The sequence below is a fragment of the Paramisgurnus dabryanus genome, chromosome 11, assembly GCF_030506205.2.
Source record: "Paramisgurnus dabryanus chromosome 11, PD_genome_1.1, whole genome shotgun sequence".
Classification (NCBI taxonomy): domain Eukaryota; kingdom Metazoa; phylum Chordata; class Actinopteri; order Cypriniformes; family Cobitidae; genus Paramisgurnus; species Paramisgurnus dabryanus.
Genome location: NC_133347.1, coordinates 30200916 through 30269902, shown reverse-complemented (window position 1 = coordinate 30269902; position 68987 = coordinate 30200916). Strand labels below are relative to the sequence as shown.

Genomic DNA, 68987 nt, shown 5'->3' with positions numbered 1-68987 from the left:
CCAAGAGAACGAACTGTGTGAAACCTGTACTTACCGGGAGCTGTAGCCAGCGAAGAGGTGAGAGCCATCCAAGTCAGATTAACTGTGTCTTTGTGTCCCAGCCGCTGCCTGTGGAGAAAGAGAAAGAGAGTAAGCACCAAGCGAACGAACTGTGTGAAACCTGTACTTACCGGGAGCTGTAGCCAGCGAAGAGGTGAGAGCCATCCAAGTCAGATTAACTGTGTCTTTGTGTCCCAGCCGCTGCCTGTGGAGAAAGAGAAAGAGAGTAAGCACCAAGCGAACGAACTGTGTGAAACCTGTACTTACCGGGAGCTGTAGCCAGCGAAGAGGTGAGAGCCATCCAAGTCAGATTAACTGTGTCTTTGTGTCCCAGCCGCTGCCTGTGGAGAAAGAGAAAGAGAGTAAGCACCAAGAGAACGAACTGTGTGAAACCTGTACTTACCAGGAGCTGTAGCCAGCGAAGAGGTGAGAGCCATCCAAGTCAGATTAACTGTGTCTTTGTGTCCCAGCCGCTGCCTGTGGAGAAAGAGCAAGAGAGTAAGCACCAAGAGAACAAACTGTGTGCAGCCTGTACTTACCGGGAGCTGTAGCCAGAGAAGAGGTGGGAGCCATCCCAGTCAGATTACCATGTCTTTGTGTCCCAGGCGCTGCCTGTGGAGAAGGAGAGAGAGAATAAGCACTAAGAGGACAAACTGTGTGAAGCCTGTACTTACCGGGAGCTGTAGCCAGCGAAGAGGTGAGAGCCATCCCAGTCAGATAACCGTGTCTTTGTGTCCCAGCCGCTGCCTGTGGAGAAAGAGAAAAGAAGAGTGAACGACACGATAGGGAACTGTAAAAGCACGTGCAGTGAAGTCCCCGCGAGGAGACATCCAGGTACGCAGACAGGAAAATAACTTCGACACTCATACTGCTTTTAACTCTGCCTCCAGGAAAGAAAAGGAGGGCGCCACGGATAGAAGGGACAGGCAGGAGCCTGATTTCTGCCCCCCCTTGGTCTAAAGTGCCCTGGACCCCCGTTGCCCCCCTCCTTCTGTCACTCCCTTGGCCGCAGCCTACCTGGAGGGCAGAGCCGGAGATCTTAGTTTTATTACCCTTTCCCCATGTCATTTTAAATATTTAAATAAATAAAGATTATTTTTATACTTACCTATCCTCGTTGTTGTCTGGTCATTGGGTTGGCTTTGGGGACCTCCTTTGAGGTGGAAGTTGAAAAGGGGCGTGGCTCTAGCCAAACCATAGCCAGCCCCTGGGTGTGACATATACACACAGAGAACTGTCTTTTAACCATCTTCCTGTGTTTGTCCTGTCTTTTCCTCCATTCTTTTCTGACATTTCTTTGCTCCCTGTCAAAATAATTCTTTGATACTTTTCAGCATCCCTTCTTCCCTGCGTTTCTGATTTTGTTCTCTTTCCTTTTTTAAGTATTCTTGGTACCTCTCTGGGTCCTCCCTCAAACTTTGTCTGTATTTTCTCAGTCTGTCCGCTCTACTTTCATCTTTCCGTCTATGCATGCATCTTTACAAATTAACCAAAGATATTTACATTTACATTATTAGTGTGAGCCTGCCCTGTCTACACTTAACAATGACGTCAATTTACAATGATACTGATAAGTGCTATCTGTTATGCAATTATATAAAGCAATCAGTCAAAGTCCCGTTAAATTAGCGCAGAAAGTCAAGCTACTATGAATTAATTTAAATAATCTGGCCTAGTTCTTTTTTTAGTCCCAGTCAAATCACTTACAACATTACAGATGAATGACTGACAAATTATTTGTACAGAAAAAGAATATATGTGCACTTAAAATTTTCTGTTTATTTATTAAAATAAAGAAATAAGTGTCATTTTGTCACTACCGAAACAATCACGTCACAACCGAAACGTCAACACATGTTTCGGTTGTGACTGTTTGGGTTGTGACGTTTTAAGCTAACCTTGATCCTACTGCTAAAATACTAATCAGTACGTAGTTAATCAATACACAGTTCTTGACATTGTAACATGAGTAAAACCTAAATGACCAGTACAAAAAAAAAACTTAATTAATCATTGGAAATGTGTGATCGGTAGTGACATTCATAAATGTCATACACTGATTTCCAAACTTTTGATCACATTAACTTCAAAACCATGGGACTGATCTAATCACCATGCCACCACGAGGGAGCAAGGCACAAACAAAGTTTCTGGTTCAAAATGGAGGGGAGTGGCTTAAAGCAGTATTATATTATTGACCAAACTATTTAATGTTTTGTTAGTGACGTGAAAATGCGGGACAGTGTTTTTTTTACATGATTTTTACTGAAAATATCAAATAAACAAAATGTCTTTCTTTAATTTATTTAAGCTTTGTTTACAGTACAGTACAGTACGGCATAGGCACCTATCACATGGGTGCTCGAGCCACGAGATATTCTTTATGTATAAAACTTTTTTTGATGAGGTTTGTATGACGTTTTTTTTTTATTGACAATTATCAAGAGTGCGTTATTGCAGAGCGCATTTAATCCGCTTCACTCGGATATCAGGTGGATTCCCTACACTGAGAGTGAACATTTAGTTTTTATTTGACTAAGGCCCTGTTTACATTAGAGAATTTGCGTTTTAAAACAACATTTTAAAATGAAAATGATCCTCGCATTTTAAAAAGAATCTTCATCCACACTATACACGACCATAAACGCATGAAACATGACCAATCATGTAACTGGGCTTCGCATAAACGTGTAAAATAACTTATTACTTTAAAGGCGTTCTAAGCGAATCTGTGAGTTGATTTTTGAAATGTGTTTTCAAACAAACTGAGCGTAGTTAACTCCTTCCCCTCCCTTCCGTGCTTTCATGAACGCGCCCAAACCCAACCCCCAAATACTTCTTGGCATTTATTGGTTAGAATACTTTGTTATGGTTTCTGGTGTAGGTGTCACAGGTCGGGGCGGACCACAGATTGAACAAGTCGCGCCCCTTCCTCTAGTTTCCACCTCAAGGAGGTCCCAAAGCAAACCCAATGACCAGACAACACAAGTGTAAGTAGAATTTAAAATGTAGCTTTATTTAATTTATTTAAAAGGTATGGGAAAAGGGTAGGTTTAAAACAAAGGATCTCTTTCTGCCCTCCAGGTGGGCCGTGCCAGGGGGGGGGAGAGGGGGCCAGGTGTCAGGGGTCCAAGACACCACTGAGGACAGGGATGGAGGAAGACGAATGGGGCAAGGCTCCTCCGCCTTGTTCTATTGATCCCGTGGCGCCCTCCTCTTCTCCTGGAGGCAGATTAAAAAGAAAGGTTCAATATTTTGTGAACTCAGTGACAAAGGTACCTGGTGGCTTTCCAATGGTAGGGTGGTCTTTGCTCCTTGGTCCTAGCCTAAGGTTGGGACAGGTAGGTTTCCTCGGGCAACTAGATCCACACCCTCTTCGCCCACGGGCTCCAAACTATAAACACAGAGTAATACTCCACAGTAATTTAGGCCTTTTCTCTCTCCCAGGTAACTCGGGATGGCGTACAGGTAAGTACTTCACCGGCGTAAGACTCGAACTCTCTCCTTCTGCAGACTTCCAGCTGCAACACAGAGGATTACTTGTACTAACACTGGGACTTTCTCTCTCACCCAGGTAACTCGTGATGGCATCCAGGTGAGTACTTCACCGGTATTGGACTCAGGCTCTCTCCTTCTGCAGGCTTTTAGCTGTAACACAGGGGATTATTTGTACAAACACTGGGACTTTCTCTCTCACCCAGATAATCGTGACGGCATACAGGTAAGTACTTCACAGGTATTTGGCTTGGGCTTTCTCCTTCTGCAGGCTTTTAGCTGTAACACAGGGGATTACTTTTGCAGACACTCTGACTTTTACTGGTCACTCTGGGGACTCGTGGAGACATACAGGTAGGTATCTCACAGGTAAGAAACTCAGGCTCTCTCCTGTTGTAGGCTTATAGCTGTAACACAGAGGATTACTTTACAATCTCTGGGGCTTACACTGGTCACTCGGGTCACTCGTGGCAGCATACAGGTAGGTATCTCACAGGTAATGAACTCAGGCTCTCTCCTGCTGTAGGCATATAGCTGTAACACAGAGGACTACTATTGCAGACACTGGGACTTTCACTGGTCACTCTGGTAGCTTCTCACATAAAGCAGAGGCAAGTTAGTTTTAGCAGCTGCATCTCTTCGATTTTCCTTCACTTAGTAGTAACTTTTGGACATTCAACAGGTATTACAACAATGACTACTGCTCGTGGATGATGGACTTACGGTGACTGCACTTCAATCAATCGATAGATATAATCCAAACCTTGAGATGGCGAAGCGTCGTGGCACAGCCTTCCCAGAGGCCTCTGGTACTGCAAAGGGGGAAATCCAGCACTGCCACGCCGAGCCGAACGCTGCCCTCTCCTCTCTTCCACTTCGAATACAGAGAGCTGGACAGGGGCGCACCTTTGAAGAGGCTCCGTAACAGGTGAGATTGATCTACGCCACCCTTTTTACAACAGTACAAGGTTCTTCATACACACAGAGCACTTTTTAATGGTTGCTTACTCACAGCAGTCTGGTACACCGTTGCCCTTCACCACCGTTCCACCGAGTCAGGCCAAATGCAAGGGATGACCAAAAGAGCGCTACACTTGGAGCTTCAATACAGGGGTCACACACAGCATATACTGTAAGTTAATTCACCGGCCTCCACAGCCTCTCGTTCTCCCACGACGAATTCAGTGTAGGGGACTACTGACAACACAACACAGCATCACACTGCACTAATTTAAAGTGTACTCTCACAGCAAAGGCACAGACTCACCCACAGCACTCCTCACACTTCTACGTGAATAATAAGGTCGCAGCTCCGACTTCCTTGAACTGTCCCTGGGACCGGTTGGCGTTGTACAGTGCAGACCAGTATTATAATCGTCGCTGCTGTGGCCCCTCACTCCTCCCAGGATCGTCACTTCTCTGCTCTCCCACCACTCTACTCCGTGGTAGGGCCGTTATCCTAATCACTGAAGGCTCACAATACACGTTGAACAAGGCAACTCCACAATGACACACTGTATCAAACATCGAGTACTCACAATGGTTAATGATGTTCTCCTTTGTTTCCTTCTCCTTTGGAATAGATGAAATCCTCTTCGCCCGGGTGTAAATCCAATGCTACGGTTTCCTTCAGCAGCACTTACGGTGAGTCGTTCTTCAACAACACTACACATCAATGATGTACATAGATCAATTTGTTTCTACCAGTGTGATTTAGCCCAGACCCTCACTCTGCAACACCGGAACGGTCCAACAGCGCAACACAGCTGCCACAAACAACAACAATGAACTCCCTCCTTCGTGTTTGAAGCTCCTTGTTATATCCCTCTCCGTCTGCACATCCTCCAATCCTCAGCCGCTACGTTCATTACTCACACCTGTGTTAGATCGGGCTAAATTTGCCTCGCGGCGTGTCTCTGCTTTTCCGTCCGGGTGGGAACATTTCCGGGCGGAACTAATCTTCCTCATCTATGGTTCCGCCCCCTTAGAAATCGTCACAGTGTGACATCGGTACGGCCAGTTTGTTATTATTGCAGTTTGTGGAGGCTCGGCTGTGTACAGAGATCGCGTTTTTTTACAGTTTGATCAGCGGACAGGAAGCAAGCAGATAGTAAGGAGATGTTTGCTGTATGTAACAAAAAATGTTTTATGGTCTAAAACGCATGAATTCGCTTAGAGAACATTTAATAATACTAAATACTACTAATACTCAATACTAATAATAATACTTTATTAAGCTTACCTTTGCGCATTTATGCAGCCTAGGGGTGTGCGATATTGACAAAAATTCATACCAGGATCCTTTGCCGGGAACTACAACAGACACTATTTTTGAACCTATAAAAATGTGTTTGGGAAAGTCTTTTATTGTTCTAGCTCCCCCCTACAACATATTAATATGATTAATAGGTTAATGTTGATGTTATACACCAAACTGAAAGGTCTTTATGATTTAAAAAGGAAGCATTCAAGTGAACAGTACTAAACAGTAGCGAACTTGAAGCAAAAATTAATTTCAGGAAATGCAAACTTAAATCAAACATAATAAGAGGTGAAGTATAGCTTTAGCTTACAAAAAAGCTTATTGGTTTAATGTAGGGAGTTCCTCTTCAACCATTTCACACTGTTATATTTATAATAGTTCATTGTTCGCAGTTCATATTTATGATCTTATAGTCCATTTGAAAATTTTCTAACGAACTGACTGTATTCTTCAGAAAAACACCAAATAACTTATCTTCACTAGGGGTGTGCAAAAAAATCGATTCACATTTGAATCGGCAAAGCTTGAATCGATTCATAGCATTCCAAAAATCGATTCATACATTTTTTTTTTTAATGCCGTGGTTGTCCTGAAATGAGTTCATCTTAGTATTCTCATAGATGGCGCTGCGTTGTATTCACTCTGACGCCTGCACACTCTTGTCACAGTGTTGCCCACACATTGACTTTACTTGGGCGCGCTGCCCAGTTATATTAACAAGCGCCCAAGTATATCTGGCAAACTTTTTTATTTTTCCGTGATGATGACACTCTTAAATAATGACATTTTGTGTGAGACATGATGAGCTCGGTGTCCGTTCACGTGCTCTCTGTTTCGCAATGAATTGGGATGCGACGCGAACAAGCTCGTGTCACATTGTATCCTTCATGTTTCTGAACTTGAGCAGATTTTTAACATTAGAGGACTTCACGGTGCACCCGCGGCCCGTATGGTTCCGGGTTTGTATTTGAAATGGTCAGTCGGGTCCGGGTCAGTCATAGTTAAATAACTTCGGGTGTGTAAAACCCGAGTCGAATGGAGAATGGCCGTGAGCGCTACCGCGCTAAAGCTCGCGTGCAGTTTCAGCGTGCCTGCGGTTTCCATGGCGACAACAACTGGCTCTTTTCTATTATTATTAATAAACCATATCTTATCTAAAATCTATTGCACTGAACGAGCAAAGCTCAAACGGACTCAAGATTTACAAAAAGCTGTAAGGTAAAGTCCCCTGTCACTGGGACAGCAAGTAGACTTTTGAATCTGAAATAATGAGTGGATTTAGCTTTTTTTTAATCGGCAAGAGAGAAATAGAAAGAGAGGCACTTTCTTTGCTTCTGCTCTATCTAATAGAAATAATAACCATTATAACACCAGTCACATTTATAATCTATAGACCTGCACTGTCTATCATTAATATACTATTGTATTTAATAGAGTTTGATAAAAGGGGTCATCTAATTGCTTCATAACAGTTTTTATTTTTGCATAAAGACAAAGTAATATCAAACTACATTAAATTTGTTGTGTTTCTTTTCTTTAAAATTGTATATCTACTGCAATCAGTCACATAGGAAAAAGTAAACTACATTTACATACTGTGAATCGTTTTTTTAAACCGAGAATCGTTTTTGAATCGAAAATCGATTTTGAATCGAATCTTGAGGCTAAAAATCGGAATCGAATCGAATCGTGAAATTTTCTGAATCGTGCACCCCTAATCTTAACTTACCTGTCGCTGTTCAGTGCGTGTGTGTGTTCCCTCATGCGTTCTCCGAAAAAAAAAGCTTGGCCGGCTAAAGTATTAAAAATTAATATGACGTTCATTTTTAAAAGTGTGCGAGGTCCGTGCAGGTCCTCTGCTAACAACCTTTATATGAAACGAAATTAATTTTAAAGTGGCAAACAAAACTTATATTAAACTCGAAAATAATGTCTGACCCATTACAATTCTCCCTTCATATTGGCCTTTACAACGCCCCCTATATGCCGTTTAAAATTACAGTCTATCTTTCGTAATAAGCTAACTAAATTTAAACAAAACATAAACAACATTACAACAATATTCAAACCCAACAATACTTAAACATAATTATAAAACGGTTAGTTCCAATCCTTGATTCTGATTGGTCAATAGCTGTGCTTTATTCACAATAAAACACTGCTAAGACCGCTTTACCCAAATTTTTTAACTTTAATAATGTGTGGTAACCGTTTTATAAAAGCAATTAGGTACTTGAGGCAAGTGCTGTATCGTGAATAAGTAACGGCTGAAGGGGTTGCAGTCACTCTGCTTCGCGTCGTGCCTAACAACACCCTTTAGCCGTTACTTATTCACGATACAGCACAGCCTCTCGTACCTTATTGCTTACATATAAAACAGACATTATCTAGGACAAGGATACATGTTAAAACAATCTGATATAGCGTTTAATATAGCTGGTTGGTAGATGTTTACTATTTTTGGCAAAACCTCTGTTGCAAACCTCCATTTACCTGAATAAAAATAATTTTTACTTTTAAAATGATGCGCTGTCACGTTAACATCAGCTGTTCATTTATATAAGACTCCGTCTATGTTCATTTACACTGCAGCACAACGTCTGAGTTCTCAAACTAAAACAGGGTCTGCAGCTTTTGCGAACTAATCCGTTTATGAGGGTCGAAAACGGTGGTGTAGTGTAAATGAAAGGCTTAAACGTAGCAAAAGTAAAGCATTTTAAAGGACGCATTAATGTAAACATAGTCTAAAACTGGATACTCTCCCCCATGGTTAAATCATGGTACTTTTCATAAGCGCTCAATTATAAATTATGCTAATTTACAAATCAGAAGTAATGTTAGCGCATCTTGCGGTCAAGTGCACGTTATGAAACGGAGCCCGGGGGACCGTCTACTTCATAGGATTAAGCTAAATCATTATTTCAACTTTGCACATCCACCCTGACCAGTTTACCTTATGCATTCAGACTTCTTGACTCTATGTTGAAAAAGATTGTCAAAAACTGTGGGTGGAGGAAGGAGATCACGTGGGATTTTGTGATTACGTCGATAGCAGACTATTGTTACAGATTGGTCATATGACTTGTCAGTCATCCCCACTTTCTATGTGGTGGATGAGCCCAGTGCTACGATTGGACATATTTTTCATATTTAGACAAAATTATACATCCCTGTCTTTTTTCAATGCGCATGTCATCTTTGTACAGCGCGTCGTGCATGTGTTAGCATTAAATGCTAACACATTCACGACGCGCTGTACTGTACAAAGATGAACTGCATGCATTGAAAAAAGAGTGGGATGTATAATTTTGTCTAAGTTGAGGAAAGAACATAGTAAAATATTGAAAAACAGTGTAGTTTTCCTTTAATACATACAAAATTGGAACAAACAAAAGATCAAAGTCTCCAATGCTATCTGAGACTAAACAGAGATTATGGTCTGGCTGAATATCTTCTCATAGTCAGAAATATAAAGCAGAAGTTTATTAACTAAATACAGACTTAGTGACCACCACCTGGCCATAGAAAGCGTTTGACATAAAAAGACTTGGTTACCTAAAGAAGAGCATGTGTGTAATGTATGTACATCAGGAGAAGTTGAGACTGAAGAGGATTTTCTCCTCCAATGTAATAAATACAAATCTTTAAAAGATTCACTGTACAGTCAAATACAGGAGATTATTCCTGAGTTTCAGTCAAGTGGTGAAAAATGTAATAAAAAATCTTAGTAGGCGAAGGACGTACTGCTTCTTCAGTTGCACTTTTTCAGGAAGTGAGATGAGATGTCAGATAAATCAGACAAACTTCTACTGAACTGAACATTTCTCTGCAGACGTCTTCTGATCTCAGTATGAGGACAATTGTTGGTTTTATTCTGTTAATCCATCTGACAACTTCTAAGAGTAATTCTACCAGTAATGTAGTAAGTATCTCACATCTCATGACAGAAATATTACAAATCTTTTTTTCATTTAATTTATGCTTTAGTAAACCACATGTTTATCTTCACAGGTTGCTGTATGTGAGCGATCAAGGGGTAAGGTCTACAAACATTAAGCACTATGTCTATTATTTAATGTTTTTTTAGAAGCTGAAGGTTTTTTAACTTTAAAATGGTTTCTGCTTTATTCATATGGACAATATTCTATGTAATTCCATGCTGTTTTAGATTATGTGCCTCTTGAAATTATGAGGGATCATAAATTCAACCCTTCACCCTTACACAGTCTATCTTTGAAAGTGAATGAATGTGAAAACTCTCTCTCTATCAACTGGTCTGTTAACATTGATGGTAAGTCATCTTAAGTAATTCTTATGTCTATTACATTTGATTTAATTCCTTAAAGTTATCAATGCCTATCTTTGGGGTTTTTAAACTTTAGACTTTATTAATAATACATTTTCATTTTCTTTGTTTTGGCTGTGCCATTGTTTTCTTTTGTCATTCTGTGGTTTGTGACATCTACAATATAGTCCGCTGTTTTAGGGAAGCCGAGAGAGGTTGTGTACTATTGTTTTCTTGTTTTCTCGTGATCAACACTTAATTTTCTCATGAACCGAGATTACAAAAGTTGTATTATAAACCGGGCACTTCTGGTCCTTCATTCTAATTGGTTAAAACACGTTCTAAGCTGTGTTATAAAACGGTTTGTTCCAATCTTTGATACTGATTGGTCAATAGGTGTGCTTTATTCACAATAAAACACGGCTATGACAGCTTCACCCAACGGTTCTGTTTATCACTCATCAAATCAACACGTATTGGTTTGTTGTTTTTATTTGAGCTTTCATGCATATTACACATTGGAACGTTATTGTTCACGGTCAGGGACTTTTTTCTAGCGGAAGGAATGCTTTTATTGATTTACCTTCATGAAAGTTGCACATAAATGTTTTTAACCTTACTAATGTGTGGTAACTGTTTTATAAAAGCAATAAGGTACTCAAGGCAAGTGCTGTATCGTAAATAAGTATAGCTGAAGGGGTTGCAGGCACTCCGCTTCACGTCAAGCAAAGCGGTGGTGTTACAGTGCATTTTATAACATTTACTTGTTATAAAATGCTACTTTTATTTTGAAAAACTCTAAGAAGTCAAACTTCAGGATGTGTTAGAGCAGTGTTTCTCAACCTTTTTGGAGTATTGGAGTATCTGTATTAAAATTACACAACACATGCTTCATATACTACCAATTCCAGGGACGGATTTCCGGCTTGAGGGAAGGTCCGGCCTCTGGCACAGGCAAAATTTATTTATCAGCCTGCAAATTACAATTGGAGGCACTTTCCGCGTGGACGCGCTTGATAAAAAGAGCGTGTCACTTCCATTGTGAGCGCGCATACCGCACGGCTACATTTGATATAACGAACCGGTAATAATAACCATCCCCTTCAACCGTTGTCCTGAAGATTATCCCTCCATCCCAATTCGCAGACTAGCCATTCTAAATAGTATTTGAAATTAGAATTGGTATGTCCTAAATTGTGGTATGTCAAAATGAGTATTTTTAAAATGGCCTACTGTTTTTATGTGATGATCCATGGAAACTCAACCGGCCGTTCTTAGAGTTTTTCAAAATAAAAGTAGCATTTTATAACAAGTAAATGTTATAAAATGCACTGTAACACCACCGCTTTGCTTGACGTGAAGCGGAGTGCCTGCAACCCCTTCAGCTATAGCGTTTCTCAAAGTGTGGGGCGGGCCCCACTGGTGGGGAATAGGAACATTACAAGTGGGGCGTGACAAATGGGAGGAAATTTGGTCATTTTTGTGCCCATCTCTATTAATTCTTTTAATCGTTGACCATACACTCAAAATGATACATTTAAATATAAGCCTAACTTAAAACAACATCAAACTGTGAAGAAAATGTCACACGGAACCATAGTTTACAAGAATGAATTAATGTCAGAATTGAAGTGGAACAAAAATTTTAATGTGGAGAGGCGTTATAGGCAGTAGCGGGTATAAAAGTTAACAATGGATACGTTTGTGAAAAGGAATGAAAACTGGAGATTCTGTACTAGCAGAGAAAACCAAGACAGACAGTCGACCCAATCAACCAAAACGCCAGCCGAAAAGAAAGTATGATGACTTTTGTCAGAGACAAAATGCAAACACAGTTGCATTATTATTGTTTACTTTTAAACAAAGTTTTTTTTCACATTCGCACATTTTTTTTTCGCGTTTCTCTATTGAAAGTGTTTAATGCTGTTATTTTTTTAAATATGATGGGATTAAACAAATTTTAACAGTTAAAATTAAAACCTACTTGATCCCTTTTGTCGGGGAAATTGGGGACAGGTGGGGCTCGGAACCCTTCCCTACCTCCAAAGTGGGGAATGGCAGAAAAAGTTTGAGAAACACTGAATTATTACCCACCCCTGATCAGGAGGATCTTCTTGTCTGATGCATCTTTTGCAACATTTCAAAAACAATGAAAACCTCTTCCAAAATTACCTAACAAATTGATATTAATTGCATTTCCACCTATTCTTAACTCATTCCCTGCCAACCTTCTTTGGGAAGTTGCCCGCCAGCATTTTTTGTGATTTTCACAAAAGTTTCACAAAATGCCTTCCAGGAAATGTTTCTTCTAAATATATATAAACATACAAATATATCAAGTAAAAGAACAGACTCTCTGCTTTAAAACAAACAAACAAAACAGGAAAAAAGTTTCATCATATCTATATTTTTTCAAAAAGCGGAAATAATTGAGTTTTTGTTAAGGAATTTTGTTAGAGATCAGATTTAGAACGACTATCAAAACATACACAGAGTGTAAAATTTGTAATTAACTTTTTCGATTCCGTTATTTTTATAAATTGGTCAAGTGCATAATCACAGTATTGCAGATTATCATCCCCTACTAAAGGTTGTTGTGTCAAACCTCAAAAGACTTGAGGCTGTAATTGCTGCCAAAAGTGCTTCAACTAAATACTGAGTAAAGGTGTCTGAATACTTATGAGAAAATAAAAAAAAAAAATATTTAAATGATTGGAGTTTCAGACTGTAACATAACAAAAATGTTAATGCAATCTGGAAAAACCCCTCACATGGTGATATTTTACCATTTTTAGGCAGGGCCGGCCCTGGCCAATTTGCCGCCCTAGGCAAGATTTCACCTGGTGCCCTTTAAAATCACAGAATCACAATTGTGTTCCAATCATTTTGTTCATAAACTTACACAGAAACAAACTGCACAGCTTTGTCTTGTTTTTCTTTATTTTGAAAATATTTTGGAAACACACACAAACACACGCACACGAACACATACACACAATACCCTGTTACTCAGGCATTTGATCTTGACATTGTTAAAATCTTGTCTTTTTTACATGTTTTAACACTGTACATTTAACTTAAAAATATTAAATTGTGTACAAGAAAACAGCTCTTATTAATGAATTATTAGTAGCATGTTGTAGTGTCTCGGGAGATTGTGCTCATTGTTAAATAGCTTTGTGGCTATACTGCACTGAAGCGGCAGTTTAAAATATAAACCCAGAATTCACCGAACGTCAAGAACAAGAAAAAAAAACAATAAGGCCAAGACGCGGGATTTATACGTTACACGGACCATGTATAAATTTCAATGTTTCTGGACAGAAATACCAACTTTGTCTGGTATTAATAAGCTGCACATTGGAGTGCTGGCTGCTCCCCGCGGTGCTGAAGACGCGTGATGGCACATATACACAGATATCTACAGTACGTGCAATCTATCGGAAAGTGGAGGAGTCATTAGTTGGGTTAGTAAAATAACGAAATTAAAGCTTTTAAATAGAAGAAAAACTTTTTTTTGTAAAGAGATGTATTTTTTTTAAAGGGGCTGTCCGTAAGTTGAGAAATTTCTAACCGTTACTGACACCAGTGGCCGTTATAGAAACTGCAGCCAGTCACATGCTCGTACTCGGTGGGCACACTCGTACGAGCATGACCACAACAACCAGAGTTGCCATAGCAACCACAGACAGCTCATTGAGATTCACCAGCATGTTTACAAATGTAAGAAAAGTTACAGTACTGTAAGGTTATTGTTTGACGGACCATATTTTAGCAGTGCTAAAATTTTGTTGCAGTGCTACTACTTTATTTTCAACAGAAGTCTACTTCTAAAAGTTTTGTAACACGACACTGTAAAACACACTCCCGACACTCACAATCTTAATGCACTCCTGCTCTGAATAAAGATAATTCATATAAGAAAGTAAATTTGAAACGGTCCTGTGCTACATGCTATCGTTAGCATTACACCACAAAATAAATGCTATTGTTAGCATTACACCACAAAAACAATAACATAATATATTACAGATGCCCTGTAACTATGTCTTACCTTTGCAGTAAAAAGGAAACCTGCTCAAGGTCTGTTTTCATACCCAGCGCTGACCGGTGCTCCCTCAAAGAATCAAATGCCAATCCGATGTTTAATCTTGTCTTTTCCTCGACGCCGGTCACGCACTATTTTGGCCGCACTAGATAAGGATTTTTTTTAAACTTACGAGGAGTTTCCATAAGTGTCTGGATTGTGCTGGAAGTTGCTTGCTTCTTTCCGTCTTATTATTTACTGAAAATCTAAATTTTGACAAAACTTTTTTTTACATATTTTTTTATTTTTCTGAAATGTTCCAGTGTGACATCCAACGGGTATTCCCAGAATGCATCACAATTACGAAAAGTTATGGGGGGTCTAAATACTTTTTGGATGCACTGTAAATGAAAAAAAATAATGGACATTTGTTAGTACTGACTGTTTTTGTTTATCTGTATTTCTTGTATTACTACAGGCAGCATTCAATCCCTTACTGGCACATGGATAAAAGTGTTTGGTCCTCTTGAATTAAAATATAAATGTCAATACCAGCCTCCATTTACCTCAGAGGAGAATAATCTCACTGGAATACAGCAGGTACATGATATAAACTATAATAATACTTATTAATAAAACACATTGTGTTACACCATAGCTTTTACAATTGGGTAAGTGTGTATAACATTTCACAGTAGTTTTGTGTAAAAAGCAAACCTTTCTCTGTCCTATTAAGACAGAGAATAAGACAATTTGAAACATCTCACATACATGTTGTCAAATCACAAATCCATCACCAAGTCAGTAATTAGTGATGTTAACTTTTTAAGAAAAAAAAATATATATACTAACCAACCCTTGACTATGTATATTGTGTTAGACTTTATGGGGTGGCATAAGAACTTTTGAGGGGTGGCAACACTGAAGCAAGCTGTTACATTTCTTAATATCTATGCAAATTTAGGGAGTTTAATTCTATATACTCTTAACGTGGCTGGGTATTTTCAAGCCATTTTGGGTAAAAATTGGACAGAACACGTGCTGCGATAAAAATGACCCAATGTTGGTTTGTTGTTATGCAATCATGGGTTAAAATAACCCAGCAGTTGGGTTAAAAACAACCCAGCATTTGGTCAATATTTAACCCAGCATTGTGTTCTCCAACCTATTATGGGTTCAAAATAACCCAGCAGTTGGGTTAAAAACAACCCAGCATTTGGTCAATATTTAACCCAGCATTGTGTTCTCCAACCTATTATGGGTTAAAAATAACCCAGCAGTTGGGTTATAAACAACCCATCATTTGGTCAATATTTAACCCAGCATTGTGTTCTCCAACCTATTATGGGTTAAAAATAACCCAGCCATTTTTTGAGTGTACCAAGTTTAATTTACTAAAAAAACAATACAAATTTTATATGGATAGCAAGACTCGATGTATCAAGTGCTGGTTTGTTTAGGTTAAAAACACATAAGAAATATAGTCATCAAATATCTTGGATGAAAAGTCCTTTTAAACAAAACCACCGAATTGGATAAATCATACATTTTGGTGTGACAAGGTTATGACCAGCAGTCTATTAAATCATCCAAAAAAAAATTTTTTTTTAATTGCAGACATACTATTAAACTATTAAAATTAAAGACTACTATTGATATCTAAAGAAATCAAGGGAATTGAACCTACAGTAGCTGAATGCGGCAATTACCATGTTGTTCAGAAAATCTTTTAACAAAGTCACCTCATTTAAGGCTTTGGTGCGTTTTAACTTAAAGCTGAGAATAGCCAAACTTGACAATCTACTCTCTGCCATTGTAGTCCTAAGGTGAGTTTTAATTATCTTCAGAGCTAAAAAACGAATAAAAACTAGAAAGTAGTAAGACTTTCTTTTGCATATATCTTAAGTCTATCGACTCTCCCAACCAGATGAAGCTCATACTAAGGATCTTCAACACTTGAATTATAAGCGACAATATCTTCCTCCCTCAAAAAACTCCTTCTTGATTGATTTAAAGTCTGGATGCCTTTCATAATGTTGCAATTGGTATTTGAAAAACGTCTTTCTGTTTCCCCAATCATGGTGTCCAAGACATGGTAAAAAGTCTCCTTGCTATCTGGTTCTTAATGCTGTCCAAGTGTGGAAGTAATGATGGAATCTTTCATAGCTATCTGTTTTTACCGCTTTCAGATGTGAAGTGTTGTGCACAGCAGTACACATAAAATGCATGCTTAGCAACTGCTTTTATTCTTGCTTGGACACCTGATTAGGCCCCACTCAATACAGCTGCCCCATCATATCCCTGACCTACAAGATTTTTCCTGGATGTTTATAGAAGTATGGTTAAGAATGCAATTATTTTCTAAGTTAACCCAGAAGCATCAAACTTTTCTGCCTCTTGAAATTGACATTTGCTCTTTTTTCTGAAGTTTCATCAACAATCACAGAAAATTAATTGTACACTCACTTTAACGTCATGAATGATTTCCTCTTTCACCAGTATTTCATTCTTTTAGTTTTACTTGTATACTTAGATTTTTTAGCTTTCTGTTCAAGTCTCTTTTTAACAATAGGATCATGTTTGCCCAACATGTTTGCCTAGCATAGCTAGAAAAGTAACCTTTTCTGTCTAAGTCTGGAGACTCTTGGTGACCCCGCTGTGCTAGATCTTCAGAAGCAGTTAGGACAAGAATTTTAGCCAATGTTTTGAGGTATTATTGACTTTCTGTTACCTTTCGCTAGTAATGTTCATTCATGACACTCAACAGTGAGGTATTTTTTCTAGCATCCTTTTCTTTTCTGCCCATTCTACCATTGCGTTTACATGGTGGTCAGATTTGGCACGAGAAGAAACCCCATTATCTTTAAATGTAGCCTTCTTCCAACTACTGTATCCCTCTAAGGAGGTAAAACACTTTTTGGAGCATCAGGAAGAGAAAAATATCGACATGCAAAACAGTAGCAGGCATCTCTAGTCTGTGAATATATTTAAGCCATGGTTGTGTGTGATACCAATCAGCATGGAAGCTCTGCCGGACTCCATCTGGAAAGATCTTCTTTGGGAAGTTTTGGCTGGGTTGGGCCATCATACCTGAATTTTGATATATCTAGAAGACAAAAATATTTTAAATCAAAATTAAAATCACTTCCAACATTAGAACCTAATTATTTATTTACAGCTATCTAGCATCTATATCTACTGTAGGAACCTTTGTCTAATACAAGTTGTTTTTAACATAGATCTCACTAGTAAAAAACACTGCCATGATAAGCAAGGTTAAACATAATGAGTTATGGTCCTTTAATGATTATAAGTTATAAAAATAAAAAAGGTTTTGACTAATGTTTAGGCTATTTTATATTGACGTAAAAAATATTTGAAATGAACGCATGACATTTGAATGAACACAACATACCATGGGCACATCACACACAGAGTGTCTCTCCTCTCTTTAAATGTCTGAGCTCTCTTTCACCTCTTCACTCACTTTATGCTGGATTTCTTTTGTCTCTTCACTTCTTTCTAGCTCCTCTTTGTCATTCATTTCTGAATGTCAGCCTTTCTTTTCATAGTATCCTGGAAAATGCAATAAGCATAAAGTTTTGAGTTTTTTCTATGTCCCAACCGGGTTGGCGCACCCCCAATCCCCACTTCAAAAAAAAAAAACCCTACAAAGATTTGTTTTTAAAGACTCATGTTTAATCATGCGCAAATAACCAGGGGCCGGTTGCAACAGCCAGACGTTAAGAAGTTGGGTGTAAGTCCTACGTCGAGCTTAGCTACGTCTGACATTGTGAAAAATATTTACGCGTGTTGCACCATCTGAAACTACGACCAGACGCAGCTACACTCAGCGTAGATGATGCGCGCCCCCGTGTATGCATTTAACCACTGTGATATTTAGATGCCATTGTAGAAAAACGTACACTTACTGCCGTCAGCTAATAGATGATATATGAGAGTTTCCTCATGTGTATCAGTGCGCTCTCCTTCTAAATGCGTGCGTAACGTGCAGACCCATCATTCACGAAAGCCTTTACTGTTCGCACAAAAGGTGTATAATAGCAGATTCATTATAACAGCTCAAGTTTAGAACAAAATTAAATGAAAGCTTTTAATAAGTTCTTGTAGTGTAACCTCCATGACACTAGAGGGCACACCAGTTCAGTAAAATCTATAGAGTGTGATGTATCGAAAGTAAGTGAATAAAAAATAAATGGATGTTCGGTGACTGAGCTGTGTATGTGTCTTGCATCTATCAAGCCGTCTGTTACATGGTGTCAGAAGTGTTTTTTTTTTCAAATCCTGAAAAGACGGAACAAGAAGCAAGTGCCTGGGATTAAGCGTGAGTCAACAGTAAAAATATGGATCAGATATTTTCGCTGACGCCTCCGGAAAGCTTCAATTTTGACGAGCCCAGTGCATGGCCACAGTGGATGCGCCGTTTTGAGCGATTCCGCGTAGCATCGGGACTCGCAGATAAACCCTCTGCCTACCAGGTAAACTCGCTTCTTTACATTATTGGGGAGAAGAGTGACGATACTTTAAATATGTTGCCCCTAAGTGAGGAACAGAAAAAGAGTTATGAAGAAGTCAAGAAGGCTTTAAGTGAGCACTTTGTTGGCAGACATAATGTAATTTACGAGAGAGCGAAATTCAATAGCAGATTTCAACAGCCTGGCGAAGCAGTAGAGAGTTTTATCACGGACGTGTATAAACTTGCGGAACACTGCAAATAAGGTGATTTACATGAGGAAATGATCAGAGACCGTATTGTAGTGGGCATAAGAGACACAAAGCTCTCAGAAAAACTGCAACTTGATCCAAATTTGACATTGGACAAAACGATAACCCAAGTCAGACAAAATGAAGAAATAAAGCGCCAGCAGCCAGTAATTAGACGAGAAAAGTCTGATGTGAAAGAAGTAAACCTTGACGCAGTCATGACAAAGAGAACATCTAAAACAAGAATGAAAACAATGAGAGCAGAGGGGACAGCACAAAGAACACAAAGTACATATGATGCAGCTCAGAAAATTAAACAGATGGATGCCTGCAAAAGATGTGGGAAAAGTCCACAGCACTCGTGGAAAATGTGTCCAGCCAGAGAAGCAGAATGCAGAAAATGCAGGAAAAAAGGACATTTTGCTGCAGTTTGCCGGTCAGCTCCAAGACTTGAAACGATAGTTGACAGTTCTTATGAGTCTGCTTTTTTAGCAACAAGAAAATATGTGGCAACAGGAAATCCTGGTGAATAAAGAACATATCACCTTCAAAATCAATACAGGTGCTGCAGTCACAGCGATTCCAGCGTCTATGTATTCAGCTGAAAAGCAAGGGAAACTCAAAGATTCTAAAAAGATGATCTTAGGCCCTAAAAATACTCCTTTGAAGGTGATGGGTAAATTCAGCACGTGTCTGCAAAAGGACAAAAAGAAGATTCAGCAGGATATTTACGTTGTAATGGATTTAGTGATGCCATTATTGGGATTACCTGCAATCCAAGGTTTACAGTTACTACAGCAGGTAGCCAACATACACGAACCTGGAGAGCAGTACAAAGCAATGTTCCCTAAAGTCTTCTCGGGTCTTGGGAAATTGGAGGGCAGCTACAAGATCAAACTGTCAGATGGAGCTGTTCCATATGCCCTATCAGCCCCACGACGAGTACCACTGCCGCTTATGGAGTGAGTGAAAATGGAACTCCACAGAATGGAAGAGATTGGAGTCATTTGACGAATCAAAGAGCCTACCCCATGGTGCGCAGGAATGGTAGTCGTACCAAAACCGAACTGCAATATCAGGATTTGCGTGGATTTCACAAGGCTGAACAAAAATGTGTGCAGAGAAAGACACATACTGCCAAAATTAGATGCCACATCTGGGTTCTGGCAGATACCCTTAAACGAAGACTCGGAGCCGTTAGCAAGATTTATTACACCCTTAGGGAGATATTGTTTCCGGCGTCTTCCTTTCGGGATATCTTCGGCTCCGGAGCATTTCCAGCTCAGGATTGCACAGATCGTCGCAGGGACGATTGGAACTCTTTGCCATGCAGACGATATCCTTGTGTTTGGAAAAGATGAGAACGAACACAATAAGAGACTGTGTGAGTTGCTGAGAAAGTTTGAAAAAGCAGGACTGACGCTGAACAACAAGTGTGTTCGCAGATGATAGAGTAAAGTTTCTAGGACATACTGTTAGCGCCCAAGGGATCTAGGCAGACCAGGACAAGATTAAAGCCATTGTCAACATGCCTGAGCCCCAGAATATGGAAGGAGTCAGACGTTTCATTGGAATGGTTAATTATGTCGGGAAGTTTTCACCTCATCTGCCGACTCTCACAAAACCACTGAGAGACCTGTTAAAGAATGACAGCACCTGGATATGGGATGCGCAGCAGAAAGAAGCATTTGCGAAGGTAAAGACAGAACTCAGCTCACCAGCTATACTGGCACAGTATAGTCCGAACAACGAGACTGTGGTTTCAGCCGATGCTTCATCGTACGTTCTTGGTGGGATGCTCATGCAGAAACAGAAAAGCGGTGAGTGGAGGCCTGTTGTGTATATCTCTCAAAGTCTGACAACCACAGAGACACGATATGCACAAATTGAAAAAGAGGCTCTGGCGGTAACATGGGCATGTGAGCGGCTGAGTGCATACCTGCTGGGATTGGAATTTATGATAGAGACTGACCACAAACCTCTAATATCTCTGTTAGGAAACAGACCAATTGATGACTTACCTCCAAGAATTCTGCGGTTCAGACTGAGGCTGCTCAAATTCAGGTACAACATCATGCATGTCCCTGGAAAATAACTGGTCGCTGCAGACACGTTGTCACGAGCATCAGCTGGGCCGGAAAAATCAACAGAAAGCGACACATTGGAGGATGAGTGCAATGTTTTTGTGGATCTCATAGTTCAAACAAATCCCTACGACAAAAACAAAACTGAAACAGATTCAGAAAAAACAGGACGAAGATCTAATATGCCAACAGTTGAGACGGTATACATTAAAAGGTTGGCCAGCACATCAGAAGTCAGTGTCGGAGCATCTCATATTGGTCTCATAGAGCGGATATCTATGTCGCAGATGGGATTCTACTAAAAGGTGAACAGCTTGTGATTCCGAAACCCATGCAGGCTGAGATGCTAGAGAGAATTCATCAAGGTCACCAAGGAATGACGAAATGCATTGCAAGATCACAGCGATCTACATGGTGGCCTGGTGTAATAAGAGACGTCAGGGAGTTGGTGGAGAGATGTGACATCTGATGTCAGCATTCGCAGCAAAAAACAGAGCAGTTGATGCCGACACCGCTACCAGCGAGACCCTGGCAACGAGTGGCTGCAGATATCTTTCAATGGGAAGGCGGCCATTATCTGGTCGTGATTGATTACTTCTCGAGATACATTGAGGTTGCAAACTTACCAAAACTCATAACAGCGACAACAGTGGAAAGGCTGAAAGTCACTTTTGCCCGGTTTGGAATTCCTGAAACACTGGTGGCGGATAATGGTCCACAGTTTGCATCATGTGAGTTTGCAGAGTTTGCTCAAGACTACGATTTTGAACATGTCACAAGTAGTCCACGTTACCCTCAAAGTAATGGTGAGGCTGAGAGGGCGGTGCGAACTGTGAAACAGCTGCTGAAAAAGAACCAAGACCCTCAGAGAGCTCTTTTGGCCTACAGATCGACTCCATTAGCTCATGGAATCTCGCCAGCTGAACTTCTGATGGGGAGGAGAATAAGGTCAACGGTCCCAGTTCCAAATCTAAGTCTAAATCTCTCACACCAAAATGGCCAGATCTGAAAGTGTTCAGAAGAAAAGACAGGATGTTAAAAGAGAAACAACAGGAAACATTCAAGTCTAGACACAGAGCGAAAGATCTACCAGTCATCATACCTGGACAGAAAGTCTGGATCAGGACTTCAAAGACAACCGGAACGCTTCAGGGTGAAGCATCAACACCCAGATCATATTAGGTAGAAACTGAGATGGGAACTTTAAGAAGAAACAGAGCTCATCTTACAGTTCTTCTAGGACCAACTCATCAAGATGTCCAGGGAACAGTTACAAGGTCGGGTAGGATTTCCCGTCCACCAGAAAGACTGGACTTATAATTAAAAATTAGAATAGGAAAGACCTGCTGTCAAGAAAAAGGCAGAATAATCCCTTCAGCGGTGTCAGGAATTTCCAGGCAGTCTACCCTGGCTTCCAGCTTAGGAAAAGAAAGTTCAATGTTATATGTGTGAAATTGTTGAAAAAAAAAATAATGCAACTATATGTATATAAGTATGCAGATTAATAAAAAGAGGTGTTTAGACTAAAAGGAGGGGATGTAGTGGAACCTCCATGACACTAGAGGGCACACCAGTTCAGTAAGATCTATAGAGTGTGATGTATCGAAAGTAAGTGAATAAGAAATAAATGGATGTTCGGTGACTGAGCTGTGTATGTGTCTTGCATCTATGCAGCCGTCTGTTACAGCTCTCTACAGTGTCTTTGTAAGTATTTTATTATATAATTCATTGGCGGTCTCTTTACAATGCATGAAAACACATTGCTCGCGTATCCTGTGCAATAGACGTGCCCATGTCTCGTCATATTTCATTATTTCTATTTTTGCCATAAAAAAGTCTCTCTCTCTTGGTCCCTCTCCTCCTTCGTGACTAACAACTTTATTATAAGACGTCCAACACTTTACAGTTTCCCTGATTTCAGACAGTTAAGCATATTTATAATCTATATGGAATGAATGAAACGAGTTGGCACACATATAACGGCTGAAGTGCATAACAGAAGAGCAGTGCGTAGAAAAAGACAGCAGCTGTCTTCTACGTTTCTATCAAAAACTACTTAATTATAGTTTTTTATTTAAAATAAAAGCGATTACAAAGGAAATGTTTACTGTTAATTTTTTTATTAAAAAAATCCCACTTAAAGAAACATTCTTACATTACATTTTTCCTCTCACGCACCCCCTGGTGCCAGGCGCGCACCACACTTTGGGAATCCCTGCACTAAGCTAACAAGACATTATGGGATAACGCTATATACTGCAGAACCGCTGCAGTTCAGTTGCCATAATATAACTTACACATGTTGTAACATGGGGTGAGGCAAGGTTTGATCCATATGCAGTTTTATTAAAAGCACACAACATAAACACACACGGGTAGTTATCCAGGCAGACAATACATCAGAGAAAATAAAAAACAGAGTAAAAGTCCAGGCTAATATTAAGGCAGGCAGGCAGGCAACAAACAAACAAACAAACAAACAAACAATAGCCAGGCAAAGGTAAATAGGTATTTCCGTTTGCGACGGTGAAAACAAAGAATGGCCAAGTTGTGGAGTGATTTAACTCAAACTGCATCAAAAGTCGCTGTTTATTTACTTCCATCATTGCTGGTCTTCTCAAATCATACACAACAAGATGCTGTTTCTTCTTTGTTTGTGGGTTAACCAGGGGGGCAGGGTTTCATATTTTATTGAAGCTTCCCCGGGCGCCGCCATTGCTTAGCGAACCCCCACCTGCTGTTAGCATCCCATTGACTCCCATTCATTTTGGCGTCACTTTGACAGCGAATAACTTTTATCTGAGGCGTGTAAAGACTCCATTTGTCCATTAAAGAAACACGAAAATGTATAAAAGGTTCCATTACCATGTATCTTACGTTATGGCCCAGTAGAAGCAGTTTTTTGTAAAATAGGCTAACGATTGCATCATAACCTGCGACTCTCTGTCACACATTAGAGAAATTACCGTATGGACTGGGAGAGAAGCTCGTAGGCAATCTTTAACTGTCTATGAGGCAATCGGGTAGACGTGGAGGCATAAAGTCAAGGGAGATTATTAATCAGAATACTTACCCAAATGTGTTCCTGTTCACGCTCGCCATCTCTGCAATATTCTGTGAGTGATTCAGATTTCTCGTGGGACGGCTATTAGAAGACTTAAAATTGTCAGACAGGTCTCTCACGTCACATCTACGTCATTAAGCTCAGTGTGAGTCTGCGCAGTATGCTCGACCCCCAGGAAATGCAGGCTTCAAATTGACTTCACTTGTCTCTGTTGAATCCAATGGGGTCGCTGTGTCCATTTCTTTTACTGTCTATGGGGTTAACTTGCCAAGTAGGGGTGCACGATTCACAAAATTTCACAATTTGATTCGATTCAGATTTTTAGGCTCAAGATTCGATTCAAAAATCGATTTTCGATTCAAAAACGATTCTCGATTTTAAAAAACGATTCACAGTATGTAAACCTAGGGGCTGTCCACAAGGAGACGCGTATCACTGTATACGTATAAATTTGTTATCGTATTGGCGTTTCATCACACGGATCCGACGTTTTGGGAGACTGAATCCGCTATTTTTTGAAACCGGGTCCTAAAGTGGATAAATCTGAAACCGACACCCTTGCGGTTTCGTCTGTACAGCCAATCCTTATATTTTGTGAAGCGAAAACGTCATCACATCACGTGTCGGAAGCGTCACACGTAACAGCAACAACAATAACGGCGGATTACGTGATTGTGTTCGTGCTACAGAAGCTACTAAAGCCTACTAGCTTTATTACAGCAAAATCTAATTGCTTCTATGCAATTGTGGTGACCAACAAGTGATAATGGACAACACCATACGTTGGCTATGCGCATGCTCAAAGTCTTCTTCTCCGTGTATAGTGTATATCTGTGGCAGAATTACAGCGCCCCATACTGGTCCGGCATATATACTACACCGCTTTCAGTCGGTTTCAGTGGTTTCGTGTTTACGGATATTTTTTTTAGAGCAAGGGAAAAAAATTATTAGATAGGGAATGCACCGGCTTCGTGTGGATATAGCCCTGGTTTACTTTTTCCTATGTGACTGATTGTAGAAGATATACAATTTTAAAGAAAAGAAACACAACAAATTAAATGTAGTTTGATATTACTTTATGTCTTTATGCAAAAATAAAAACCGTTATGAAGCAATTAGATGATCCCTTTTATCAAACTCTATTACAATAATATAGTATATAAATGATAGACAGTGCAGGTCTATAGATTATAAATGTGACTGGTGTTATAATGGTTATTATTTCTATTAGATAGAGCAGAAGCGGGAAAAGTGTGCCTCTCTTTCTATTTCTCTCTTGTGGATAAAAAAAGCTAAATCCACTCATTATTTCAGATTCAAAAGTCTGCTTGCTGTCCCAGTGACTTTACATTACAGCTTTGCGTTTTGTAAATCTTGAGTCAGCTTGAGCTTTGCTCGTTCAGTGCAATAGATTTTAGAAAAGATATGGTTTATTAATAATGTTAGAAAAGAGCCAGTTATCGCCATAGAGACCTTCGGCACGCTGAAACTGCACGCGAGCTTTAGCGCGGTAGCGCTCACGGACATTCTCCGATCGACTCGGGTTTTACTCACAATATTAGCAGACTTGGGACCCAAAGTAATTTAACTATGACTGACCTGGACCCTACTGACCATTTCAAATACAAACCCGGAACCATACAGTCCGCGGGTGCTCCGTGAAGTCTTCTAATGGTAAAACTCTGCTCAAGTTCAGAAACATGAAGGATACAATGTGACATGAGCTTGTTCGCGTCGCATCCCAATTCTTTGAGAAACAGAGAGCACGTGAACGCATACCAAATTCATCATGTCGCACACAAAATGTCATTATTAAAGAGTGTCATCATCACAGAAAAACAAAAAAGACAAAATTTGATACCAGATATACTTGGGCACTTGTTAATATAACTGGGCAGCGCACCCATAAGTAAAGTCAATGTGTGGGAAACACTGTGACAAGAGTGTGCAGGCGTCAGAGTGAATATGACGCAGCGCCATCTATAGGAAAACTGAGATAAACTCATTTCAGGACAATAGTAACACGGCATAAAAAAATTATGAATCGATTTTTGGGAATCTATGAATCGATTCGGAATCGGCAAAGCTTGAATCGTGATTCAAATGTGAATCGATTTTTTTGCACACCCCTATTGCCAAGCTTCTTCTTCTTTGACAGTCGCGCTGCTACTGTGGTTACACGCGTGGATACTGCCTACTGGATATTAACCTACCGCCAGCCACACAATGTCGCAAGCGCTCCTGGCAAACGTTTGAGAGGTTTGAAAAAGGACATTGACGCACATTCGCAAAAGAGTTCGGGTCTTCTCGGGTCCGTTTGGCAAAAACAAATTAATTTTAAATTACCCGAGACCCGATTCCACTATTATTGTACCAGACCCGTGTCCTAGGCACATGTGAAACGGACCTCGGGTTTTCGGATCTAAGTGGACCCGTGAAGACCTCTACTCTGAACGCTGCTCAAAATCCTGGTGTGTCACAGAGCGGTACTCACATACCTTAACATTACATTATGATTGTCCCAAATCAATGTGTCAATGTGTACGTGTTCAGTGTGCAATATTCACTTTCATTTATAGCTGTCAGTTGTCCAAGACGTGCCATTGTGGTTCACCTCACAGCCGGCTTGTGACTGCCTTTATGGCACTTTTCCATTGCATAGTACCCCACGGTTTGGTTTGGGTCGGGTCAGCTTACTTTTGGGAGCTTTTCCAGTACGTAGTACCCGATACTTTTTTTGTACCACCTCGGTTGGGGTTCCAAGCGACCCGAGCTGATAGGAAACGTGACACGAAAACACTGTAAATCACTGATTGGTCTGAGAGAATCGTCACTATCAGCGTCATTGCTATAATGTAGGATTAGGATTAGGATTTTTTATTGTCATTCCAAAACATGTACATGAACTGGAACGAAATTATTCTGAGGTCTGGTTAAAACCATTCACAATAAAATAACTACTTCACAACAATAAATACAATAAATATAAATACAATATTATTAGGACAGCAAGTTCAGTTTGTCAGTTCAAGCATTGGCAGTGTTAAAAAGTCTCACAGCTTCTGGATAGAAGCTGTTTTTTAATCTAGATGTTCTGGTTCTGATGCTACGCAACCTCTGTCCCGAAGGAAGAGGGTCAAACAGTCCATTAGCAGGGTGGGAGAAGTCTTTCATGATGCTAACAGCCCTAATCTTACAACCCCAAATCAGAAAAAGTTGGGACACTGTAGAAATTGTGAGTAAAAAAAGAATGGAATAATTTACTAATCTCATAAACTTATATATTTTTTACAATAGAATATAAATAACATATCAAATGTTGAAAGTGGGATATTTTGAAATGTCATGCCAAATATTGGCTCATTTTGGATTTCATGAGAGCTACACATTCCAACAAAAGTTGGGACAGGTAGCAATAAGAGGCCAGAAAATTTAAATGTAAACATAAGGAAAAGCTTAAGTACTAATTTGCAACTTATTAGGTCAATTGGCAACATGATTGGGTATAAAAAAGCCTCTCAGAGTGGCAGTGTCTGTCAGAAGTCAAGATGAGCAGAGAATCACCAATTCCCCCCAATGCTGCGGTGGAAAAGAGTTTTCTGAGTTTCTCAGAGGAAAATTGCAAAGAGATTGAAGTTATCATCATCTACAGTGCATAATATCATTCAAAGATTCAGAGAATCTGGTAAAATCTCTGTGCGTAAGGGTCAAGGCTGGAAAACCATACTGGATGCCCGTGATCTTCGGGCTCTTAGACGGCACTGCATCACATACAGGAATGCTACTGTAATGGAAATCATAACATGGGCTCTGGAATACTTCCAGAAAACACTGTCGGTGAACACAATCCACCGTGTCATTCGCTGTTGCCAGCTAAAACTCTATAGGTCAAACAAGAAGCCATATCTAAACATGACCCAGAAGCGCAGGCGTTTTCTCTGGGCCAAGGCTCATTTAAAATGGACTTTGGCAAAGTGGAAAACTGTTCTGTTGTCAGACGAATCAAAATTTGAAGGTCTTTTTGGAAAACTGGGACGCCATTTCATCCGGACTAAAGAGGACAATGACAACCCAAGCTGTTATTAGGGCTCATTTCAGAAACCTGCATCTCTGATGGTTTGGGGTTGCATGAGTGCGTGGCATGGGCAGCTTACACATCTGGAAAGGCACCATCAATGCTGAAAGGTTTATCCAAGTTTTAGAGCAACATATGCCCTCATTCAGACCTCGTCTCTTTCAGGGAAGACCTTGCATTTTCCAACATGACAATGCCAGACCACATACTGCATCAATTACGACGTCAAGACTGCGTAGAAGAAGGATCTGAGTACTGAAATGGCCAGCCTGCAGTCCAGATCTTTCACCCACAGAAAACATTCAGAGCATCATAAAGAGGAAGATGTGACAAAGAAGACCTAAGACAGTTGAGCAACTAGAAGCCTGTTTTAGACAAGAATAGGACAAAATGTCCATTCCTAAACATTGGTCCTCTTCCAGCTGTTCCTTTATTTGTACATTTAAATTTTCTGGCCTCTTATTGCTACCTGTCCCAACTTTTTTTGGAATGTGTAGCTCTCATGAAATCCAAATGAGACAATATTTGGCATGACATTTCAAAATGTCTCACTTTCTACATTTGATGTGTTATTTATATTCTATTGTGAATAAAATATAAGTTTATGAGATTTGTAAATTATTCCATTCCTTTTTTACTCACCATTTTTACAGTGTCCCAACTTTTTCTGATTTGGGGTTGTACATGCATTGGTGTATATGTCTCCAATTTCAGGCAGACTGCGACCGATGACTTTCTCTGCCGTCTTAACCACACGCTGTAGGGCCTTCCTATCTGTTACAGAGCAGTTTCCATACCACACTGTAATACAAGATGTTAAGGTACTCTCCACCACACACTTATAAAAAGATGTAAGAACTGCAGTTCCCAGGCCAGCCTTTTTAAGCTTCCTCAGAAAATACAGTCTTTGATGAGCCTTTTTTACCAGGCTGCTGCAGTTGAGTTTCCCTTAAGATCATCGGTTATGTGTACTCCTAGATATTTGTAGCTTGAGACAATTTCCACCTTAACCCCCCAATACAGATGGGAGGGGGGTGACCCCTATTGATTTTCCTGAAATCCACAATAATTTCTTCGGTTTTTCTCACATTAATGCAAAGATTGTTATCCTTGCACCAGGCCACCATTTGTTCCACCTCTGATCTGTAGGCTGACTCGTCATTCTGAGAAATGAGTCCCATCACAACTGTATCGTCTGCGAACTTGACAACATGGTTACTCGGATGTCTAGCAGAGCAATCATATGTCAGCATTGTGTACAACATTGGGCTCAAAACACAGCCCTGCGGTGAGCCGGTGTTGAGAACAATGGAGGATGTAATATGGATTTTTACAGACTGTGTCCTATTTGTTAAAAAGTCCAATACCCAGTTGCACAGTGAATAACTCAGTGTTTCCAGTTTGTGTATCAATGTCTGTGGAATGATTGTATTAAAAGCTGAACTGAAATCCATAAAAAGCAGTCTCACATAAGTGTCTTTGCTGTCCAAGTGGGTAAGAGCTCGGTGTAAAAGATTATATAGATTATAAGATTAAATAGACCAACCAATTACCCCTACATCTCACCTGGTTGAGTGCATTAGTTGCCCATGACTCATATTTGTGTCACCACAAATACAACAGTCCTTCATTTGTCAACAGTAAACTTTATTTGTTGTTATGATCAATGCTGCAAAAACAATGAATAAAAAGAAATTTTTTTGATGCAATGTAAATAAAGCAGATGCTGATGGCGTCAGCGAAATTTGACTGTGTTCTGTGTTGTTGTATGTCCTGAAGGAACGTTGTTTGGTTTCAATGTGTACTTTAGCTGTTCATGGTTAAAATTTCAAAGCCGACTTGACTTGATGTACAAGTGACCCTGTACTATGATGAAGCCTCAACATTTTGTAAGCTTTGTTGGAGAAGCGTATGGCGGCAATTTTATGGCAATAAAAAAACGTACAATACGATAAAAAAAATATTGCGACAGCATAACAGATCTGTGCGTGTAAAAACGAAAGCATGCACTCTAAAAATAGCTGGGTTATTTTTGACCCGTACTCATTGGACAGAACACACAGCTGGGTTAAAATTGACCCAGTGCTGGGTTGTTTAAACCTAACATTGGGTCATTTTTAATCCAGCATGTGTTCTGTCCAATATTTACCCATTATGGGTCAACAATAACCCAGCCATTTTGCAAGCTTGTTTTAAACCCTTGCGCACACATGTCATCTCATATGCTCACAATACAAGCCCCCACTTGTAATTCTGTAAAATAATCTGTTAAACAGATTTGATAGTCACTTAAGTGATTTTATATTATTCTGTGTTGGCAATGTCAACAAGCTTTAATGTAGCTTTATTTTTAAACAAATTGATCACCACCTACTGGATAGGAGTGAGAAGCGTTGATAAAGTACCGATTTTTTGGGGTACAAAATGACATTTGAGATTACATGCAAAATAATAAGTCTCCCCCTACAACTGCCAGTGTGTTTGCGCAAGCAAAAGTAGCGAGAGAGGATATAAATAAACTCAGTATAAATCTAAAACTATGTAAATTTCACAAAACTTGCACTTTGAAACCTGTTTTCAAAAGTTTGCATATCAGGACCCCGAAACGCGTTTGTTGTTGTGTAAACAAATATATCAACGTTTCAATTTTTGGTTGAAAGTGTTGTCATGTACCGTTAATGGCCCATAAGCAAGCTAAGCCATTCATTCTCAAAATATATTTCAAAGATTTCAGGTAAAGATTTCAGTGGGAGGTTTATATAATATTTATGAATTATATTAAAAAAATTTAAGCAGATGAGAATACTACTTTCATTTCCTTTAGTTTATCATCAGTGTTGAGACAGTTGTATATCTCCTTGTTTCCTAATGAGTTTTTTTTTGTAGGTACATTTCAGTTTGACTGTTGAAAATTTTTCTGTTGATCCTGAAACCACGTATCTTGTACTTGGCTATAATCTTCCCACCCCACCCGGTGTATCTACAGAGGGTTACACGAAGAGCAGCGTTTATGAAACACAAGGTTTAATATTTAGTTACTCTTAAAGCCTCATAGTCTTTGGCTTTTTGTGATGTAATATTTGATATTTGTCTTCTCTGTCTTACTAGGATGTGAGATAAGAAAGAAACCATTGTGCGGTAAGGCTGTATTTCTCATTATCATGTTAAGCTTTATTTGGACATAATTACTATTACAGTGGTAGATGCAGGAGTAATGCAACTTTACCACAGGACGTCTGTAATATTAATGGCAAATTTACATGGGATTAGGATCAGAAGTGATGTATTAGAATTTTAAGTAATAAATAATGGTTGACCGATATATTGCCAAGGGTGATAAATCTTTCAGTTTGGCCGGTAGATTCTCCGATCTAGGCTGTGCATTTATCATGTTTTTGTATTGTTTTTACAAAGACAAAACAGAAGAACACACACAAATCTTTTTTGATGTAATAATATATTTTCAACTTCAACTTTAACAAAGTGAAACAACCTCTTATTGAGTAAAGTAACTTTATGCAATTTATTTGTTAATATTAAGGACTGAAATATTGTTTTTGTCATTAATTATATATGTTATCTCAATCTATAAGCAGTAATTATTTAACCTCATTACAATATTTACTATATAACAAGTTTTGTAAATTAAATGAATATTGCATAGATATGAATTTATTTAGTTTCACCATTTGTTTTATGTTTTTCAGTTACTATAATGATATATCTTAAATATTGGCCTTCTATCGGCCACATTGCTTTCTTAACATCGGCATAGGCCATAAAAACCCATATCAGTTGACCACTAGTAATAAATAATAACAATATGATTAATTTCATGTTTCATGGGTGTCACACGGAATTAGATAAGTATATTTAAATTCTGCACACATTTAACATCAGCAAATATTTAAAATACAACAAATCTGGCTCAACATAGCATTGTGTAAGGAACGCACAATCATAGGTTTAATCTCACGAAACACATATACAGTAGGCCTACTGATCAAAGAAATGTTTACATTGAAGTAACTTGAAGTGTTCACCAGGGATCTATTTTAGCACCCATCCTTTTTCCATTGTATATGCTTCCACTGGGGTGTATGTTTAGGAAGCATGGGGTGTAATTTCATTGCTATGTATAGACTAAAGTCTATTTACTCCTAAAACATATAATACTTATGGATGGAAACACTCAAGGGTGTTTGTCTGATGTGAACGCATGGTTAGTTTTACATTTCCTTCATTTTAATGAGAGTAAAACTGCAGTTAAAGTGTTTTGTGGGTCTGATTCTCTTAGCTCATCTAAAATAACCTTAGACTAGTTATCTTTTTCTGTAAAACCTTGGGTAAAAAACCTGATGATGGCTTAAAGTTTGATAGACAGATAAATGCAGTGGCTTTTTTCAGCTTCGTCTCTTAGCAAAAGTAAAATCTGTTCTATCATTTAAGAACATTGAAAGAGTAGTTTATGCATTCGGTACATTGAGACTTCAATTAGTCAATTATTTCTTACATATTTTTGTGACCAGTATAAATACTTCATCTGCGCATCTTTGAAAACAATGAATGTGTGAACTAATTTGTCATTGCTCATTTGCTCATACAGCAGAAAAGAGCTTGAGATAAACGTGCTTAAAAGATGCAATCTGTAGGTCTGATCAGTTAAACATAAAGAGAAATCAGTGATTAAATTACATCTGAAACTAGACGTGTGGATGTGCTGTGGATGGATGATGGAGCGTTTGAACTTTTGTTTCTTAAAGTTTAAACTTGTCACCACCTAGATGGTTTAATCTTTAAAGTTAAGGACACATCTAAAGAAGGACATATCATGCAAACATCAAACAAGCCCTTATTCTGATTCTTGTTAAAAATCAACATAAACTTGAGCAGTTAAAGAGTGTGAGTTAATATCAGCAGGGCTTTTCAACATCTGAAGAGATTAAAGATTGACACAGAGATGACTTTATCTTCTGAACAGGTCAGACAACAGCAAACATGTTTGCTTTCAATTGGACAGATCAAAGTTGACCAATAGTATTTGTTCAGAATGCATGGTTTCAGATAAGATTTATGTTGTACTGTCAAGTTAAAGTAAGATGAAAAATTACACAGGGAATATAACAGACTCCAAACAACAAGTGTAACAAAGAGGCATTTATTACAGAGAGCACGAGGGATTCACCAACACATGGCACGCAGTCTGAGCAAATACACACACAAACACTAAATCACTTTTAACAGATCATGCTCATACACAATCTGCATAAAGACGTTAAGAGTAAAAATCATGTATATCACATCATAATCTTTATGGAAGGGGGTCGGACCCATATGCACATGCATACCTAGACGCTACGCCACTGCTGTGTATGACATTACATTCATTTAGTTGTACCAATGAAAGAGTTGGAGATCAGTAGTTTAGAAATGTTGGCTACACACTCTTGGTAAATGTTTACATCGTCTTGTTGTATATTAACTACCCACCTCTTGTGTATTTCCTCGACTTTAGGGAAACATGTGGAAACTAAAGGAAGTGTTATATTTAGCAGATGTTGTACAAACAGCAGCAGCTGTGGCCTGAAGTGTTGTTCTCCTGTTTTTAAAATCATACAGTTAGATGTTGTTGTGATATTAAGGAAACATAAATGCATGTATGTCTAAGCAAACAATTATCAACAAAATCAGCTGTGGCTGTTTTGGCCACGAGTGTTCGTCTAATATCATCGCAGAGAAGACAGATGACTGCAGCTTTCTCTCATAATTCCCCCTTTAAAGTTTCTCTTTACTGTTAGGCTGGATGTAGAGTTCAGGTATATCCTTTATAAACCATTAACATGTTGAGTCCTATAAGTGCCAGCATACATTTAAAAAAAAAATCTTAATTTGCTGGAAAGAGAAGGGGTGGACATTTGTGAACGTTTTCAATAGAGTTGGACTTTACATAAATCAATGTAAGTTTTAACTGAACCTAAAACAAATGAAGTTCCTAACGGATAAATAAAGTTCATTGAGCATAAGCCAGTGATAATGATGTCTGAAATAAAGTTTACATTTCAAGACAAGGCTCTGAGGTCATAAAAAGTTTGAGGTCTTCCTATGGATTAACCCTTGCAGTTGGTGTTCATGTCTCTAGATGTGTGTCTCTCATTCAGTCTTGATGTAAACAACAACATTTGTACTAAAAACAAAAGTTTTTTCCTTTGCGTTATTGAAAAAGTTCACACAGACATAGTGAAGTTTTAAATTTTGTGATTTATTTTCATAAATAAAAACATTTTAATGGCATATGCTTCTGCTTCTCATCATATGGCAACAAACAAGCAGAATATAATTGTTATTAGTGACTAATCTTTTTAAATATTTCTCAGCTTTCCTCTCTCCCTCACACATATCTTAATAACCTCTGAAACATTGAGATCGGATTATCCAAATGAAATTAATCTACGATTTGGAGTCATGTATAAAACATAAGTTATAAGCAGGCCTTGACATGTGTCTAGTTGTTTTCCAAAGTTACTAGCCACTCAGCATTTTTACAGACGCAATTTTGACAATAAATCCGTGAGGTAGCATTTAAAAAAAAAAACATTTTAAAACAGATGCATTTCTTTAAAGCAAAGCATTTATTTACTTACCAGGCTGCAGGTGAAGCTGCTCTTTGCGCCTTCTAACGTCTCATAATTAGTCCTCATTTGTGTCCAAATAATCTTTTACATTCAATCCTTTAATCTTTCATATTTAAAAGCGCTTTTGTGCTGCTGTGCATTCATGTATGTGATAAGCAAACCCGCGTTGTCATCCCGTTTGTAGGCGCATATTACTAATGCGCTCTTTAAATAACAAAAAACACGATTGCGCCATTGACTTTAGAGCAGGTTTTTTTTGGTCAATGGCGTAGTCTATTTTAGTTGCCTCAAAATAGCAATGCGCCAGCAATGCGCCTGAACACACTTCGTTTTCAGACCAAAACGCCCATGGGCGCAAAAGGGGGCGCAAATGCATTTGCTATTTAAACAACGTGGTGCTAAACATGAAAATGATCATTGCGCATAGTGGAAACTAGCAAAAGAAACTTGTGTCGCACATTGCGCCGGGTGTAAGATAGAGCCCTAAATCTCTTCAATCACTTCCATGCATTTGTTTTATCTTTCCCGAAGTGTGCGTGTATGCATTCAGACTGGGTCAATAAATAACCCCTACTCTCAGAGCCAATCCTGGCCTTCTGGGGGCCCTAAGCAAACATAAAAAAACATAAAAAAAACATTCACTGTCTCTGCTTACATGTAGCTATAAACAAAATGTTAACTAAAACACGTATTATCTTATAGTTGTACGTTTTTGACACATGTACATTACTGTGACACTCATCAGAATACTTCCTAATTATAACATTGGTACATGTTTTCTGAAAAGCCCTTTATCTGTTACATTAGTACTTAGAAAACAAGGTCTACTGCCAAATATATTATTTTTTAAGAGATGTAGATTATCAGGGAAATTTAAAATTATGAATAAAATAAAACCAAAATAGCTGTCAGATAAACTATAACAAGTAACAGATTTTCCAATTTTTTTAAAAACTAAGGCATGAAGACTCCACAGATAAACATACCAAAATACATAAATATTTCTTTAAATATTCAAACATAAGACCTAATGTGCATTGTTATAAAATTCTTACAGGAGTCACACAACATCTTGCATGAATAAATGTGTTTATTTTTTTAACACGTATGAAAGATTTTGATTATTAATGTGTACAAGCATTTCTAACAAAACACACTGGACTAAAATTGAATCTAGGGATTTGGACTGCAGTGTTTGTTATAAATCTATTGCATGGTTATTCAAGGGTAAATAGGAATTTTGTGTTCTCAATCTTTTTACTTCACCTTGGCGCTTGTCTTTCCTGCTCCGGGCGGATAGCTTTAATATCCGAATGAAGATGCATGTTGATAGGCGCGTCAACCGTATATGCGGAGCTGCATATATGGACTGACAACTGTAATTAAAGTATTGTGAGATCAGACTGCTTGTTATTTCGAATGGCTCCCACGGCACAATGATGTCACTCGCCAGCTGGTCGTTGGTTAAGAACAAGGGAGCCCCCTAGTGGTGCAGGGCCCTACGCAGCTCGCGTAGCCTGCGTTTAGGGCGGATCGGCTCTGCCTACTGTGCGTTGCGCTGGGTGTAGGAAGTGCTCATGGCAGTTATAGTTTATTATTGCGCATTGTTTATCATTTTTGCATAACTTTTAAAGGAGACATATCATGCTAAATCCACTTTCTTAGCTCTTAAATGCATTTTGTTGTATATTTGTAGTGTTTATAAGTACATAAAAGTTGAAATTAGTCTCTTCAGGTGCTTTGTTGATATCTTTATATTCTGTTTTGGTCATATTTTCCAACCTGTTCTGATTTTTCTATTATCTATTACATTTTTTGAACAATTACGTCACAGTATTTGCAGCGGAACTGCCAAATAAGGACATCGACTCACATTCCAAACACTTCGAGCAATCCGCCATTTTTATTTCTCGCTGCGATATTGTAGTCCAAGCCCAAGGATGCAGAAGTTACGAGAGGGTAAGAAATGTACCCATATCTGTGGGTAAAGTCATTTTTGTGTGCCCGAAGCACTTCAAGGATAAATAATTCACCAATCTCCGCCAGTATAAAGAAGGATTTGCCGATAGACTTCGTCTGATTGAGGGGTCAATTACTTCTATCTTTGGAGACAACGAGCAGAGCACTTCGGTAAGCTGTAAATAACTTAAAGTAAAAAAGTAAAGTACACGGTGGTCATGGTTTAGCATGCTGCAGCCTGTGGAGATCGCTTTTGGGCATCAAGTCTGGTTTAAGTTAACTGAGCATTACATTTGCAAGTCATGAGCATATTACAACAACTTACGATTAACTAAGAATAATAGTCAACTTTATAATTGTTAATATTCTGAAACAAGACCGTCTTGATAACGTATGCAGCCTAGAAATGCGACCTCCGGAGGCTGCAGCTTTCGGATTGACAAACGGCATTAACACACCATTGCGATACCTCCATATGAAGACGTTGTTCTGCAGGTTCGTTGTCTTCATTTTCATCACGCTCCATTTCCGACTCTGGCTCGAACATGTACGGCTGGATGGACAAGTCTTCCGTTGTTGACATTTTGTGAATAACGAGTAAATAAAAAGTTTCTGTGCCGCTAGATAATCATATCTCTGCTATAAAACTACAAAAATGGCCAAACGGGGTGGAGTTTAACCGAGTGTCACCTCTGCAACCTGGAGAGGGGGCAGGGTATGACGTGCATTTAAAGACAGCACAAAAATGAGTTGCTCTCAGATGCACATCAGAAAAGGGGTAGAAAGGGGGCCTGTGGGGCTATAATAATGAGGAATTCAGACCCAAGCATTGCAGATCCGCTTTATATAAACCACAAATAGATGATTTATATGTAAAAAGGACAGATTTAAAAGCATGAAATGTCTGCTTTAAGAAACCAAAACAAAAATATTATATTCAACCTGCAAGTGGCTAGTGGGATTGGTTGTCTTACCTGCCACAGCAAAAATCAACCTGCATTTGGTGGGTGTTAATGTCAAACCCTGGTAATGCATTTACACTACAAAAGCAATCCGATCGAAATTTCAATGATCTCTGAATGTGGTTGAAAGTGGTCGAAAGTGGACGCGTTCAAAACGTTTTAAACACCGTTTACACCTGGCATTAACGGCGTCCACTTGTGATCCAATCGACGAAAATGCATGTTAATGCCAAGTGTAAACAGCCTCCAACTGATGATGAGGTAGATTTATTTAAGTGATCGTGGACTATATTAAAGATTTGAAATGTTACAAGCTTTGTTGGATCTGTGTTAATAAACTTGAGTATCTTGGGCAGCACAAACACAGTCCTGTTGGCCACCATTGTTGTTTCACATGCACATGCCCAAATCACATCAATGTTTTTGTAGCTTACACAGAAATGATTTTCAGTGAGTCGCGTCATGAGTTTGTGTTTTCCGAACACCACAATTAATGCTGATGTTGTGTAAAAAAACAGTCAAAACATTTTAAAGGTTTCTGGTTGAAAATATATTATTTTTTGCCCATTTTATGGCCTGCAAGGTCAAGGTCTATTTATTTTGAAAAAGTTCAACAGGGGTTTATTTAGATGTCGTTTTTGGCTTTGATGTTTCTCATTTTTAACTTCCTGTAGATCCATGGGATGCTAATGTTTCTTCAGTCCTTTATGATGAAAAGATAGCGGTTAAGTTTTTTACCACTTCAATGACTGATACGTACATCGTCCAACTCATGGACGAAACTGATATATTGAACACTACAAGGATAAAGGAGGTTTGTTTTCACCACAGTCTGCATACGAAACAATTTCAGGTTTTCAAACATGGACAGCGTTTCTCTTTCTGACATTTATTTCTGTTTGTCTTACAGGTGGGAAAAGAAGAAAAGCTTAAAGTTGAACTGCCATATTCTGGGACCTGTAAAGACTTCATGATATGGGTGATTATTTCAAATCAAGTTCTGTAACTGTGACCGATCTCTTTCGTCGTCTACATCATATGACCTCTAAATAAGTCATGAATTAATTAAACGCCCTCAACTCTATATGACAGATCACCCCATCCATTGAAAACTGTAAGGATTTACACTGTTGTACTGTTAAACATGAAGTGAAGTGTACAAGTAAGTATCTCACATCTTCATGCTTATATGTCAATCAATACAATAGTTTTTAATAAAAAAGTTTTTTTTTCAAACATAGTGTGTTAAATAATAAAAATGTTTTAAAATAAAATAAATAAATATTTCAATTCATCTAGTTTAATGAGTTTTGTTTGTGATTTTGTGTTTAGACAGTTCAGGGCTGGCTGTCGCTGTTGCTGTTGGATGTGTGCTGGTGTTTCTTCTAGTAGTGTTCGTCTGCTACTTCATGCGTAAGAAAACACTCAGTACCTTTACAATTTACACCTTTATTAATTAAAGTAAAATGGTTATGGGATTGCTAATTAAAAATCAAACATCTGCACACTGCTATGATATAATGGTTCATTTTGTACCACCATTGGAGGATCTTCAGGCACACATCAGCAGATAAAAACCAAAGCGCTATATACGAAATATACGAAAGGGAAAAAGTTCGCAGCATCATCTTCTACCCAAGATTAACAACATTCATGGCCAAGACCAATGTGACACCACAACCTATGTCAAGCGACGATGCCATCAGTGCAACCAATAAACGATGAGAACCTGAGCTAGTCAGTATAACGTTAAAATGGCTAGCAAACATAACAGCGACCCAGTGTCACTAAATCAAAATCTGCAAAAGATTAAGGGAGCGTGCAATCATAGATTATATTGTGCTTTGATGTTTAGTAATTGTTTAGGTTTGTATTTCTATACCGCAATTCTATCGCTAACATAGTCATAATCCTCTACTTTCAGCTGAGCAAAACTGTAAACATTTCTATAAATATTTACACAATATATACATATTCATATCCATAACTTGTGTTTGGTTAATGTTAGTCTTATTCCATCTCTGATGGATCACTTTGCATGAATAATTAATTATAGAAACCAAATTGAATCTGTATTACACTCCTGAAATATCAATAGAAACCATTACAAAAATTCTAATAATTTCTGTTCATTATGAACCATTAGCTGACACAAAACCTAACAGAGACTTTGATTATATTATCTTAGCCTCTCGTCTTCCTGCAGGTCGGACATGGGGTCACGGCCGTGGTTCAGAGCTCAGCGCATGCGTCCAGGTGTTGGTTGTGTATCCTGCAGTAGATGGTGTATTTCAGCACAAAGTGATGCTCCTGGCTGAGTCACTGCAGAGCTGTGGAGATATAAGAGTCGTGATTGACACCTGGGACAGAGGAAGTTTATCAGAACAAGGACTGATCCGCTGGCTTCACACGGAGGCTGAACTCGCTGACAGAATTCTCTTCGTCTTACCACCTCAACATCCACATACTGGTATATTAAACCACACGCTTCAGTGTTATTCATAGCACAGATTATAAGGAAATGGTGGAATTTGTGTCAGAACATAGTTGCAGGTGTTTTTAAACTAATCATTTTCTTTAAACAAACAGTTATTATTTCTTGTATTGATTGATTTTTGAGAATATTTTAAGACTTTTACAATATTTATCATGCAAAAGTTTAAAGGGGTCAGAGGCCTTGGCCAGTAAATATTGAATTGTTGCACCAAATATTGAATTGTTTATTAGTGGTTTGTCAACAATTCAAAATGCTAAGATTTATTCTCTCTCTGCAGAAGACATAAAAGTGAATCCACACCACACTGTTTCAGCCTCTGCCAGCAGTCTTTTCGCCTTGGCCCTTAACCTGGTTACCAGCTCAGCCCACGACCCACACAAGCTGGACAAGTTTTGGGTCGTCGACCTGGAGCCGAATGAGGAGAAGAGGAAGGTGCCTGCTGAACTGAGAGGCTGTGGGATGTTTGTTCTGCCCAGAGATCAGCAGAAGCTTCATCAGAAGATCTCAAACCGAACAAACACCAAGAGCTCAGTGCGGATGAGATGCTTCAATCATTTCCCATGAAATAAACCGGTTGGAGATGAAAACAACCTTTACTGGATCAGTCTGTGTTAATGTCGTCATCAGTATCACATGCTACAGCATCAGCACAGAACAAAGTCTTCAACTTTTAGCATGAATATGAGCACCATACAGTAGTTGTGAAGGTCCATATAATCTTTATTTTTATTTTAAGCCATTCTTCACTATATTATGTATCGCTCTGCTATCTGTAGATGTACGGAAGAGGATTAGGGCCACTGGTGAATTTTTTTTTTTAATTCTGACTTTATTCTCAGAATTCTGACTTTAATCTCAGAATTTGAATTCTGACTTTATTCTCAGAATTCTGACTTTATTCTCAGAATTCTGGGATTAAAGTCAGAATTCTGAGAATAAAGTCAGAATTCAAATATTTTTTTCACCAGTGGCCCTAATCCTCTTCCATAGTAGATGTATATTATCTACAGTATAATAAATAGGCTAAATTCAGCTTCATTTATTTTGTATTGTAGTGTGATATTATTATCAGCAATTCAACACAGTTTTAGCATGTCTGCTTCATATCTCTACTAAAAATGCAAAAAATGTTAGCAAAACCAGACAATATAAGATCACTTTAGTCTAGTTATATAAGTGAAAACTAACTTTACACTTTTACGTTACATCTATTCTTCACTGGCAAAAGTTGTTTGAAATCACTATGAATAAACAAAAGGTCTAATATCATTAACACCAAACTATTGGATGAGATAATAATGTTGCTCACAATGTGAACATGACTGAAATTTGTTGCTGTTTTTCAGTATAGCTCTGATAAAGAGTCCAACTGACAGGCAAAATACGTTTTCTAAAATCAGATTTAAGCCACACCCCAAAAAGGCAAATAGGAATGAGACAGTAGGCTATCATTTTCTTTTGAGCCTATAAACTTTTAAGTCTAACATATAGTGATATCCATCCACATGATAAAGGGGTTTTAGCTGAATATAATAATATCAATGTTTAAATTATTTGTAATTATATGCTGGTGCACACCTTGTATGTGATGTTTATAATATATAATGAGAATGTTTACATACAGTACTGTATAGACCCAAGTAAACATTTTAAGATCAGGTCTGTTTGTCTGTGCCTAACTTTCTTTTCATGGAAAGGATGACCTTGGCATGGAATTGCCCCATTGTTAATGTGCATTTATTTTACAGTAACACCATATATCCTGTATATCTAATAAGATTCTGTTTTAGTTTTGCTAATACTGCCGGTACTAATGTGTATCTATTATAATGCTGCTGTGCTACAATGCAGTGGGATTATAATAAAGTGAAAGTGACATGATTGCCAATGTATGTTAACATGTATAATTTTTTTCTTGAATTAAGTGTTTAGAAAAAAAGTAAACTTATTTCAAGATTTTTTTTCTTACCCATTGGCAGATAGTTGGGCTTGTTTTTTTTAGTCTAAAAACTAGACTTATTTTCTTATCAGGAAAACATCTTGATTTAAGAATTTTTAGATATTATACTGAAATGAAGACAAAATTACTAAGTAAGGAAGTCATTTTTTTGCAGTATACCTTCATGTAACATTATATATTTATGGGCAGTCTACTCTTAATTTATGCCCTCAAAGTTTTCAAAAGTGTCCCAGCAAAGGATGAACGGCCTCTGTGCTATAAATAGTCACATGTAAGACTAGCCTTGCATATTTAGTTCACCCCAGGATAGGCCAGTAGTATTTGCACATTGTCACTTAACTTCTGCTGTTTGACTTCTCGAAATAAGGATCATTATGAAATTAATATTAAAAGAGCTGCAGATTTTCAATCAAAACTGGCCCAATGACATAATAATGAATTTTGAATGAAGTATTCCTTATTTACGGAGCCTTTTAAGGAACATGATGGTGGAAAATATTTGGGCTGGGAGGAAAATATATTTTTATATTATATTTCAATTACATAATATTTTAATAAAAACAGCATAAAAGTATAAGCTGAAGTGTCAAGTATTTAGGGTAAACTCCCCTTTTACTTGAGCAATCGCAGGAAACTGTAGGATCTTTTAAAGGTGGTGTGTGTAAATTTTAGCGGCATCCTGAGGTGAGATTGCGATTTGCAACCCACAATCAATTTCAAAACGCATATGTTAGCCGCTACAGGACAAATGCACTCTATAGAATACTTTGTCCGTTAAGGGCTATCGTAGAAACCATCGACTGTAAAAAATATGTATGTGGTGTCTGTGACGTCACCCATAGGTTGGGTAACTATAGGCAAAGAGGGTGAACCACGCCTGCCTAGCTCGACTGTAGTAACAGCAATGGCAGTTCAGCCGTCACTTGAAGAGGCCACGACCCTAATCATGCAGAACTTTAATGCTTAATATAATTGAAACAAATTGCAAAAAATTAATCTCCTTAAAGTTTTCATGAAGAGCAAACCTAGCTATATAGACCAAAAACACTTTTTGTACCAGGCTGTAAACATTATTTTCTACTGTAACATTGTACATTTTAACATAGGGGTCTATGGGGATTGACTCTGTTTTGGAGCCAGCCTCTAACGGCCAGTCAAGAGATCGAAAGGTTGCCCCTCGGTAGAGACCTGACGATGACTTTGTGTAAGGGGAAACACGGAGTATGGAGATAAAAACGTCTCATTCTTAGGTAATAGAAACAATACAGTTCATTAAAGGTCTTTATACACCATGCATATTATATTGCATTTCTGTCAAGAGATCCTTCTAAAAGTTACACAATGCCAGAGGTGGAAAGTAACAAATTACATGTACTCGCATTACTGTAAATGAGTCGGTTTTTTGTGTACTTCTACTTTTTGAAGTTGTTTTTAAATTTTTTAACTTAAGTATGTTTGGTATAAAGTATTGTACCTCACTACAATGTATGAATACCGATTGATTGATGGCTGGGGAACGTGTTAAACGTGCCAGTGATGCAGCCATTGAATTTTATTATATGAAAAAAAACCTGGCCATATTTATGCGACCACTTTGACAACAAGTGCAACAAAGGCAATACGTTTTTTATGCAGTGTTAGCTTTGTTTGCCCAAGGTGACTGGACTTTAAATTATGCAAGCATGTGAACTTCAGGTAAGTTGCTCAGGGTTAAATTGGATGGGGCGCCTGCTGGTGCGTGCGCACTGACGCGAAGTGAGTGCTTTGATTCATTCCTATAAGGTAGGCTTCACGACCGTGAGGTTTTTACTGCTCATTTACAAGATGCGTCAAGTGGTTTTGAATTATACTAGAATCCCCCACCTCCAGAGATGTATAAAGTACTAGCGACCCAGACTTGAGTAAAAGTACAAGTGCTCTATCAAAAAAGTGACTTGAGTAGAAGTTGAAGTGCTCTTTAAGCACAGCACTTAAGTGGAAGTACTAAAGTATTAAACATGCTTTGTACTTAAGTATTGCAAGTAGTTTATTTTAAAATATACTACTCAAGTACTGAAAGTAAAAGTAGAAGTATTGTCTAATGTAGTTATTAAAGAAAACAGTCAAAAGTTTGAATATAATATTGTTTATATTATTTCAAATGTTTAAGCTAAAGGACACTTACAATTTCTTTGGCTGTAGCAGGAGTACAAGGACATGAATGTTCAGATAATTCAGATTAATTTAACTGATATGGCGATAGAGAATTCAGAATTAATGAAATATTAGTCGATAAAATGGTAATAGGTAAAGGTACAAGGTGTTTCATTGAATTTAGGTTTCCTTCTTTCGCGCACACTCGCCCTTTCTTGCGCATTCTCTCTCTCTCTGTCTTTCTCGCGCACTTTGGTTCTCTCTTCGCTTCACATTTGTCAACAACCCTGGCTCATATTTGTGAGTGAGAGGTTGGGAGGGGTCGCCCTTTACTATCTCCAATTGGTTCAGACCACCATGTGACCATGATTCGTAACATTTGAGAGTAACGAGTAACTATGCAGCACATAAAAAATGTATTGGAGTAAAAGTATTAAACTCAAAGAAAAAATGTACTGAAGTAAAAGTGGAAGTAGGAGAAAAAAATAATACTTCAGTAGAGTACAGATACTGTCTTTTAGTACTTAAGTACAGTAGTGAAGTAGTTCTACTTCGTTACTATACATCTCTGCCCACCTCACCCCGCTGCAAACCTTGTAAATTTTACTCTGAGTAAAGTTAAAATGACAGTATGGGAACTGTTCATCTACTGAAAGAACTGCACTGCAGAGAGTCATTAAAACCAGAGTCGTATAATAAGAGAGTTACGACACTCACATAGACGTCCGTTGTAAGAATGGAATGCGGATGTAACAGCGTGTCATGGAGTGACGCATAGTTACAAACGCAGCACTGAAGCCCATTAATTTAAATGGCACCTGCTTGGTAAATCGATGAAATTACCGTTTCTCTTTACATTTTCAGACATTTTATGAATATAGTCAACAGTGATATTTTATGAACTCTGCTGTAGGTAATGATTATCGTTAATAATAACTAATAACATTTTAATATATTAATGAGTTGTGTATAATGTGTGAATAATATAGATTTAATGGTTTAATATTCTATTTCTGGTGGCCATCTACTTTATACTTATCTTTTTTATATATTACGAGTAACAACAGCGACAAGCTAAATGCCTTATAAGAAAGTCACACTGCTTCACAATGCTGCTATGTGTTTCATTGTATTTGGTAAGTAATACGAGTGATGTATCCTCGAAAATCATGTATAATTATATTAATATTTAATCTGTACTATAAATACAATTAAATATGAATTTAGTGTGTTTCGGTTATGTTTCACCGTTACAAATATCCGCGTTAGCGATCTTTTTTGTGATTTTAATATAGTAAAAGTGTAGGAATTATGTTTTTAGCAGATTGATAGCCATTTATATAGCCATATTTTTGCTACAAAAATAAAAGATAAACTGTGTTGCTAGTTGGTATAGATAACCACAGTTATCTTTGGGTCACCATTAACTGTTTATCTTTATTAACTGATTTACTGTATTTCCATCACTCCCTAGTAAAAAAAACGTTATAAACATAGTGATCAATTGTGTGGTGTTCGCTTTATCACAGTTGGTGGCAGCGGTGGGATGGCTCCCCGTAAGCATAAAGGCCGGGCACGGTCTAAGGTGAAGGCAGTGGAGGAGGATGTGACCTGGAACGCTGCAGAGTCAGTGGAGGACGAGGGGTCGCCTACTGAACGTTCCGGTACATCACCAAAGCGCAACTTACCACAACCTAAGCCCGTCTCACCAGGGTCTAAGGCTAATGATGGGATGGTGACTCTGATGCGCCAGTTCTTGGAGGCACAAGAGCGGAGGGAAGAGCGGCACATGCTGGAGCTTCGAGGTCTGCGGGAGACCATAATGCAGTCTGCACTTCCTGCTCAGTCATCGATGGACATGGGAAGTCTGCGTATGGATCTACCAACCCCGGCAGCACGGAGAGTTACGGGTCATTATGATGCAGATCCTGACGTAGGCTCTCCGAGATTCCCTGCTCCCAATCAGCCGTTACAACGGGCAGAGCCGAAGATACCTGTCTTTCAACAAGGGGAGGACATCGAGAGTTATCTTCGACGTTTCGAGCGTCTTGCTAAGACATGGAGGTGGCCTCAGGAGGAGTGGAGTTGTCGTCTGGTACCGCTGCTGACAGGGCAGGCGTTGGAGGCGTATCTGGCCATGGACGAGGACCAGGCGGAGCAGTACTCTGAGCTGAGGGAGGCACTTCTTGCAAAGTTTGACGTCTCGGCTGAGACATATCGTCAACGGTTCCGGGCGGCTACAGTTCCTGCTGGTGAGTCGCCCACAGAGTCATATAACCGGCTGAAGAATCTCTTCAATCGTTGGGTGCGGCCGAAGGATCACACAAAGGAGGAGATCGGCGAGATCGTCATCCTCGAGCAGCTGCTCAGGGTTCTGCCCTATGATGCACGCACGTGGGTGAAGGAGCACGAGCCAAGATCAGGCCTGGAGGCGGCGAAGCTGGCACAAAGGTACCTCAATGCTCACCGTGGTGGTCCTCGCACTCAAAACCCCAAAGGTACTGTACGCACTTTCACACAGAGTAATACTGATGCTGTGGCTCAGAGAAGTGGTGTGGAGCATACGAGCACCCAGGGACAACACCCATCATTGGGGAAGGGGTTGATTTGTTTCTATTGCCAGCAGTCAGGTCACAAAGCATCTGTGTGCCCTGCACGAAAGGCAAAATTGACTGGTTATTGTTACGTTCCAAGGGAAGAGGACAATGTACGAGACTCTGTTGGGAACCTGAGAAATTGTTGTGATGTGACTATTAATGGACAAACCTTACAGGCACTTGTGGACACTGGGAGTTCTATATCCCTTATTAAACCATGTTATGTTCATAATGTTGATTATCTGATGACAACATCTGTTCAATGTGTTCATGGGGATATTAAGCAGTATCCTCAAGCTGAAGTTACTGTGGGTATTTGTGATCAAATGTTTCTATTGACTGTTGCAATAGTTGACAATTTACCTGCTGACATGATTCTTGGTAGAGATATACCTGTCATATATGATCTGTTACCAACCAAGAATGTGAATGTTTATGAGGATGCCATTGCTAACCTGTCATGTCCTGTGTTGACTAGAGCCCAAGCTAAGGCAGGTCTCCAACCACTGCCAGACTTTGATGATAGTCTGCTGCAGGGTGGAACCAAGGGCCCCAGGAAGTCACGCCAACAACGGCGGTTTGAAAAGTACCTGGGTACACCAGTCGCTGAATCTTCAGTGGAAGGTCTCAGTGTTGATGGCTGGGAGATCCCAGAGAATATTGTTGCTTTGCAAAGGGGTGATGTAACATTAAAGCCATTGTTTGAAAAAGTTGAATGTGGGAAAAATGATAATGTGTGCAATGAGAGATATGTGGTGTTGAATGATGTGTTATATTTACAAACTAATGATGTTACACGTTTGATTGTCCCCACATGTTGTCGCCCTATGGTATTACATCTTGCACACACAGTCCCCTGGTCCGGTCACCTCGGCCAACAGAAAACACATGCACGCATCTGTTCACGTTTTCACTGGCCCACATTATACACTGATGTACAAACATACTGCAATACATGTGCCATCTGTCAGAAGACCAGTACTGTATCCCAGCGGGGTCGAGCACCCCTGCAACCTCTCCCTGTGATCTCTGGTCCTTTCAGGCGAATAGCGATGGACATCGTAGGCCCCTTGGAGAAGAGCAGCAGTGGAAATCAGTACATCTTGGTGGTCAGCGATTACGCTACAAGGTACCCAGAAGCATTCCCTCTTCGGTCTATAACCACACCGAAGGTCATCCAGGCTCTGGTACAGTTGTTTTCCAGGGTTGGTATTCCAGAGGAGATTCTCACCGACCAAGGGACGAACTTCACATCGAAGCTGATGGGTCAACTGAATCGCCAGCTAGGCATCAAAGCAATCAGAACAACCCCATATCATCCACAAACCGACGGACTGGTCGAAAGATTCAACCAGACTCTGAAGAACATGCTGAGGAAGTTTGTTAACGATACAGGTAAAGACTGGGACAAGTGGCTACCGTTTGTTCTGTTTGCTTACAGAGAGGTTCCCCAAGCGTCAACAGGATTCTCGCCCTTTGAACTCCTATACGGCTGGCAGGTGCAAGGACCCTTAGACCTTCTGAGAAAAGGATGGGAAGGCACTACAAGTGGAGCTGAGGAGAAAGGGATAGTACAGTACGTACTGGAGATGAGAGATCGGCTTGAGCGATACCGAGAGGAGGCGAAGGAGAACCTACAAGAGGCACAGAAGAAGCAGAAATTATGGTACGACAAATATGCACGGAAGCGCGAGTTCCTACCTGGACAGAAGGTTCTACTCCTGTTGCCGACATCGGCAAATAAGTTGTTGACCAAGTGGCAAGGACCATACAGTGTGATCCGGAAAATGGGACCGGTGACCTATGAGATACACCATCCAGATAAGGGTAAGACCAAGCAGACATATCACGTCAACCTGCTAAAAGAGTGGAGAGAGCCAGCCGGTAAGGAAGCAGCAGAAACATCATTGATGGTACAAGAGGTGGACTGTGTGGAGGAAGAACCTGCGGAGTCGATAGCCAAGAGAGGAGCGTCTGTGGTGGATCTGAGTCACCTAGAGGACCTCCAGCGTAAAGACCTGCAGTACCTCCTAGATCAGTTCCCTGCTCTCTTCCGCCAGAGGCCTGGGCGGACTGAGTTGGCTCAACATTACATCCATCTGAGCAACCCAACACCATCAAGACAACGGCCTTACCGGGTACCTGAACGGCTTGTGGACCCACTGAAGAAGGAGGTGGAGCTGATGATGGAGCTTGGTGTGATTGAGCCCTCGACCAGTGAATGGTGCAGTCCAGTGGTCATCGTCCCGAAGAAGGATGGAACACTGAGAATCTGTATAGACTTTAGGAGGCTGAATGCACAGTCTCAATTTGATGCTTACCCGATGCCTCGGATTGATGATCTGCTGGAGAGGATCGGGAAGGCGAAATACATTACAACCTTGGATCTCTGCAAGGGATACTGGCAGGTACCCCTAGACCCAGCATCACGACCGTACACCGCTTTTAGGACACCACTTGGGCTGCACCAATTCACGGTTTTACCATTTGGCCTTCATGGGGCCCCAGCGACCTTTCAGAGGCTGATGGACCAAGTGCTACAAGGCTGTGAAGGTTGGTCTGCTGCTTATTTGGATGATGTGGTCATCTACAGCAACTCCTGGGGTGAGCATCTGCAACATTTAAAGAGCACCCTACAGAAGATCCAGAATGCAGGATTGACCCTAAATGTGGACAAGTGTGAGTGGGCAAGGCAGGAAGCAAGATACTTGGGATACCACCTAGGAAATGGACAGCTGCGTCCTCAGGTTGACAAAGTGGAAGCCATAAGGAGGAGCCCCAGACCCACGACGAAGAAGGAGGTGAGGTCTTTCTTGGGACTGATCGGCTGGTACCGAAGATTTGTATCAGACTTCGCCACTCTAGCAGTGCCACTCACAAACCTGCTTGCAAAAGGGATCAAGAATCCAATTCCTTGGACGGAGGACTGCGAAAATGCCTTCATCAAGTTGAAGGAGAGGATATGTGCTGATCCTGTGCTGCAAAGTCCAGACTTTACCCAGCGATTCCTCGTACAGGTGGATGCCTCGGCGACAGGCCTGGGGGCAGTTCTGTTACAGGGAGCAACAGGAGAAGAAAGGCCTGTCACCTACCTCAGCCGGAAACTGCTGCCACGAGAGACACGTTACTCTGCAGTGGAGAAGGAATGCCTCGCCATCAAGTGGGCCCTAGAAAGTCTCCGATATTACCTCTTGGGACGGGAGTTTGACTTGGAGACAGACCACAGGGCATTAACGTGGATACACTCCATGAAGGACCGAAACTCCAGGGTCACAAGATGGTACCTCAGCCTACAGCCCTATAATTTCAAGGTGCGGCATCGTCCTGGAAAGCAGAACGTGGTCGCCGACTACCTGTCTCGGTTCCCGGCCAGTGCGCGGCTTAGAGAGGGGGGGGATAATGTGATGGAGGAGAACTAGCCCTCCCCTCTGGGTAATCATTACTGGCAACCACACACACACACACACACACATACACACATCGCATTCACCTACCTCTCATAATCCATCCCGTTTCCCCGGCTGTCGAAGCTGTGAGTGCACGCACACTCTGATGGCACATGGACATGTTTTCACACCACTCTTCCCCTCTGTTAGCATCCAAAACTTGGACCCTTCATACACATACATTGTCTTTGCCACCAACTGTGATAAAGCGAACACCACCAGTTCGCTTTGAGACGTGGGTATGTCCCAAAATACCACAATAACGATGGCCCAAACCGTAAGAGTACTTTCGTACAAGGTGAAGTTTATTTACAGTGTATGAGAAGATAACCAAAAGTGATATATTTATATTTACAAGTGCAGACAAAAAAAACCAAAAACCAAATAAATAAACAAAAAGGCAAAATAATGATAAAAACGTATACACAAGCAAATATCAACAATATATCAAACAACTTTTCTCCACTTCCACTCACTTTGGTCGACTTGGTAAACAAGTCGACCAAAGTGAGTGGAAGTGGAGAAAAGTTGTTTGATATATTGTTGATATTTGCTTGTGTATACGTTTTTATCATTATTTTGCCTTTTTGTTTATTTATTTGGTTTTTGGTTTTTTTGTCTGCACTTGTAAATATAAATATATCACTTTTGGTTATCTTCTCATACACTGTAAATAAACTTCACCTTGTACGAAAGTACTCTTACGGTTTGGGCCATCGTTATTGTGGTATTTTGGGACATACCCACGTCTCAAAGCGAACTGGTGGTGTTCGCTTTATCACACATTACAAGCTAATATTTACCTAAAATAGCTGAAAACCTATGCAAACAGATTGACAGCCCTGCTTGGTTTGGAACTGTAGAACGTGACCGCGCGACGGCGAGATCAAAGCGTTTCATAACTCTCTTATTATACGACTTTGATTAAAACTACTCAAAAGATCACTGGACTTCTGTTTCCCCCCTCTTGAAGACATCTATAGACTTTACTGTCAAAATAAAGCAGGTACAATTATTAAGGACAGGACACATCCCTTCCATGATCTGTTTGCCTTACTGACATCTGGAAGACACTAGAGTTTAAAAGACCGGCATATCTAGATTCAGGAATCATTTTATCCAACTATTCCCTCCACCTATAATTTCAATTAACACATTTTAATTGGTCTAGGATTTTATGTTTATATATGTTTATTGTTGTTTTTATGTGATGCTTTATGTGACGTAGCTGATCATATCAATTCAAACACCTGTTTGGGTGATAGGGGATCCTTTCCAGCACTCCACTTAATCTACATTTAAAAGAGAATACCTCATTAGCACGAGGGGTGGGAAAACAGGTTTGAAAACTGTATAAAGTGTTAAGACTGACTTTGCTCAGGGTTCAATCCGACTCCGCTGAACCCAAAGTACAACGTGCTTTGTCACTGCTACCACAATAAACTACTTTCATCAAGATGTGGTTTTTAAAACCATAAACCATGCAAACACATTATATTATAGAAAATACACAAAATAGCATTGTTTTTTAGCAATGAAATAGGTCCTCTTTAAGTTTGTGTACATATTTCCTGTATTATCTGTTTGTATCTCAATAAAAAGAGTAAAAAATAAAACTTTGCTAAAACAACAAAGGTAAGCGTTACACGGACCGTGGTGGCCTGACTTTTGCATATCACTGCATGGACCATATGTATACTGTGTACAGGACAAAAAACGAATTTAATTGAAAAAACAAACAAACAAACAAACAAACCTGTTTATTAAAATACAATTCTGCCATTTGTTCAGGATTTTAATTTCTGTGATATTTTAAAGAATGTGAACTCTCATTAGAATGGACCATACAGGTTATTATTAATCTAGACAAAACTTGATGTATGGAATTCTGAATTATTTTGAATTTGTGTTTCCTGTATAGGGAATGTGGAGTTGACGTCACGCCGTGTGGCATTATGAGTAATCCGCCATATTTGCAGGATCGCCTCCTATCCCGCTGTATTTGATTTAGTGTGTTGGAGGTTGTTTTTGTATTTTCTGTCGAGATTTTAATAAACTTCGATATGTTTGGTCAGTACTGCTCGATCAAGAACTGCCACAGCAGGTCACACGATCGTTCACGGAGGAAACTGAACAACGGAATACGTTTTTTCAGCTTTTATTTGGGGGAAGCCGGTGGAGGAGCTGACTAAAAGACGCCGGATCGCGTGGTTTACCTGCCGCAATCAGAAGAAAAACTTTTACTTTTCAAAAAAAAATCCCTGCATCAGCGAGAGTGTGTTTGCTGCATTTTCAGTCATTCAGTAATTTGTGATTAATAAAAGCAGAACCACTTAAATTGTCTTGTTTTTATGCTAACACTGTCAAACTAACTTGTAAATGTAAATTATGTAACTTAATTTATTCATTTCTGATTAACCTCACCACATGAGTTATAAAAATAAATCTTTAGACAAATTTGACGATTATAACAAATATTTTTTATTAAATGCAACTGCTCAAACCCACTGCTTGTGACTCTTTAAAATGACATAACGTTAGCTAAATATTTAGCATTTTGTTTGTTTTAATAACTTGGCCAAGAACAGAAGTGCCATCTTATGAACATGTGTTGATTCATTGCACAGAATACAACGGATATTTTTTATAGAATCATTAAGATACTTAGGTATTAATACATTGTAAGTAAATGGCATATTTCTTTTAGCTGGTTTGCCAACCGTCATAAGACTCCGAAAGAAGAATGTCATCTTACTATGAGCTTGAAGGGATTTATAGCTCTTAAACTCCTGCAAAGTGTATGCACTCAATCCAAAAACAAGGTAATAATAACAGATATGTGAGCGGAGGTAGTGCGTCTGGATCCGTAATCCAGTCATGGGCTGCTAAATCCTGTTGTATATTTGTCCAAATAAAGTTTTTTGGCAGTAGCACTTAGTTTCTCCCGATAGGGTCCCTTATCTTTTTCTTTTAAACTCCTCAATTTCTTCGGTTCTTCTTCAAGTTTACCTAGTTTTAGCTTAACACACCCACAATTAAATGGCATAGCGGTCGGCGGTGCCTCTAAACATGGCGCCCACGTCCCATAATGCAACACTGCGGGGACGTACATTAACATTCCCTATATGAAGAAAGATGCATTTTTATTTACTAAGCTAATGTCAATGTTGCTTTTGGCACACAAAATCAGTGCGTACTTTGTATTCAGAGGTAGGAGGGGCTATGTCAGACTCCCCCCACCACTGTGACCTCACACACACAGACACAGACAGACACAACACGTGTGAGTGAATGAATGAGAGAGAGAGAGAGAGAGAGAGAGAGAGAGAGAGAGAGAGAGAGAGAGACGCATTGCTAAACGGTAAGCGGACTTTCTCTTATTAAACTAAACGTTATTGTATCGTTTTCATGAGTATTTCTATGCAGAAATCAAAACACTTGATGTGTTTGTGTGGCTTTTCGATTTACTCAAATCTGTTTTGCACACGGAGAAGTTGCACAACAGGACAATTTATGCAGTTTGCAAAGTTTTACACTGTTTGGGATTGTGAATGAATTAATAAACACTAAACACCGAAAAAATCCGTGAAGAAAGAGCTTATAATAAAAATACGTATATATGTTAAAATAATTATGTCGCGTGAATGCCGCGAGGGTCGTGATTCAGTTAACAGTGATCGGGTGGTCGCTTCAGAAAGGAGGTTTAGTGAAAACTCTCGAGTATGTTAACCCCTGAAATGAGAAAAACTCTTGAAACTTGTAAAAAATGAGGGTATGTTAAACCCAGAGGCGTAAGTCAAGCCCATTACAGAAGGAGAGGTAAATTAGACTCAGTCTGTTTCCAGGGTAACGTGTTTTTACTCTGTGAACTTATTAACCTGATTGAGAGCAAGTTTTATTATGTTAACTCAGGGTATTTTCCAAACGGATGCCCTACTCCCCTCGAAGTGAGCTCTTTGAAGGGAGTGCAGGATTTATGGTCTCATGTATGCGTTTGGATATCCCATGGCGAAGTGAAATGACAGGCAGACAAAATTTACCTTGACAACGTTCCACATGCGCATTGAATCCAGGATTCAGTTGTTGCATGTAAATATATTATTTTTAATTTTTCTGGTAAAATGTTGTTGAATTGTATCTTATTTCAAACTGATTTGTTTAGCTCTGCTTGGTGTTTAAAGTAAAGCACAGCAGCAAACTAGCCTTTACAACCCTGAAACCATATCAATATTTCCATTTCTGTTGTATTTTTATTAAAATGAAGACAAATCGAAAAATTCTACTTAGATTTGTATGTAAAGGCAAATTCCCCTACTATATTTTCTTCAAAATGCATTGCAAGAATTTCCCAAGATCACTTAATCACAAACAGAACTTGCTAACAAACCCTAACATGCTTGAAGTGACCATGACATGTAAACTTGGCTAACGGACTTCAGGTGTTCACTTTCGTTTAGAATGTCCGTACAAATCGCGTCCCCTTTTCTGAAGGGCCCTTCAAGGATGCATACCATTTGTAAAATGCCGCAAGAGTTTTTTCACAGTCTCCTCCCATTTTAGCAGTAGCAGTGTTTAAATGTTTTGTTTATTGATTTATTCATTCATTTATTCTTTGCTCACATTTTTATTACGCACACTGAATATTTTTTTATTTTAAAGGTGCCGTAGAATGTAAAAGTGTATTTATCTAGGCATAGATAAATAGTAAGAGATGTTTACATGGTCATATCATGAGCCTCAAACACGATTGTTTCCTCCTTCTTATGTAAACCTTGTGCATGCAAAAGATTGCTGGAATACAGATTTCAACATAACACAGACTGTGACGTTACAATCAAGATGTACGCCCCCAACATTAGATTACACATTAAATTAATTACAATGTTGTGATTCCTCTAAAACTCTGATCTTTTTGTGTATTTTAAAGCCATGTCATGTGAATTTATTTAGAGAAACAGCTAAATGCTATTGTTTGTTTATTCACATCTTCCAAGCATCTATTCAGTGAATTGTCTCTATTGTTTCGTGGCACAGACCACCCCATTCATTTTGAGCATCCGAGCAGGGAACACAGACATTATCACCTCTTCAGCCTGGTTATGACCCTCTCATTGTTATTCTTTTGTCTTTATTATAATTACTCATGAATTTCTATACGTAGTGTTTCAATCCCTCCTTTATTTCATCAAACGTCTCACTTCACCTACTTTGATTTAGTCAAGTGTTTTAAATAACAATAGGTGATCAGTTGTGGCTTCAGATCACAAAATGAGACAGAAAAATATATTATTTTATGGTATAAATTGTATAATTTCACCCAAATTATTAACAATTTATTTTGTCTTCTTTCTTTTTTACAAATACAAAAGTGACAGTTATTGTTTTCCCTGTTACATTTTAATTTTGTTCCCCATGTTTATAACAGTTCATCTGTGACCATACACCAACCTTTTGCTTGTGTTTTAGGATCTCAATATCAGATTGCTTTTGGATCTAGTGGTCCAAGCATATCATTTCATTATTTTCTTTATTATTTTATTACTGTTTGATAAATCATGACATAAAGAAAATTGTTTCCGGGTCCAAGCCTCCACTCAGGATATTATTTAAACAGCCATTCATGAGCACTATTTATAAACAAAAAGTTTATAAACTTACAGTCTACACTGCAGTCTCCAGGCTCATGGAATCACTGACAGCAATATATTAATCATTCATAAACAATCCATGTCCATGAGTCCATGGCTGTGTCTCAATCAGCTCTTTTGTTCAGTAGTCAGGGCACTGATCAGGGAGTTAGCCATTTTAGGGGGCTGTCTCAATCGCAAAATCTTTACAGTGCACTTGAACATTCGTTCCCTAAAAATTCCAACAATGCAACGCATTAATAGTCCCTATGTTCAATTACCGGAAATCACAGGACCTTTTCTAAAACTCTCCAACCGAACATCACGAGAGCCAACTAAATAAACTTCATGAAAGGTGACAGAACTTTTATAAGGACAAACATTTGTTTCAGTTTTAATATAAATGCACATTGCTAGACAGGAAGCGACCACAATCTACTTAATATTAAAATGTAATATTCCTCCAAATGTATGGACAGATATGTAAGAAAATAATGAAAGTGTTTTTCATAATTTTTAAACATGTGTTAAAGTAGTTAGAGAGGTGTTGGTTTTGGCGGTTGTTGATGAGTAACAGCTGTAAATGATCACAACACACTTATGCAGTCACGTCACAGGAAAATAAGTCAACAGTCCCAATGTGAAGTGAACTAGGTTCCTTAACAGTGCCCGAACCTTTGTACACGATATACTGATTCACCACCTCGGGAGCTAAGGGGTGAATTGAGACACAGGGCATGTCTGCTCATATCGGATTTCGTTGTGGACATGAAAATTAGAGATCGGGGGACTCATTTATAGAACTGTGCGAATGATCCTTACTTATAGTATACGTGCGCACAAAAGCCAAAAACGGCGTTTGCCCAAAAAATATTCAGATTTATAAAATTGTATGCACACGTGTAAACAATGTTCCCTTTTATAGATCACAGATTATTTGCAAGTGTGTGTACGTGAATCAGCCTCATATCCTGCCCTTTACACGCCCATTTTTAACTATAAATAGTCAATGAAAATCACCTCATGAATGCTGATCTGCATATTAATGAGACTGGCATCCAATTGTTTGTTTGTAAGCTGGTATGTGCCCAGCAAATAAATGCAAGAAGTAATCGGCATAATCAGAATGATAGCAGATCAATCATCACAGAATTGATTTGATACACACTTTACCTTTAGGGCTGCTTCAGAATAGTGTGCACACGATATTATCTTGACTACTTGAGTGCGTAAACTTCAACTAACTGCTTTGAAATTTTAAGAGTTGGTTCATTCAAGTCAGGTTTTGGACTTTAATCCTTGCTTTTAAAGTGAGTTTTGTTAAACAGGCCACTGCTTTATTTATCAGACAGTAAAATGTAGCATGTGATTCAGTAAATATTGATTTGTTCTGATTCACTCATCACACAGTGTACTTCTCTCTTGTAACATCAAACACAAAACAAATATTAACATTAGATTTCAACACTGTACTTGTTTCGATGAATTCAAAGAGAATGATAATAAAAATGCCTGCATTTGTGGATTTCATTAAACTTATTTATTTATTGTTTGTTTGTTTCAAGCAATATATATGACACATCACAAAACAATAAAAAACACATAAATTGACAATACAGCCAGTATGAATCAACTTACTTACAGCATAAAAGGAGTGGGTAGATGTCGAACTTATTTAAACCCACCCCCGTGAATTACAATTTGTAGGAAAAACAAAACAGAAAATAAGAAAAAATGGTCAAGCTTCAATAGAAATTAACAAAACCCTAACATCAAATAAATATATATTCATATAAAAATAACATAACCCAAAAAGTACACACAAAAAAGGAACAAAACAAAAAGGAAAAACTAATGCAGATACCACACACATTACAAATTGCACACGCAATTGACAAAATTAATACCAGCAATGGTAAACAGAATACCTGTAAGGTAAGATATTACAACCTCACAATACACAATTATATCAGTACACTTCTGAAAATACCAACAATGTTAATCTAAATACCTAAAAGGTAAAATACACAACCTCATAACCTAAACACTTCAGTACAAATCTAATAATACCAACAATGGTAAACCAACTATCCATAGGATAGAAAACTGATCCAGAGTAATAAGATGTGATTCTGTAATTATATTTTAAGATGTTATTTTAATTTAATAAAGCATCTGATAAGCATTATATCGTTTCCAAAATGACTTCAGTATGGCATTATTTGATTTTTGCAGAATTGTTGAATAATGCTGCTATAGGAGCCTTTGCTGATGAATCTGTGATGAAAATCCAATAGGAATCCGGATAGAGTCACCTTACTCTTGATTAAATCAAATCATTACTTTGGATTAGTTTACATATAGCTGGTGTCAGTTTCTCTGTAAAATACCTGAGGTTGAACAGGGGGTGGGTGGGGGGGGATTATGACTCCTACACGGAGGGGCACACAGTGTTAGTGCCAGTGGGCGTTAAGCGAAAACATATCTTTCAATTTAAATCAATGAAATCAAATTTAATTTCAATTTGAATCAAAGTCTCGCACTTTATTTTCTTTTGGACCTTCCTACACACTTTACTTACGATGGAGATCGGATTATTAATATGTAATGGATGCATTTTATTTAGTCTACAATAAAACTGTGCATTAATATGTATCATATTAATTATGTTTTTTAAAAGTGGATTCTTTCATTTTTATAGATCAATGTAGAATCGTTCACATCAGCATCCCGGTGCTGCATTAAAACTCTAAGAAAACGTGCAAATGTAGATAATTCTAGATGTTTAATTACTCTTTGGAGCACCAGGATCACTAGACGAGAATTTAATAACCTTATTTTTGTGAAAATTAGCCCATGCGCATTCTGAATAACTTTCCCTGTCACATATGGGGAGAATTTCAATAGGGCTTGGGCGTCGTGGCGGCCATGTTGATTGCCTCCTTTACTGCTACTCGGACTGCCGCGCTCTGTTTATAGACATACTTTCTCTCAGTCGTCTGTCTTAATTTGATTAATTTGTCGTTATTATTTCAACCATGGTAAACCGTTGCTGTATTAATAATAAAGTAACACAATTAAACACATAAAAAATGACAGATAACACTTCATTATGTTTTATTCAATGTACACTGTAAAAAAATTCCGTAGAAATTGCAGCTGGGTTGCCGGTAATTTACCGTAGATTTAAATTTTTGTTTTTTACTGGCAACATTTTGTTCAAAGTAAAATGAACATTAAACATTTACAAGTCTTTGTCTTTACAGAGTAAAACTAAAAAACAGCATTAAACAAAAACTCTGGGAAAAAAATCTGAAGCAAAAAACAGAAAAAGGTTGATGATGATTTCTGGTTCCCAGGATGCTTTGCATGAGACTGTTATTGTATAGTTTTATTCTGTAAACATAAAGACTTGTTAACATTTAAAATGTATTTAACTTTGAACAAACTCTTGCCAGTAAATAACATAAATTTTAATTCTACGGTAAATTACCGGCAACCCAGCTGCAATAACATTGTCATTTCTACTGATTTTTTTTACAGTGTAGGAAACCAAACATTAACCTCAACCCCTCAGTAATGTGTATACATGACATATACATGACATTTATATATACGACAGTGAAGTATAACATCTGAATATTAATTTATATAGCTTAAGTCAACATTGAACATTGAAAATAAGGGAAATGTCCCGGTTTACTGGCCCAAAATATGGGAAAATTTCCACATTTATCTTTCTGTTGCTATCCCTCTGCAGACAGCAAAAACTGCTGCATTAACTAAGCGAGTTGTGTAGCTAGGTCGTACGTGACTTTGCTTACAGATTGGCGTGAAATCATGCTCTTACAAAAAACCACGCTGTTATCTTAAAAAGGCTCTTTATTCACTATTTTTTCATATGGATCCAAACCGTTAATAGTTTCGATTTTGTCCACATACCGGTCCCTGCTTCCCTATTTAACGTATCCCAGTAAATTCCACATCCTTTTTGGGATTTTAACATCTTTTTTCTTTCTTTTCATTTTCCTAACTCTGCTGCTTCTCCTCGTTCGACTTGCTGTATGTATACATTCGCGAGGCCATCAACATGGCCGCCACGTCCCTGAATGCAACGCGGCGCCCAAGCCCTATTTGAAGTGATCATCCCTTTGCCATATATTCCCCTTTAAAGATCAGACCTCTTGTCTGTGCAGACAGTTGTGCAATTGTGTCTCATTGTATGGCCGTTAAAAATACACTTGGACAATAGAGCAATGAAAACAACGTAATTTTCTTTTTATCTGGAGTGAGATTTTCTTTTTATCAGTCTCGCACTTTATTTTCTTCTTTTTACAGTGGATAGGAAAGCGTCTTGTATTGCTCCCACATCACTGTATGTAAACTGTGTTTATAATAATGAACTACATAAACGCAGATGTCATTTATCAGTTAATGCACTCACTTTTGACGTTTGCTCTGCTTTGTGCCTTGGCCACAGAATATTCTGAATGAACTTGAAAAGGGGCTAAAACGCAGACTAAAAGACCAAGCCCAAGACTGCCACTAAGCCCACCCAAGCCCCCCTTGACGCTAGGCATGTGTCACCATAGTCAATGAATCTGAAATTCCCATAGAGCTAAGGGTCAGTCATGCGGGGAAGCAGTCATTTCGTCATGACCCTTTTGTTTTTTTCCCAGAATGATGCATTTGAAATGTTTAATTCTTGTCCTTTTTCAGGGCCACTGATGAAACGCTGTAAAAGCTTTTGACCGAGAACGCTTGTCAGTATGGTGTGTATAAGAGCATCGGTGAGGATCACCAGAGGTCTGCGCAGACATTTCGCCGTACCGTGCTTTCAACACACCTTCGTATCCCTGCGGCAAAGCCTCGTCTCCCGTTCCGGCTACTGCAGTACCACAGCGTCCCACAGCTACGTGATCGTCGGGGCCGGTTCTGCAGGCTGCGTGCTGGCCAACCGTCTGTCAGAGAATGCATCTGATTCGGTGCTGCTCCTGGAGGCGGGACCCAAAGACATGCAGCTGGGCAGTACCCGGCTGTCGTGGAAGATTCACATGCCCGCCGCGCTGACCTACAATCTCTGCGATGACAAATACAACTGGTTTTACCACACACTACCTCAGGCGCACATGGACGACAGGGTTATGTATTGGCCCCGTGGGCGCATTTGGGGCGGGTCATCCTCGCTCAATGCCATGGTGTACATACGCGGACATGCGGAGGACTACAACCGCTGGCAGAGGGAGGGCGCACAGGGTTGGGACTACGAACACTGTCTTCCCTACTTCCGCAAGGCCCAAACACACGAGCTTGGAGCGGACCGTTACCGAGGGGGTGATGGCCCGCTGTGGGTTACGCGTGGAAAGACGGATCACGCACTGCACCACGCATTTATTGCAGCAGGCCAGCAGGCGGGATACCCCTTCACCAAAGACATGAACGGATACCAGCAGGAAGGAGTCGGCTGGATGGATATGACCATCTACAAAGGTAGGGGTGTCATTTGTTTTGGATACTTTGAAAATCGTGACTTTTGAATCAGGTGGTAGAGTACCTGTGCTTCATTTAGGGGGTGTTGCCGAGGGTTAGTGAGCGACTCTCCGGCAGTTCTGAAATCTCAGATTGTCATATTTGTGAATTCTGAGTTCACCCAGATAAGAGTGAGGGGTTGTGTATCATTTATCATGAACTGAATGATTTACATTAGGATTAAATAAGCCACACGCACACAGTTTGCTAGGTGGTCAATAGGGTGTTGCTATGTTAGAGTCTTTTGTAGTCTTCTGTTATTCTGTTCTACAGGTATGAACCTGCTAAGTGATTTTCTAAATTTTATTATTTATCAGGTAAAAATCGTAATTCCAGTCACTTGTGAAAATAATAGCACACCTACATCAGGGGCGCCTGCAGTATTTAATCTCAGGGTGCGCACAGTAATGCTGCCAAACCCCACAAAGCACACATATCAGAGGATGCTTTAGACTTTTTATTGTCCATCACTTTTTTACAGACAGGGACGTAAACATTTCATCATAAATAATCAATTACAACCAGCCATTTTACTTTTCATATTTTAATGATAATAAGACTTTCAACTAGCCTAGAGAAATCTAGACGCACCCTAGCGGCCGCAAAATATATTTGCTGCCAGGGTTTAGTCTAGGCACTCACAATACACTTAACAGCTCCAAAAACCAAAATTTGGTCAGGCCAATCACATCGTGTGTAGCGTCTGTGGGGCGGGCTTAACATGATGACGACAGAGCTGCAACGAATGGCTGCTGCTGCTGGCGAACAGCTTTCTTTTGAAGCGGCTTTGGCCGCGACTTTAGACTTATGTTTTTCTTTGAGAGAAGAGAAAATAACCCTACTGAAGTCCGTTTTAAGCAAGAAAGATGTGTTTGGAGTTTTGCCGACTGGTTACGGTAACTACGTCACCTTCTTCGTTGCTCTGTTTGTTCATAGCGCTATCCTATTGCGTGCAGAGGCATTTTGAGGGACAACCTTATATCCCGCCCCTTGCATTAAGCCGTTTGTGTGAAGAGTTGCCAGACCTTACATCTTGATGTAGGTCTGGCTAACCAGGCTAACTTTTTTTGAAAAGCATCATTTTGTTGTTAAATATCGACTGTCGGGATTTAATAAAGAGGCGCAGTGGATAATAGCGCTGTAAAGTTGTGGTCTAGTTATTTTTTTTTTTGCGACTGACCTTATTGCATATGCATTTCTAGGAGTTTCCCTTTCAGACGTGACATTTATGGGAGCAGATTATTTAAATGATTCACACACCACAATTTACTAATGTTTGCGTGTGTGATATTACTGGTATTTGCGCCATTATTTAATGCTGTAAAAAGCTTGTCTTAAATCATTTTGCGCTCGAAATGGCTGCAATTTTTGCTGATAGGAGAGGCATCACAGAGATCAGAAAGGGCGTGGTACGTTTTCAGCTAAGATGTCCACTACATAGTGCATCAGGATTTAATAGATCACTCGCACCTGAGGAGCATCAGCTCTGCTTATTTGCGACCCTTAACTAATTTGTGATGCTCTTAGTAGATTGCGTTGGTCATTATAGAAATTAGCTTTTGCACTTCTGTTATTTATTTTGCTCCTTTTTAGTAAATATCCTGCAGATATTACCACTGCGCTTTTTTGGAATTGCGAATTTGCCCTGTTTAGTCAATCTGGCCCTTAAAAACTTTTAATCTGTCACATTTTTATTTTAAATCATAAGTAAGGAGAACAGAAAAATAGAGAACCTATTTGCATCTCTTTACATGTTCAGTGCCACACTAAAAGCATATCAGGACAGACTGCCCTGCAGAAAAAAACAGCATCAAACCAGCATGGGAATTATGCTGGTCTTGCTGGTTTGGTGGTGGTTTATCTGGTGATGATGCTGGTTTATAGCTGGTGTTCAATAGCAAACCAGCACCAAAACACAACATATGCTGGTCTTGCTGGTTTTTCCGGATGCAGACTGTTTAAAATTTGTGTCTACCTCAGACAGATGACTTCTTGTGGAAGTTTAATTTCATTCTGAAGACTGAGCTTAAGCTCCTTTTGTCACACTGGAGTGTTTTCAACTTCATGCAGTGCTGTGCAGACAGATCAGTGAATGACATCAAAGTAATGCGAGACAAGTGACTACTAATCAATAGGCTTGTTTGAGATGAGCAAATTCTGTGCAGAATCGATCACCAGTGATCACCGCAAGATGCATGCCCATTAAAAAAGTCTCCAAGAAAATATAAAATATAAAATCTAACCGGAAGTAGTAGGTCATCCCGGGACTTTTCACCTACTGTTTTTGGAATACTATGAATTCAGACATACTACTCATCTCGCCTACTGCTTTTTGCCTACTATATAGTATAAAAGTAGTCGGTTTCGGATGCAGCACGAGTTACGTCCGACTTGCTCTGATGTCACGCTGACGTGTGCCAAAAAAACTCTCGCGATGTAGAGGCGGGGCTGGCGGATTCTGCAGCCAGGCGCAGTTGCTCTCCACTGACTGGGTCGATAAAAAAGCACGATGGGAAAAGACTTGCTGACGACACAGCTTAAAGCTTATTGGCCCGGGGATGTCAGCTGATGACTTCTTACTTCTAAAAACTCCACTACCTAGCTACTAGTTTTTATATTTTTTTACTTTTGTATTGGTGTTGAATTATTTGTACTGTGAGCTGTTTATATTTTACACAACAGAAAATTATTTGTATTACCATTAGAATTAGATTTACACTTCCCAACATTTACTAAGTAGCATTTTCCAGTAATAAACAGTTCACCTTCATTTACTTTCCTTATAAACATCTTCATGTAAAAGCATTTATTGGTATTTCAGTCGCATCTATTTCATACGCGATTAAATACGCGAACGAGATCTTTGTATTCACAAATCCCCCTGAATTCACAACTATTTTTTCTTCTTCTCTCTTTCACTTGTATGTTATCAATTTAATAGGGTAATGTATCCTGGCAGATACTACTCTATATATATGATATATCAAATATTTCAAAAATTCCAATGAATATCTTTCTCTATAAGTCCCAGATGATACAAAAAATGAGGGGAAATTGTGTAAAACATCAAATTGCATTAGTGCTTTCTCGAGGTATACACAGTGCGTACGGCTGCAGGCGCCACTGACTTACATGAGGGCTGCACTGAAGTTTAATACGTTTAGTTTTTAACTAAACCTGTAATCTTGTGATGTTGACTAGTAGTGATGTAAGTCTCTGTTCTCTCTGTACAGGTAAGAGATGGAGTACAGCCAGTGCTTACCTTCGCCCCGCGCTGTCCAGACCCAACCTGAGCGCAGAGGTCGGCTGTATGGTGACCCGAATCCTGTTTGATGGGACCCGGGCGCGAGGGGTGGAATTTGTGCAGAACGGTCAAATAAAAAGGGTAAAAATGAGCTCATTGACTGATTGTCAGCAGTTATAAGGAGCAGGTTCTGGATGAAATCCGTCCCTGTAATATGCTTATATCATTTAAAGTGGGCAAGTAAGAAGGTTTTTAAAGAGAGTTTTCTGAAGACAAAACCCTACATGAATGTTGGGCCTGATCTGTCATCGACTGGGTTCAAGAAATCATTGAATGAGTTTTCACTTTAACCTCTTACTACTAATCTGCTCTTTCTCTGTTAAGTCTCTTAAGAGAAAGTAGGCCTACATCAGCTGATGTCTTCTATTGAAATGTAAATAATGCGATTGTCTGGGGCCCCGCGACAAGAATACGCGATCTTTGTTTCTGCTGCCGTTTGTTGTCAACTGGACTGGGAGATTGGTGAAGTGGCCGACGTTAATTATCATTGCACAAATCTCATAGGCGCGATCAGCAGGCAGTACGCACTGCATGTGCAGGGACCTTATTGATTAAAATAGGGATCACAAAGACGGTAAGTGAAATTTTGAACAACAGGATAAACTCCCCACACAACAATCTACAGTAAAATGATAACAAATACAAAATCTTAGTATAAGTAAAGACATAAAACATTACAAAATAAGAACAGAGTGGTTTGTTAATGACGCAATGGTGCTTGTGGAGGTGTGTCGCATTGCGCATGCTTGGAAATGAAACGTTTTGGATTATGGGTAATGTTGTATCGTATAACAACGCAATGTTTACGGTACATCTTTCAATAAATATAAAAACAAGACTTATTTTAGTGAGGTTGCGGTGGTAGGCTTTGGCAAACTATGGCATGATTAAAACGATACCTTTTAGGAGCTGAAGAGAAAAACAGAAAAGCAGAGAAAGAAAAGCAATCACAAGGTGAAGGTATTTTCTGCTTTACATTGTTTAATTCCTATGCTAATTTAAAAACATTAGAAAAATGTCCATCACTCTTTCTTAATTAAGCCACATGAAAAAAGACTATTATACTATACTAATTTACTGCCGTAAACTGTATAGTAAAATTCTTAGATACTAAAAATATATTACTATAGTAGGGTTCAAAAACTGCATACAGAATACTGTATCACCCTATAGTAATTATTTTGTATTAATATCCATGATATTTGTACTGATACATACAGTACTGTAGTGTTGTTGCGCTACAGTTGTTGCACTAACAACATTACTTAATATGTTGCACTTAAAGGACAAGTTCGGTATTTTAGACTTAAAGCCCTGTTTTCAGATTGTTTATGGTCAAATAGAATGGTTTTGACTGAAATTTCGACATTTTCGGCTGCCCTGAGAATTTTCGCGTGTTTGTGTTTCAGCTCAGACCTCTACAATGGGTTTAATGGTGCACTGGAACAATCCTTCCTAAAATGCATTAAACTTTCGTTTACAAAGACGTGAAACTCACCGAGTGGTCAGGGGTGTTCACTGATATGCTCACACAAAAATCGCTGCAAAAGATGCTTTCCAACAGCTGTTTTAGCATTCGTTGTTAACTTGTGGACCTATTTCCCCAAACGCCTCACACCCGTACATTCTTCCGCTTAGAGCTTGAATAATATACACTCCAGCCCAGGTGGTGGCGCTAATCCGCCTTTGCCAATTGCAAGAATAGAAACAAAGTTCCCGGCGCGGAGTAATACCGTACCTCACAGGACGTCTAATACAGTCAATGGAGTTGGTAAAAACTACGATAAAACCTGTTGGCTTTTGGAGCGATTTTTGTGTGAGCATACCAGTGAACACCCCTGACCACTCGGTGAGTTTCACGTCTTTGTAAACGAAAGTTTAATGCATTTTAGGAAGGATTGTTCCAGTGCACCATTAAACCCATTGTAGAGGTCTGAGCTGAAACACAAACACGCGAAAATTCTCAGGGCAGCCGAAAATGTCGAAATTTCAGTCAAAACCATTCTATTTGACCATAAACAATCTGAAAACAGGGCTTTAAGTCTAAAATACCGAACTTGTCCTTTAATAAAAACTTAGACAAAAACGAAAATGTATATATTTATGTGTGTGTTTTAATTTCCCTTGTCAAATTGCATTGCTATGAAATTTTTTACACTAGTGGGGCCCATTTTCAAGGTATCGCCTAGGGCCCCATAACCCCAAGGGCCGGCCCTGGCTGTTAGCTGACACAGAACCTGTCAGTGTTAAATCTAAAGTTATCTTGCTCAGATCAGAGAAGTGTCTGTCACAGTGCATCTCATGTCCTGTATTATTTCTTCTGATGACAATTCTGGGCCTTCTGTTGTTTTTTGTCTAGACAGTTTGAAGCCATAATGGGTAAACCACACATTTGCTTTTTTATTAATCCAGCTTCAGTAAAATAGCAGCAGATGGATTATGGGTAGTGATGTTTTATAGATTTGTACCTAATTTTCAACAAACCTTGTATTAGGTGTATGTGTGTGTCTGTGTTATCTCTCAGCTGCAGCACTGACCATGTTGGTTTCATTTCCTGCTTTGTTCGTGCATAATGATTTATAATCTGATCTGTCCCAGACATTTCCTCTGATCAAAGTGTTCAGACAACGAGTTCACGTCACTTGAAGTCTATATGTAAATGTGTGGATGTTTTTCAGGTTTATGCTGATAAAGAAGTCATTCTCTGTGGTGGAGCGATAAACTCTCCACAGCTCCTCCTGCTGTCTGGTGTGGGAAACGCAGATGAGCTGCGCAGATTGGATATTCCTGTTACTCAACACCTCCCAGGTAAATCTCAGTACTTATATACACTTGTAAGAATATTTTCTGCATATCTCATCATATTAAATCAAATGATATGCATATTTGGTTAAATTCATAATTGTATTATTAAACAGTAGAAGAGCATACATGCGTGATGGATTATACATCATTAGTTATTAAATCTCTCTCTCTCTCTCTCTCTCTCTCTCTCTGTGTGTGTGTGTGTGTGTTTACAGGTGTGGGCTGTAATCTTCAAGATCATCTGGAGTTATACATACAGCATCAATGTACTCAACCCATAACGCTTTATAAAGTCCAGAAACCCTTTAACATGCTGAAGACTGGACTGGAATGGCTTCTCACATTCACAGGTGAACAGGTTTCAGATCAGATGAGTGTTTGTTTAAAAACATCAAGTGGTGGTTTCCCCGACAGAAATTAGCTTAAGCTAGGACTATGCCTTAGTATATTTAGGAAATATAACTAGTTTTAACAAACATGCCTTACTAAAAACATTACCTGTGTGCATTTTGAGGCAAAACAGAGGGTACTGAAGTTGTTTTTAGTGTAGGACAGTGGTCGCCAACACGTTGATCACGATTTTGCTTTATATTCATTACACCATTTAGCACATTGCTAAAACTGTTTTTTTTATATTTTTCATTATGAACATATAATGAAATATATAACCGAGGCTTGTCTTTATACAAAATTACATTTCATTTTTATGTTTGGTTTTTTGTATGCGAGTGATAATAAGTATGTAAGGTGTAATGTGATGAAGATTAACACAGATCTGTTTTGATTGTAGGTTACGGTGCTACAGCTCATCTGGAGAGCGGTGGTTTCATTCGCAGTCGTCCTGGCGTTCCTCATCCTGATATTCAGTTTCATTTCCTGCCTTCTCAGGTCATCGATCACGGCCGCGTCAAATCCAAGATCGAGGCCTTCCAGGTATGAGTTTTTTTAAAGGGATAGATTAGCCAAAAATGATATTAAACCTTGGTTAAAACTCGGTTTAAAGGGGTGGTTTAATGCTATTTCATGCATTCTGACTTATTAACACAGAGTTGGAGTCATCATGCTAAACATAAGCAATTGTCAAAAAAGCAGTTGAGCAGTTCTGAGCCAAACTCAGAACTTTCCTTTTTCTGGAAAGTTTTTTTTCGAATGGGGGTATCCGTTACGACTGATTGACCCCATATTCCTTTTATGGGCCTTAACCCCCAGAAAAGCACGCTGGCCCTGCACGTCAAGTGAGAGCGAGAACGCGTATTAGCATTGCTCCGTTGAGTAGAAGTCACCGATATCACTGCACAGCACGCAACGACTTTGTTTTAGCAAGATAAATTGACAAAAGAAGTATGTTTTTGGATGTAAGGAGAAGAAAACCTTATTTAGATTTCCCTGTCAACAGTGGATGCAGTTCGTTTTTCCCAGACAGCAACTTAATTGCGAATTACTTTGTTTGTTCCCTGGCTGTATTTCGGAGAGGAGATA

General features: G+C 39.1%; 2 protein-coding genes across 2 annotated transcripts in view; both read left to right on the top strand.

Annotated features, from left to right (window-relative positions):
- The first annotated feature begins 9613 nt into the window (after positions 1–9613).
- Positions 9614–40926, top strand: il17rb (interleukin 17 receptor B). The gene is made up of 12 exons (XM_065247763.2): positions 9614–9719; positions 9809–9833; positions 9966–10088; positions 14588–14709; positions 30944–31079; positions 31166–31195; positions 38285–38424; positions 38521–38589; positions 38703–38772; positions 38943–39023; positions 39817–40080; positions 40385–40926. The coding sequence occupies exons 1-12, from the start codon at positions 9648–9650 to the stop codon at positions 40669–40671; spliced, it is 1419 nt and encodes a 472-aa protein (XP_065103835.1). The 5' UTR covers positions 9614–9647; the 3' UTR covers positions 40672–40926.
- A 12563-nt stretch (positions 40927–53489) lies between these two features.
- chdh (choline dehydrogenase) overlaps positions 53490–68987 on the top strand; it is a 19622-nt gene continuing 4124 nt past the window's right edge. The window contains exons 1-6 of the mRNA XM_065247762.1: positions 53490–53604; positions 60590–61360; positions 64633–64784; positions 67382–67511; positions 67724–67858; positions 68299–68441. Coding sequence (XP_065103834.1) covers positions 60640–61360; positions 64633–64784; positions 67382–67511; positions 67724–67858; positions 68299–68441 — 1281 coding nt within the window. The 5' untranslated portion in view covers positions 53490–53604; positions 60590–60639. The remainder of the gene's footprint in view (positions 53605–60589; positions 61361–64632; positions 64785–67381; positions 67512–67723; positions 67859–68298; positions 68442–68987) is intronic.

What these genes read in the sequence shown, in the direction of transcription:
- il17rb (XM_065247763.2), top strand. Translation starts at nt 9,648, where the DNA reads ATGAGGACAATTGTTGGTTTTATTCTGTTAATCCATCTGACAACTTCT. An exon ending in ACATGAAGTGAAGTGTACAA is followed by an intron (nt 38,773 to 38,942) that starts GTAAGTATCTCA and finishes TTTTGTGTTTAG; the next exon opens with ACAGTTCAGGGCTGGCTGTC. An exon ending in ACCTCAACATCCACATACTG is followed by an intron (nt 40,081 to 40,384) that starts GTATATTAAACC and finishes CTCTCTCTGCAG; the next exon opens with AAGACATAAAAGTGAATCCA.